At 45.3% G+C, this 70,383-nt stretch overlaps 4 protein-coding genes across 10 annotated transcripts; 3 read left to right on the forward strand and 1 right to left on the reverse strand.

Moving 5' to 3' along the window:
* Positions 1-4,404: 4,404 nt before the first annotated feature.
* On the forward strand, positions 4,405-26,483 carry LOC100193851 (uncharacterized). Its single transcript, NM_001350703.1, has 21 exons — positions 4,405-5,533; positions 6,163-6,461; positions 6,564-6,631; positions 7,018-7,105; positions 7,199-7,380; positions 7,643-7,779; positions 7,861-7,927; positions 14,886-15,000; positions 15,144-15,255; positions 16,644-16,719; positions 16,837-17,019; positions 17,404-17,564; positions 18,292-18,394; positions 18,756-18,960; positions 19,032-19,318; positions 19,543-19,664; positions 19,751-19,895; positions 23,711-23,803; positions 25,106-25,179; positions 25,587-25,640; positions 25,734-26,483. The coding sequence occupies exons 1-21, from the start codon at positions 4,521-4,523 to the stop codon at positions 26,047-26,049; spliced, it is 3,900 nt and encodes a 1,299-aa protein (NP_001337632.1). The 5' UTR covers positions 4,405-4,520; the 3' UTR covers positions 26,050-26,483.
* A 617-nt stretch (positions 26,484-27,100) lies between these two features.
* On the forward strand, positions 27,101-32,268 carry LOC103626595 (uncharacterized). Of its 6 annotated transcripts, XM_020538423.3 has the most exons (8): positions 27,101-27,451; positions 27,596-27,701; positions 28,679-28,784; positions 30,070-30,258; positions 30,382-30,852; positions 31,375-31,458; positions 31,544-31,637; positions 31,803-32,268. In XM_020538423.3, the coding sequence occupies exons 2-7, from the start codon at positions 27,651-27,653 to the stop codon at positions 31,609-31,611; spliced, it is 969 nt and encodes a 322-aa protein (XP_020394012.1). In that variant the 5' UTR covers positions 27,101-27,451; positions 27,596-27,650; the 3' UTR covers positions 31,612-31,637; positions 31,803-32,268. The 6 variants fall into 6 exon arrangements, with proteins under 6 accessions (XP_020394012.1, XP_035814973.1, XP_020394014.1 ...); XM_035959082.1 differs by lacking the exon at positions 28,679-28,784 and having other exon boundaries at positions 27,197-27,451; XM_035959081.1 differs by lacking the exon at positions 27,596-27,701 and having other exon boundaries at positions 27,197-27,451.
* A 2-nt stretch (positions 32,269-32,270) lies between these two features.
* LOC100193892 (50S ribosomal protein L3, chloroplastic-like) lies at positions 32,271-33,649 on the reverse strand. Its single transcript, NM_001352295.1, has 2 exons — positions 33,007-33,649; positions 32,271-32,753 (listed from the first exon to the last, which is right to left on the reverse strand). The coding sequence occupies exons 1-2, from the start codon at positions 33,503-33,505 to the stop codon at positions 32,464-32,466; spliced, it is 789 nt and encodes a 262-aa protein (NP_001339224.1). The 5' UTR covers positions 33,506-33,649; the 3' UTR covers positions 32,271-32,463.
* A 6,846-nt stretch (positions 33,650-40,495) lies between these two features.
* On the forward strand, positions 40,496-50,522 carry LOC100274126 (uncharacterized). Of its 2 annotated transcripts, none has more exons than XM_035967832.1 (6): positions 40,496-40,789; positions 40,984-41,670; positions 42,687-42,913; positions 43,248-43,439; positions 43,543-43,699; positions 48,195-48,765. In XM_035967832.1, exons 2-6 carry the CDS (start codon positions 41,014-41,016, stop codon positions 48,294-48,296), a joined length of 1,335 nt encoding a protein of 444 aa, XP_035823725.1. In that variant the 5' UTR covers positions 40,496-40,789; positions 40,984-41,013; the 3' UTR covers positions 48,297-48,765. The 2 variants fall into 2 exon arrangements, with proteins under 2 accessions (XP_035823725.1, NP_001141976.2); NM_001148504.2 differs by lacking the exon at positions 48,195-48,765 and adding an exon at positions 50,082-50,522 and having other exon boundaries at positions 40,631-40,789.
* Positions 50,523-70,383: the final 19,861 nt, after the last annotated feature.

The raw sequence follows: 70,383 nt of genomic DNA on the forward strand, positions 1-70,383 counted from the left end.
AAACGTGAAGAAGTCTCCTCGATCGCTTAAGATTTCCTCAAAGGCTTCGACTTCTTCGCTGATCCATTGCACGACACCATTAGGGTCACCGCGAATGAATTTCTGCTCTGAAGAGTACGCTCCCACTTTTGCAAAACTGTCCTTTAGAGTCTTGGCGCACCCTAAGGATATTTCATATCATTTCTCTTTATAATTCTGGAGCTCTTCGACATTCTTTAGCGCTCTGGATTTTTCAATTTCACTTATTTCATGTTTTACCATTGCGACTTCAAAAATTTCACTTGTTTCTGCGAGTTGCTTCTTTAAGTTTTCAATTTCGACCTTGTGAGCTTCGGTTTGTGCATCAAGTCTAGCTTCACTGGCCTTCAGCCTATCCACTAAGGAAAGCAATATTTTATCCTTTTCAAGGGCTTCGTTCCTCAGGGAAATGACCTCCGCCCGAAGATTCCCAAGAGTTATTTGGCAGCTCTCATATTCTGCCTCTTTTTGGGCTCGCAAAGCTTTACTTAGGATCAAACCCTAATAATAGAAATATATGAGAACACAACAATAAAAAGAAAATCTATAAAGATAACTTATTTTACAACAAAAAATATATATACCTTCAAACTATTATAAGCAAGGTTGTCTGCAAGTTCATCCTTCGACATTGCAGATAGGCCAACCTTTAGCTTCGGAAATCCTATATTTTTTGCCATCTCCCGACAAACAGATATTTCCTTATTGTTCGGAAGACAATATAGAAATTCGTCTTCATTCGTGCCATTAAACACCAAGGATCCTAGGGGATACTTCAAATCCTTGGCATAATGCATAGCTTCGACAATCTGCTCTTCTGATAGTTTTTCCCTGCCGCGTGACGCACTATAAATTCCAAACCCTTAGTAGAAGCTTCAGCAGCAGGAAATTTAGACTCTTGCTTCTGATAGGTCTTGCTTCAATATTATTTTCAACAACCTCCGTAGGCCCTGTTTCCGCGGGAATTGAGGGCCCAACTTCAGTGCCAACCTGACTCATGTCGGCTTCTGCAGTTTCCTTCGTATTCTTTTCACCCATGATAGGTACTTCTGCAGAAGCAGGAGTCAGTACCTTTATTGATTCCATGACATCGTCTAATACGCTGGCCATTCTTCCCCTCTTTAGAGTTACTGCAGAAATTTTTATCACCTTCGGTAGCTCCGTCTCTTGCAGCGGGCTTAGAATCTTCGGTTGCTCTGCCGATTTCTTTGATTTTGGCTCTTCGGCCGTTTTTGCTCTAGCTTCGGCACTTCGACCATCTCGGCTTTTTGTTGCTCTGTCATTACCTTTGGCTTAGACACTTCGGCCAACTTTCCCCTAGCTCCAACAAGAGCGGGGCAGTCTGACCCAGAAGCAGAAGACCCTTCAACAGGTTTCGGCACTTCGGCCGTCTCAGCGTGCTTGGGGCGATGCGTTAAAACTTTAACTTTTTTGGCTTCGGCGTGCTGGCGATCGCCGAAGCTGCAAATTTTCTCTTTTTTCCTTGCTTTCGCGAAGGATAGCAATAATCCGGGTATTCGAAGCTGATAATGTCAAAAAAATATTCAATCTTTTCTTACCCCGTCCTCCGAAGGCCTCTGTCATGGCATCGTCTTTGGCCCTTGTGTAGGCACCAAGCAACTCGTCGCTGGTTGCCTCAATACAATCTAGCTAGTCATCGTTCGGCTCATTGAATTGATTTCTGTACCTGAAGGTGTACTTCAGGTAAATTAAGCCTCCTTGACTGGACCCGGCAGCAACTTCCTTCGGCATCTCCCAGCCACTTCCAAGGGGCCACTCTATAAGCAATATGCTCCTACACTAGGTCCCTTGTGCCAATATAAGTGCACACGGTGTTAAAGGCCATCTGGCATGCTTGAATATCATTTCCAAGGGCAGTGACTAGCCTCCTAATGCCGAAGCGAGACCAGATAGGGCGTTGAATGATCCCCATTACATCTTCTCTTTCAATCAAGTTGTTTTTTCACATAAAACCACTCTTGCATCCAGGCTCCTGGCCACCTCTTTCGAAATGTTGGGACTAGATAGCTCACATCGGAGCAAGGCACGAAGCCGTAGCAACCAAAATTATTATGATATTGTTCTTTACCGGTGGCCTTCATCTCATAGGACAACTCATGAATGTTATAGAAGCATTTCACATTTGGCTCTAACCCCTGGCTCCTCGCGGCCCAAATAAAAATTCCCGTTCTGATGATAGCCTCGGGGGTAATCTGATGAAGGTAAATTTCAAAAGTCTTCAAAACTTCAACCAAAAATTTATCCAAGGGAAACCGAAGCCCTGCTTTCATGAAGCTTCTGTAGACAACTACTTCGTCAGCTTCGGGCACAGGGGTATTGTTGTCTCCCCCAGCCCTCACGATAGAAATATCATGGAAATATCTACCTTTCATTGCATCAATCTGACTTTGTTTAATGGTTGATTTCCCAAAGACACTATGGCTTGGTCGCCATGGACGGTCTTCGACATCTTCGTTCTCACTCTCTGCATCAAAGCTTTCATCATCACTGGAACTCTCAGATATCCCAGCTAATGTTTCATGAGCAATCTTTTCTGCGTTAGTTCTTTCCATAGCTTCGTAAAATTCAGACAGGGTTGGGTCAACAACCTTCTTCTCACCAGCCATCAGATTTTGTTGAAATGACGAAGCTTAAAATTCAATCAATATTCGACAGAGCAGGAAAACCTAAATGACGAACACAAAGCAAGCAACTGAGATGGCACAAGAAAATACTCTCAGTGCGAGCTCCTATTTATATGCCTAGCACCTCACAATTTGGCGGGTCCTACATGTTAGTGTCTTTCGCTATTCTAGCGAAGGGAAGGTGTTTTTTCGGACCTTCGGATAAAGGCCTTCGTTCATGTCGCAGTCTAAATTTGTTACGAAGAAACAAATTAACACTGCGAGGGGCTACTGTTGGGGGCCTTCATCTTCCGAAGGTCCTAAAAAATGTGACTAACCATTTGTTTTCAGTATGATATAGACTATTACAGAAAGCTTCAGCTTTAGGATGAAAATACTCTCATGATGAAGGCGTGTGATATGAATATACAGCCCGAAGGTGACATGGATAGACGCCGAAGCTGTGGCTCAAGGAGCTTCGGCTTGTATGGAAGACGAAACCGACCTAAGGGGGAAAGGACTACTTAGTCCTCGATAACTTTATTATAACTAAGAGTAAATGTCAGGGGGTATGAATGTAATCTTACCCGGACTACGTCTCGTGCCTATAAATAGATGAACAGTAACACCGTACTGTTCACGCTGGATTGTAATCTCTCTCTCGCGTCATCTTTACATTCTTACCTTCTGGCGAACCGAAGATACAATTGTATTATAAATATCATTAATGTTGATTCTTATATGTGGATATGAATATAAATAAATTGTGAGGATATGATCATCATCTTTCGTTCTCCAGCGTTCTTTCACACTTTTACTCATATTTATATTTATATTCGTATTTACATACTGAAATGACGAAGCTATGTCCTTCACGACCTTCGTCTGAAGATCATTATATCCGAAAGGAAATAATGTTTCGAAAGACGAAGGTCTTTAACCATTAACAATTGTGTTGCCTTGTTCTTAATCTATAACATTTGAGAACAAGTGACCAACACTAACACCTAATGACTAACTTCTTCCGCCGAGTATATTAGTTACCATTAGCTAGTTTGAGCTATCTGATAAAATAATTATTACTTGAGCATCTAACTAACAATTCTCTAAACTATTAGAAATAAATTATGAGCTTTTTGGACCAACCAGTGCCTAAAGAACTTTGATTTTAGTATAAGAGATACAAAGCAATGGTTAGAAAAAATAAGATCTAGAGTGGAGAATCAACAACTCCAAAAGACTAAAGTATTAGCAATACCAAAACTATAAAGATCTTTCAACTCAAACACCATTAGGGCCTCAATTTCCTCTAATCTCCAAGAGGATTTGAGTTTCTAAAGTAGCCATTATAATTTTGATAGAACCAAAATATTTTATAAAACCAAGACGTTTTTCTAAAGCAACAAAAAATACTTCGGTTCTCATCCGCTTAAATCTCTATCAATTTTCATAGTTTCACGTTTTGCACAGTCATCATATTCTTCCATATTTAAATGATAAAAAGCTAAAAAATATGCACAAATAAGATTTGAACCATCTTTATAGCTTGAAACTCAAGTTAATATCCACCTAGCCACAGGATCCGCATACCATCAGGACGGTCCCGAATCTCAAAGCACCTGGCAGTTCAATTGCGACGGGTGGGATCAGATCTTGGATGTCCGCGGCCCGTCAGGCCGTACGAGTCTTGCTTTCCGCCCCCCTTCCGTCGCAGCGTCCTCCTTCCACGGTGAAGAGGAGCGACCGCGCGAGGACACGAGACGAGACCCCTGTTCAATCCCCAATCTGGAATGGTGATCCGCGACGAGATCTGAGAGAGAGCGCCTCGCAAGAGGCCCGCCGTCCGCTTCCCCCCTCCCCACGGCAGCCTTCCACGCGATGGCGTCCTCCGCGGCGCCGCCGGCCTCCCCGTCGTCGCGATCGCACGGCAATGCGGCGGGCGCCGGCAGCAGCGCCACGGCGATGATGCTCCCGGGCCCTCCGGGGCGCGGCAACGGCGGCTGCATCGACCTCAGCCCCGCGGGCCTCCTGGCGCACGGCGCCGGGAGCAGCGTCGTTGTGTCCGACCCGCGCTCCATGCAGCTCCTCTGCGTGCTCCCCATGCCCTCCTCCTCACTCGCCTCCTTCGTCACCGCCGTCCGCTGGGCGCCCCCCGACACGCCCTCCCTCGACGACGACGACGACGACCGTCGCCCGCTCCGCCTCGCCGCGGGGGACCGCCACGGCCGCATCGCCGTTTGGGACGCCCGCGCGCGGGCTGTGCTCCACTGGCTCAACCTCGACGAGGCGCGCGGCGTTGCGCCGGGCTCCGGGGGCGGGGTGCAGGACCTGTGCTGGGTCCACCACGGCTCCGGCTGGCACCTCGCCTCCATCCACGGCCCCTCGCTGCTCTGCATCTGGGAGACGTCCAACAGCCCGCGCGTCCTCTGGATGTTCGACGCGGCGCCCGAGTACCTCTCCTGCCTCCGCCGTGATCCCTTCGACGCCAGGCACCTCTGCGCCATTGGCCTTCGCGGCTTCCTCCTCTCTGCGATTCCCAGGCAGGACTCCGACATCTCTCTGCAGGAGCACCGGGTGAACTGCGGTGCAGGGGATGTCGCCGACCTGCAGAGGCTGGAGAAGGAGATTTCAGCACCTGTACCCGCCCCGGCGCTCGCGGCGTTCCCGCTCTTTTCCTCGAGAATTTGCTTCTCCCCCCTGTGGAGGCAGATCCTCTTCGTCACCTTCCCTCGGGAGCTCATCGTCTTTGACCTCAGCTACAGCACTGCGCTTTCTGTTACTCCATTGCCCAGGGGGTTTGGCAAGTTCTCGGATGTTATGGCCGATCCTGATATCGACATGCTCTATTGCACCCATCTCGACGGCAAGCTGAGCATCTGGAGGCGCAAGGAGTGAGTTTGCAGTCCTACTGTTTATCTGGGTAGTATTGGATTTAGTTCAAAACATAAATCAGAGATTAGTGAATGCCCGAAGTGTGATGATAGACATTTCTGTTTTGCATTTGAGCTGTATAAAACTGCTATCAGTCCTCTAATTGTCTGGATACAGAGAGAAAGCAGGTTTCAATGCAACAAGTAGTAAACAGTACTACATCTGTTCTCGAATATTTGTCGTCCGCTATTTCATTTTTGAATTAAACGTGACAAATAAAAAAGAATGGAGGGAGTAAACAACAATCACAAACCTGGGGAGTGTCCTGACAAAAATTGGAACATTTAAAAATGAATGTACAGCCAGTTTCTGTGTGCACACTACTCAGTAAGGAAAGCTTTTCCTTTCCCATCAAAATGAACACCACTAAATGGAAAGACATAAGATTCTTGAAACCATGCATTCTGTGAGTCATGGTCATTACTCTATGTATGCTTTCTTGAAACTGAGCAATACCCTCTGTATATTGACAATTTGACATTTGTGTTTTAACATTTCCATGCACCAACATAACCCTCTCTACATGTATTACATGCTAGAAGTGCTGTTTTTTAATATTTTGATTTTCTCCTTAAATGTTTGGTTGCAGGGGTGAACAAGTGCATTTATTATGTGCTGTGGAAGAGCTCATGCCTTCAATTGGTACTGTTGTTCCTTCTCCGGCTGTTCTTGCAGCTACAATATGGCAGTCAGAGTCTATTTTCCGAAGCATTGAAAAACAATGTCAGGATTTGGCACAGCCACATTCTTTCATGATTGATACAAATTCAGACCAGAATGCTTGTCAAGGGACTATGACATATCTAACGTCGATATCAGAAGATGGCAAGATCTGGTCGTGGCTTTTGAAATTTGACAAGTCCGCACTTCCTAGCAAAGCTAATCTAGGTGCGAATCTATGTGATCATTCCAGTGCAAATGAAATTATCTATTCAACTGTTAAACCTACTAATGTTTCTATTTCTGCCACTAATATTGGGAAGGAACCAGGTAGACCGAGCCATAACAATGCTGCAACTGCCAACACATGCTCCAATAGACCTGATTTTATAATAAAGGTTACATCACAGAACTTTTTCTCTTTGTTGTCATCAATAGATAATTGCGATGATTAAGAAGTAGAATCAATAGTCCAGTAGGTATCACAAGGGTAATGATTAATGAATACCCTTATGCCAGGGTTTTGATGTATCTGTTTAGTTATTTAAGGCCTTGTTTGGTGGAGCTCTGGCCGGCTCTGGCTCCTCTGTGCGCCGTTGTTAGGAGCCGGTGAAGCCACCATTTTTTGCTTCACCGGCTCTGGTTCCTTCGGCACTGTGGCAAGAAGCCGGAGCCATGCCAAACAGGGTCTAAATGTTGGCCTTGTGTAATTCTACTGTCTATACAATTGTACCCTCCTTGTTATGTCCTCCTCTGCTTTGCTCATATTCATTACGCCCTGCAGATTAATTTGGTGGGACAACTTCATCTTTTGTCATCTACTGTGACTACACTAGCAGTGCCATCCCCTTCATTGCTTGCCACAGTAGCTCGTATGACCTTCATAGCCATAATACCCTTTGCTTTATATTCTGAATTATTTCTAGCCATCTAATTTCACATATCCAAATCTTTCCCATCTGAAGGTGGTGGAAACAATCCTGCTCCAGCAGTGCCACTTGTTGCTCTGGGGACTCAGAATGGAACTATTGAAGTTGTAGATGTTGTGGCAAATGCAGTTTCAGCCAGTTTTTCCGTTCATAGCAGCACAGTGAGAGGATTGAGATGGCTTGGCAACTCACGTCTTGTTTCATTCACATATAATCAGGTGCCTCCATGTTCTGATAGTTTTAACTCCTGTATATTGTGAATTGTGATTGCACTAAAGTGTTTCTGTAATTTGTCAATGAGACCATTAGGTTACTCTTGGCAATCAAAACTATTATGATGGTTTTCCTTAATTTAGGTACTTATTGGCTTCATTCAGTTTGCACTCACGTTTCATGATTGCAACTTTATATGTTTTTGTGTAACTTAATGATTTTCAGCATGTTGCTTCTCTCATTGGTTTAACATTTTGACTATTGCAGGTTAATGATAAAACTGGTGGATACAATAATAAACTTGTTATTACATGCTTAAGAAGTGGGCTAAATCGCTCATTCCGTGTGCTCCAAAAGCCTGAACGTGCACCGATTAGAGCATTGAGGGCTTCTTCATCTGGACGGTCTGACATATGTTTCTAAACTATGCATATGTACCAGTACTATGTTTGGTATGATTTGTCAAGCATAATATTCTTTTTCAGGTACCTTCTGATTCTGTTTCGCGATGCTCCTGTTGAAGTGTGGGCTATGACAAAGAACCCCATGATGGTACTATTTCCTTTGCCTGTAGCCCTATACTAATGCAATTATGGAAAGAAATGATTGTTAACAGTTACAACAACAACAAAGCCTTTTAGTCCCAATCAAGTTGGGTAGGTTAGAGTTGAAACCCAAAATGAACCACAAATCAAGACCGAGGCATGTGGATAGTTGTTCTTCATTCGCTCCTGTTGAAGGTTAAATCTTTGGGTATATTTCATCCTTTCAATTCTCTTTTTACTGACTCTTCTCATGCCAACTTCAGCCTTTTCCTGCCTATCTTTCCATTACTATCGTGTCCTTAGAATCCCACAATGCACTGGTGCCTCTAGAGGTCTTTGTTGGACATGTCCAAACTATATCAATCGGTATTGAACAAACTTTTCTTTAATTGGTGCTACCCATAGCCTATCATGTATACCATTGTTCCAGGCTTCATCCTTTCTTGTATGGCCACAAATCCAACCAACATACACATTTTCACAACACTTATCTTCTGAACATGAAGTTTTTTGTAGTCCAACATTCTACACCATACAACACAATAAGTAATTGTCGTCCTATAAAACTTGCCTTTTAGCTTCTGTGGTACCCCCTCTTGTCAGTTGTCACATAGAACACCTTATGCTTAGCGCCATTCCTCCACCCTGCTTTGATTCCATGGCTAACATCTTCGTCAAAATCTCTACCTCTGTGTAGCATCAAATATAAATACTGAAAGGTATGCTTCCTAGGCACTACTTACCTTCCAAACTAACATCTCCCTCTTCATGTGTAGTAGTGTTGAATTCACATCTCATGTTTTAGTTCTACTGAGTCTAAAACCTTTGGACTCTAGAATCTCCTGCCACAACTTCAATTTTCTATTTACTCCTACTCGACTTTCATCAACTAGCACACACCAAGGAATATCCCCTTTAATGTAAGGGTTCAAAACCAACTCTTGATGTAGTCATCATATTTTAATCGAAAAGTCATCAATGTCCATCACTTATTTGAATGCTACTACGCTAGTCACAATATTGTTGTACATGTCCTTATTCCTTAATGAGTCTAATGTGCTTCGTTGGGACTTTATGTTTGTCTGAAGTCCACATAACGTTCTTTGGTAGTTTGTCATAATCCTTCTCTAAGTCGATGATAATCATGTGTAAGTACTTTTGCTCCATATATTGCTTCATCACTTGTTTTATTAAGAAAATGACTTCCATGGTTGACTTTCTGGACATGAAACCAAATTAGTTCACAGAGATCCTTGTTATTTCTCTCAGACGATGCCTCATAGTGCCTCTCATCAACTTAATTCCCTGGTAATGTAAAACTTCGAATCTCTCCATTATTCTTGTAGATCGGTACCAATGTACTTCTCCACTCATCAGACATCCTGTTCGACCAGAAGATATGGCTGAATAACTTGGTTAGCCATACTATGGCTCTGTTTGGGACCGCTCTAGATCCAGAAAGTTTGGTGGAGTTGGTGGAGCAGGTCATTAGAAGCTCCATAAAATCGTGGAGCTAGAGTTGTGAACCTTTAGAAGACATTTTATTTATTATTCAGTTTGAAAATATTTTTAAAATTATTTAAATTTATATTATAAACAACATCTCCATGATGAAGCTTTTTTTTTCTCGAAAAACGCAGAAGTGTTGCGTTTCATTCCATTAAGAAGAAAAAACAGAGATAATACAAAACAACCACCTCACGGGGGCCAAATACAGGCATACTGATACTCATCCATGAATAAAGCACCCAAAGCTACAAATTCCTACAGACCCGGGATGTGACTAGTTAGAGCGTATTGGCGCCTGTGGAGGAAGTGACCCTGAGGCCTTCGCTCGGCGGTGATGCCAAGGAAGTGGAGAGGCCCTAGGTCCTTCATCGCGAACTCGCGCTGAAGGGCGACGATCGTGCACTGAAGAAGATTGACACTGGACGCCGTGAGCACGATGTCGTCGACGTAGAGCAGCAGGTAGACGATATCGTCGCCACGCCGGTAGATGAACATGGACATTCAACTTGGCCTCAACTAAGCCAAGGGAGGCTAAGTAGGAGGCGAAGCGAATGTACCAGGCTCGCAATGCCTGCTTGAGGTCGTATAGGGAGCGGTTCAGCCGGCATACCAGATTTGGACGAGCTGAGTCTACGAAGCCGGTGGGCTGGTTGCAGTAGAGTGTCTCTGTCAGAGTGCCTTGGAGGAAGGCATTGTCGACATCAAGCTGATGGACTGCCCAGTCCCGGGAGAGGGCGAGGGAGAGGACACGAACGGTGGTGAACTTGACGACGGGGCTGAAGGTCTCGTCGTAGTCCATTCCGGGACACTGGGTGAAGCCCCGAAGGACCCAATAGGCCTTGTAGCGGTCGAGTGAGCCATCCGAGGTTAGCTTGTGGCGGAAGATCCACTTGCCGGTAACCACGTTGGTGCCTGGTGGATGCGGCACCAGGTCCCAAGTGTGGTTAGCCAGCAGGGCCGCGTACTCCTCCATAGCAGAATGCCAGTGGGGATCAGCGAGGGCAACGCGGACGGAGGAGGGAACCAGGGAGGCACCTGGAGGAGCGTTCGCCGTCAGTATCAGATGGTTGATGGGGTGGAGAACGCCGACGGCACGATGAGTCACCATTGGGTGGACGTGGTCGGGGTCGCGGTGGATGGCGACCGGGTGGTACATCGGGGGCTCGGTGCAGGGACGAGCAGGCGGGTCAGCGGGAACCGAGGGAGTGGCCCGCCTGCGACGATGGTAGATGAGGGCGGGGTCGACGGGGCCGTGCATGGTGCTTATAGGGGCGCAGGCGAGGTCGACGAGGCGACGCGTGGCGCGGGTAGAGGCGCAGGCGAGGTCGATGAGGCCGCGCGTGGCACGGGTAGAGGAGCGAGCAGAAGCATCAGGGCCGCGCCCGCGCGTGGCGTGGGTGGAGGCGCTAGCCGTGGTGTCTGGGCCACGCGTGGCGCAGGTAGAGGCGCGAGCGGAGGCGTCCAAGGAACAGGATTAGACTCAAGGAGGGAGTCAAGACCGGTAGGCGAGGAGCCGGCAAGGGGAAAAACATCTTCGTCAAAAACAACATGATGAGAGATGATGATGCAGTGGGAGAGGAGATCAAGGCAGTGGTACCTCTTATGGTCAGGAGAGTAACCAAGGAAAAGACAGTGAGTGGAGCGAGGAGATAGCTTGTGGGGAGTGGTGGCCGAGGTGTTGGGATAGTAGGCACAACCGAAAACACGAAGGTGGTCATAGGAGGGTGTTGTGCCTTACAGGGCAAAGTGTGGAGTGGGTGGCTCACCACCTTCGAGGGGAGGTGGTTGAGGAGATGGGTAGCGGTGTTCAAGGCCTCTGCCCATAGCTGGCAGGGAGAGACGCTTGAAAGAGGAGACATCAGATCATGTTGTTGGTGGTGCAAATGATGCGTTCGGCCCGATCGTTACGGGGAGAAGTGTAAGGGCACGAGAGGTGCAACTGAACGCCGTGGGAGAGGAAGGAGCGACATGCGGTGTTGTTGAACTCTCGACCATTATCACACTGAAGGGCACGAACTGGGCGACGGAACTGGGTGGAGACCTAGGCGAAGAAGTGGGTAAGGGTGGAAAAGGTATTATACTTTAAGCGCAAAGGAAAGGTCCAAAGAAAGTGAGAGAAGTAATCCAGAATTACTAGGTAATATTTGTAACTAGAAAGGCTGAGGACAGGAGAGGTCCAGAGATCACAATGAACTAGATCAAAGGCCTGAGCAACCCTGGACGTGGAAGTGGAAAAAGGAAGACGAGAGTGACAACCGAGTTGGTAGGCATGACAGAGGTGCCGAGAGGAACTCTGACTACAAGAGATATCAAAGCGGCTGGAGAGCTGGGACATCACGTCAGGTCCAAGGTGACCGAGGCGATGATGCCAAATGGTGGAGGTGGGGGTGACAGTAAGAGCATGGGAGAGGATTCATCGGTGGGGGTAGTGGAGGGCAAGTGAATAGAGTAGAGGGGACTGAAGCTGTCACATCGAGTGAGCATGGCACGAGTGGGGAGGTGGTGTATGGTGAGCCCCCAGGGATCGAGCTCCATAGAACAACGGTTGTCACTAGCGAAGCGACAAACCGAGAGAAGGAGATGAGTCAGATGGGGAGCAACAAGGACGTCGTTAAAGTGGAATGGTCCTAGAAGAACCGATGCACCTACTGCGGTGACCGAGAGGGTAGAACCGTTGCCCTCAACGATAGAGGGAGGATGGGAGGGGTGTGGAGGATGGGAGTGAGATAACGAGCTGGTAGTAGGAGTGGCGTGGAATGAGGCTCCGGAGTCGACCACCCAATCGATAAGAGAGGGAAGGGGGTGGCGAAGGCACGATGTGCGAGGAGAGGGCCAGGGGAGGTGCTCCGACAGAGCCACTAGGAAGTGAGGGAGACAACAAGGGCTCGATCGTCAGGGAGGCAATCACAGCACGAGGGAAAACAAGCGGTCCAGGCACGTGGCGACCCGCTTGAGGGTGGAGCTCGACGCAATCATGGATAACAGGGTTCATGGCCCGATCAAAGGCTACAAAGATGCCCCGAACAAGCTAGCCACCGTGAAGGGCGCGCATAGCGATTCCAGTGGAACTGGGCGGAGCCAGAAAGGAGGTGGCGTCGTCGGCTAGGGCAAAGGCAGGGCCCCCAGCTGCTGGAGGGACGCCATGGAGAGCCGGGGCCATGCGCGAGTCGGGGAAACTGGGCAAAGCGGGGAAAGAAGGGGTACCAGACGCGCAGGGAGGCACGGGCGTGTAGAGTGTCACCGAGGCAGTGAGAAGGGGGACAGCAGGAGATGCGTCGAGGGAGGTATTGTTGTGGAGGGCAGCAACAGGGTCGGTGATAGCGGCAGTGGCCACACCGGCCGTAGTGGAGGTCGGGAACGTGCTGCGTAGCGAAGAACCCACGCTGTCCATATTGGTGGGCAGTATGTCGTGCGCTGTGGAGCCGCAGGCGAGTGCAAAGACGTTGGGATAGGGGGTGGCGGTCGAGGAGCCGCCGCAGGCCGAGGAGGAAGTGGTAGGCGTAACCGCCAGGTCGAGGAAGAAGGCGCGGGTGGGCAGAGCGCGGGGGCGCAGCCGCCGTGGAGGAACTTGGATGCCGGGGCTCTACGCCTCGACGAAACACGACGGCGAGCGATAGAGCACGTGCAGAGCGAGGTCCTGGGCAGCGGCGGAGCAGATCTCAACGAGGGTCCGAGCAGGGGAGGTGAGCCATCGAGTCAGAGCAGAGGAGGTGGAGCCAGCCGCCGGGTCGGAGCTGGGGAGGCGAGCCACCGGGATCCCATCGGGGAGGGAGGCGGCGTGCGCACCGCGGTGAGCCGTGACCGAGCGGGTGGACGGTCCTGGGCGGACGCCGCCAGGTGTCCAAAAGTAGGTGTCGATGGTGGGGGAAGGGGGTTGGGTGGTGGCTAGGCTACAGCGGCCGGAGGTGGGAGGGAAGGGGGTTGACGGCTGCAGGGGAGAAGGGGAGGAAGTGGGAGAGAGAAAACTGGCTCTGGTACCAAGTTGGAGAATGAAACCCTAACCCTAATTATGGTTGGAAGGCATATATATATATAAGCCAAGTAGTTGGGACAAACCCATTACACAGAGGGGTATACAGGTAATTACATAGGGACTGACCCAAAACCCTAACGGGACTCTAACACCTTGCAATTCAAGCATGCTCGTTTATCTCTCTTGTGAGTTAAAAGTCAATCTGACTAGAGTGTTGGCCACTACTATAGTCAGTAAATGTGATTCTCTCTTTATAAAAGAAAGTGTTGGCTATCAACTGGTCGAAAGCTACGACGAAGTCCAAGACTTCCTCTCCCTCCCGATTCCTACTACCATACCCAAAACCTCCATAAGCTATCTTGAAACCTGCACTTGTTGTACCTACATGCCCATTGAGACTCCCATGAAAAGCTTCTCACTAGTAGGTATAGCTCTAACCATGTCATCTAAGTCTTTCCAGAAAAGTCTCTTAGCACTCTCATCATGTCCTACTTGGGGACATATGCACTAATTACGCTCAAGATAAAAACACCCAGACAAGTTTGACTAAGACAATTCTATATGCTTGCCTTCTCACATCCACCACACCGTTCTTGAGTCTCTTATCAATCAAAACTTCTCCATTTCTATTTGCAGTTGTTCCTGTGTACCAAAGCTTGAAGTCGGTATTGTCCACCTCCTTCGCCTTTTGACCCTTCCATTTAGTCTCTTGGACACATAAGAGATTTACATGTCTTCTAGTCATCTCAACTAACTCCCTTAACTTACCTGTGAGCAACCCCCTACATTCCAACTATCCAAACGGATCCTAGTTGGTTCGACTAGCTTCCTTACCCTTCACATCCGTTGATAATATGAAGACCCTTGCTTATTTTTCACTATACTTGGGAGTTGGGACCGATGCGCGCCACTAAGGAAACAGCGACATGATCCTTTTTCATTTGACACCGTGTCCAGATAACGACATAATGTGTCATTAAGGAGGTGCCGACATGACCCTTGCCCATTTAACACAATACTTGGGTTCCGATTTAGCGCATCACTTTCGGATTGCCTTCATTAGTATGACTAGGTTTAAAGTTAGCTCACCAAGGTTATCACAATCCTCCTTTACTAGGGATTGGAACTACTATGTTGAGGCAACATAGGCGGATTTGACTGTTAGCAGTTGAGATGAAAATTTTATGAACTTGTGCTTCTAAGAAAAAGCAAACCCTTATGTTATCACATCGACTGTTGCAATGAGCAATTGATTTGTGCTAAAAGCTGTTCTTGAAGATGACAATGGGAATCAAAAGTTAGTTTAGCTCCAAATGTAAGTTCACTACTGTCTGCCAGAAAGAAGGTTGGAGTTGTAGTTATTAGTTATTCTTATTGAAAGGGCATCCATTTCGATGTGTTATTATATTATATATGCAAATCATTTCTTTCAGTTGGTGAAAGATTTAGAAGCATGGTATTCATGATTGTTCTGCACTTGTAGCTTAGGTCCTTGGCGCTTCCTTTTACAGTATTAGAATGGACACTGCCAGCTGCACCTCGGCCAGGTCAAAATGCATCATCTAAACAGTCTTCAACCTCCAAGGAGCGATCAGCAGGTGTAATTTTCACTCATTAGTGAAGCTATATAAACTGGATAGATTGCCTTTCAACCAGTTTATCATTAAAATGAAATTCTTTTTGGACCTAACACTCACTGACTATACTGTTAGATGATATGATATAATTTTTTTTTCTGCAGAGGCTTCTGGTGCAGAAAGTTCTGATGAAACATGTGAAAGTTTTGCTTTTGCATTAGTCAATGGCGCTCTTGGTGTGTTTGAAGTGCATGGGCGGCGAATACGAGATTTTAGGTACTCCAATTGCTGCCATTGTAGCTTTCAGCAATTAAAGTAGAACCAAATGCAGCTTTCATCAGAAGACATACAAGATCCATTTTTCTAGAACATGTGTCATTAGATATGCACCATCTGATTTATATTGTCATCGACTTTGTTTCACTAGAGCCTTAGCATCGGTACATCACTCTATTCGATAGAACAAAAATGTGATATGTATTACCAGGCTCAGAAGAGTAAACATAGTATGCATTGCCAGGCTAAGAACAGTACACAGCTCTTATGTATTGAAAAATTGATGCATCTACGGCTACCTCTAGCCATTTAATTTAGCAAACAGAAAATGTTGATTACAAATGATAAATCATGCAATAGGGCATTTGATTACAAAACACAGGAAACAGGAATAGGCATTTGATTTTTGTGTGTATATTGATTACAAATAAATTATGAATGTGCTGGTATTTGCCCAAATGATGCCAATTCCTGTGGCTTCATTAAGCCAGGTGGGGAGATGCTTGGTGAATTTAGGAATAAGGCGCAAGAAAACATGATGACTTTTGGTATTTGAGGAATGCCAGTAACTAAAAAGCTAATGAATATGTACCACTGTGATTTTTGGACTTTGAGACTGAGTGTAACTATTTTTTTATCGAACGCGCAGGAGAACTGCGCATCTTATATATTAAGAAAAGGAGAAAAAGGTCTAAAATAGACCCAGAACAAGGTGCCAATAAAAAGGCCTAGACAGAAAAAGAAGAAAACAAACTGCAGAGCAGCACAGAGGGGTACCAAACAACCCCTAGCCCCACCAAGGACCTAAGGCCACAACCTCCTTAAATCTTTAGCCCCTGCCAAGCCCCACAGAACAACATCCTCATGAATATGTTGCATGCTGATGCTGATGTTGGGGGATGCTCCATCAAACACACATTCATTTCTATGCTTCCATAGCCACCATGCCACAAGAATCACCAAGGAATTAAATCCTCTTTTCTGATTTTTTGGCACCTGACACTCAGCTTCTTTCACCAGTCTTGAAAAGTTGATGTTGCCAATCCTGGAGTCAAGCGATGCAACCCCACCTTGTTCAGAGTCTGCCACCAAGTGTCCCTGGCAAACACACAAGCCACTAGGATATGCTGAGCTGTTTCCTCCTGCTGGTCACACAACCCCACCTTACAGGATGTTCAAGACCTCGTCTGCTTAATCTATCCGCTGTCCAACAACGATTTAGAGAAGCTAGTCAAATGAAGAACTGTGTAACTATGAAGTCTAACATAGCAAGACTGGAAATGAAGCAAATTTGGAATTTCTGCTTATATGCATTCTGCAGTTTATTTTAAGTTAAACATTATCATCAGTATATTGTAATGCACATGGCCTTCATTTCTATTTTGCAGGCCAAAGTGGCCCTCGTCATCATTTGCATCTTCAGATGGTTTGGTTACTGCTATGGCTTACCGCCTTCCCCATGTTGTATGTATATTTTAGCATTGTGTTTCTTTTATAAGGTGTATACTTCCATTTCCAATTTTTTTAATCTGTGAGGCAGTTTATCTTGTGACACTCTGATGAGATGATATTATCTTATAGGTAATGGGGGATCGATCAGGCAACATTAGATGGTGGGATGTTACAAGTGGCCTTTCTTCTTCTTTTAGCACTCACAGGGAAGGCATCAGGAGGATAAAGTTTTCTCCTGTTGTTCATGGTGATCGAAGCAGAGGGCGCATCGCTGTGCTTTTCTATGATAATACATTTTCGATATTTGACTTGGTAAGTACAAGCAAATGCTACGACCATATTATCTTTGGTTCTTCTAGTTTTCGGGCATATTACCTGTGGTATATGGTTTTGCGTTATTGGATTTCAATGTTTGATTCTAAATGATGTTATATTGATTATCCTGTTGCAGATGTTTTCAATATTTGTTTGTAGCAACTACTTCAATGTGATTAGAAAAAGTTTGATTGTGTAGGACTGCCCTAGTATTGTTTTATAAGATGATCCTTGGCTGCATCTTCTTAGTTCTTGCATCCTTATTCCTCAATGTAATTCACGTGTGATTTATTGTTTCTTTCCAACATTACTGTCCTTTTATGTTTCAGCATGAATATGCAACTGTCTCATATGGTACTGACTTCAGGAAATATGTTTTAGGATAGTCCAGATCCCTTGGCAAATGCCCTTCTTCAGCCGCAGTCTCCTGGTACCCTTGTCTTGGAGCTTGATTGGTTGTCAACCCGAACAAGGAAGGATGAACCACTTATGTTATGCATTGCCGGAGCTGATAGTAGCTTCCGACTGATTGAGGTTAACATGTATGTCATTTTAATCATGCATGTAATAGTTTTAATTCCAATTTAGAGTTAGTCTGTTTTTTTAGATTTAAATATATTTCTGCACTGGAACTCTATTGATATCTATAAATGAACCTTGACCTGTTAAGGTGTGTTCTTTTTTGTTAATGCATCTATAAGACAATCACCTCCTGCAGCATGCTTATGAGCTATTGAGCTCAGAGAAGGAACACATGATATGAGCTTCTTTCTTTAACTCTGATTATATTATAATATAGTTGTATTACACTGAGTTCGTTGAGCTGTATGCTGAATATAACCTTTCCTACTTGTTAGAGCATTCTAAGGAGATTCCCAGCATGTAACGCTAAAAAGAACTACACAAATGTAAGAATTATGGGGAAGAATTTTGAGCACTAAACTGAAACTAAGTAAGGAATCGATTCGAAGAAAATTTCTGGCCATTATATTTCCTCACTGTTCACAAATATTATTGTCAACATGGTAGAAAAGTTATTTCTGTCACACCTAATTCTCCCACCTGTTAATCCTTGCTGTCCTTTTTTCCATCTTCTGTGACTTGAAAATACTCTCTAACTTAAAGGAATGGTTTGACACCCTTCTTTGATGCTTTAGACCTTATTTAGTTTGTTTGGTGCGGCTGATGACCTTGTATCTGTTGCTGTATTTTTCTATTTTCAGAAAATTCACTTGTGGAATGTTTTTGTTTTCTTTTTTATTTCACCAGTGATGCTAAGGGCAGTTCTATTTCGAAGCCAGTAGCTACGAAAGAGAGGTTTAGGCCAATGCCATTTTGTTTGCCAGTATTATTTCCAACGGCCCATGCTTTGGTAAGGTGCATATAATATTTAAAGATTTGTTTTTTTATATTATTATGCATGAACTCTAGTGCATGCATATATTTGTTTATATTCTTTTTTTTTCACAAAGAATCATTTTATAAGTAATTCTACCGGTTGTCAATCACCTTCCTAAAATGTAAAGTCAGTAGCTGCAGGGGTTTCTTATTAGCGACCATGCTCACACGTTTTAAATTAAGAGGGAAAGTAGCTGCAGTTTTTTTCATGAACCACTATTATGATTAGTTTTCTCGAGTCACCTCTTATACATGGGCATGGCATTTTGTCCTTTCAAAGGATCAAATTCTGAATCACAAACACTCAGCAACTTATGCTTTTTATCTGATCCCAGGCTTTGCGAATGATACTTCAACTTGGGGTGAAGCCTTCTTGGTTTGAATGCAATAGTAGTGATAAATTAACTGGGGACAGCTTTAAGGTAGCACCAACATTTGGAGATCTTCGTAGTTACATGATTGAGACAACACTCCCTCCTATTGGTGACGCCGTTGTGGCTGAATTGCTCCTTAAAGTGTTGGAACCATACAGAAAGGAGGGTATGTCAGAAACATCTTGATTTTTTCCCATGTAGATGATTTGTCATATTGACACTACTTTTGTTGGGAAGGTTGCATTCTTGATGATGGAAGAGCCAGCCTATATTCAGCTATAGTGAACAAGGGAGCTTGTGCAAGATTTGCATTTGCTGCTGCGATTTTTGGTGATTTCCAAGAAGCACTTTTCTGGCTACAGCTGCCTCAAGCTCTTCGCCACTTCCTGGGTAAATCCACAAGTAGATCAAGAGAGAAGATCTCACAATCAAGTTTACATCCTGATTCTGAACAAAGCTCCAGATTTAATCGGATAGCTTCAAGAGAGAGATCTGCTTCTGAAAAGTTCACGAAAAATGCTGCGGTAATCGTTGAATCTGATGCAATGTACTTTAACACTGTATGAGTGCATCATTTTGGTCTTTGGGCCTTGTAATAGGAACTGACAACTCTTGTCTCTCCTATCTATTTATTTCTCCTTGATGAAATGACACACAACTCTCCTGCGTTTGTTAAAAAAAGTGCATGGTTTTAACTCTGTGATACTTGTGTCTATTCTCTTGAATTAGAAGTTCAATCTTTGTGCAGAATTATGGGCAATTAAGCTCAATGGCATTTAATCAAGAGCAACTATGGTTCAATGCAAGTGAAAGGATACCTTGGCATGACAAGCTCGATGGTGAAGATGCTTTGCAAAAGCATGTTCATGAGTAAGAATCGTTTCAAACTTGTTCATCAGTAATATATATCTTGGTAATTGCCTGTGTCACATGTTTATCATATTCTACGAACACAGGCTTGTCTCTCTCGGGAACTTAGAGGCTGCGGTTTCATTGTTACTTTCAACGCCACCTGAAGGATCAAATTTTTACCCAAATGCATTAAGAGCAGTTGTGCTGTCATCTGCAGTCTCACAATCCTTGCATGAACTTGCAGTGAAGGTGAGCAGCTTTAAGATAAACATTATTCAGTACAGTTTTTTTGGATTACACAGTGTATCAACTCTGATCACGTTTAGGGGGTGTTAGACAGAGGGTGCGGCAGCCCCTTGCTGAGGTTGTCTCCAGCAGCGTCCTCTATACCCATCTTCTATATCTGTTCTTTACAGTTTCCTCTAAAACGTTCTCTCCTTTATATCTCTTTTCTCTCCAAGTGTCCTCTATATATCGTTCTTTATCCGTAAATACCTATATTAGAGACATTTTATTTTAAATTTTTATACGTACGTATTTGTCATACTCTCAAATGTTTTGTACATATTTTAGTTTTGTTAAATCTGTTGTTCAAAGTATTAAAATGGATAGAAAAGAGGAGAGAGAATCTCTATATATAGAGGATGGAGGAACACCTTCTATATTTAGAGTACCGTTTAAAGGACACTAATGGAGGGATAGAGGAGGATCTTCTCTAAATATAGAGTACATGAATATAGGAGGTCTTCCTGGAGAGTCTCAGTCTGCACACCTCTAGGCTAGATAGATTGATCTCTATTAGGTAAGGATCTCTCTATTAGACAAGGATCTCCGTTGATTGCATTATTAAAACGTCGCTTAAGCGTCGTTTAAACGGTAAAACGTGATTAGACTGTAGAACGTTTGGACGTTTTAGCAAAATCACGTAGAACGTCTGTTTTCATGTTTAAACGTCGCTTAAATGTTGTTTTCTCGTTTTTGGACGTTCTGGGCCCATTTAGGACGTTCTATACACGTTGTTGGGCCTCTCCCAGGCCAAAAAAACCTAGGGCACGACTTATTTCTTCTGGCTCCCTGTGCTGTTGCTAGCGCCTGCGAGCGCCTCTGGCCTCCTCTCTAGCTCTTGCTAGCGCTGCCGTCGCCCGCCTCCATCCTCTCTTCTAGGTCCCGCTAGCACCGCCCGACTCCCTCCAGCACCGCCGCCGACTCCTCTCCTCCAGCAGTGCTGCCGCCCGCCTGCATCCACCTCCAGTGTCGCCTGCCGCCCTGCACCTGTTCCAGCGTCCAACGCCGCCGACCTCCGTCCTCTCCTCTGCCCCCCCCCCCCTCCAGCAGTCCAGCGCCGCCAGGCCAGCCCTCCCATCCTTCATCCTCAAGCAGCCGGTGTGGCGATGCTCAGTCATCAAGTTTCACATCAAGTTTCAGGTTGTAACTTGCATGTTGGATGATGGTTACTGATCATAGATACAAGTTGTAACTTGTGTGTTGCATGGTTACGTAGACTTATGTAGTTGAACTTGATCTGTTTTGTTTTATGCTATTTGTTTTGTGATCTCAAGTACTCAACTTATGTATGAACATATTATATCCTGTCATTTTATGTGAAGTCTGAAAAGACGTTTCAACGTTCGTTCCAACGTTTAAATGTTAAAAAGGTGGTTCATAACGTTTTAACGTTTTACCGCTTTAATAACCATGGTTGATTGGTTTTGTTTTTATAAACTATAGGTCATTCTTGTCTATATATGTTTAACACCATATCTCCTACAATCAATCTACTATTATATTGTTGCCTAGGCGCTTCTCTATATTCGTCTGGGTTTCTCCCAGTGCTTCTTCCACTGCCTAGGCACGCCACCGAGCTACAATGTCTTCTCCTCTGGTCCCCGTCGTGGCGGCCAACACTACTCCCCCTCCACCCCTCTGAGAGCGAGCACGCCGCTGTTGTCGAGCGCGAGGTCACCGCCACCGCTGAACGCGCGACTGCCGTTGAGCGTTAGGGTAGCATAAGAACGTACGCGTACCCGTAAACTCGACGAATACAAATTTGTTCCCATGAATAAACCCATGGGTAAGAAAATTGACCCATACCCTAATAGAGTAAAAACCCGTTGGGTTTGGCCATTGCCATCTCTAGCTGCGCCCACTGTGGACAGGACATCGGCCTTAGGGTCGACTAACCTTGGCCATCCTCCCTCACCCATGGACTGGCTCTATACAGATGTATGGACCTTGTCCCCACCGGTCTGCCACATCAAGCTTTTGCCTAGGCGCACTTCCAGCAGTCGACTCTGCAAGCCCTTCTAGTTAGTGCATAGAATGCCTAGCACCATCTCCACCTCTGGGTTCAATCCTTGGGCCGTCCTAGAATGGATCCAGTTGGACCTCGCTCGCTCCTTTAACACCATGATTTGCCATATCAGCCACAACATGACTGGTACTTTGAATCAAGGGCCACCTCGCACATGACTTCCGATGCCGGTACTCTCTCACACCTCTCCTCCTTGGTACTATGTTCCCTCTTCAATTGTTATCGGTAACGGTTCTCTTCTTGTTAATTCCTCCATTGGCACGACCACCCTCCTAGGTCACTTTCATGTTTAATAATGTTCTTGTCTCCGAAACTTATTAAGAATCTTATTTCTGTTTGCCAGTTCACATATGATAACAATTGTTTTGCGGGATTTGACCGTTCTGGTTGTTCTATGAAGGATCTTTAGTCTCAGAACGAGATCGTCAGTTGCAACTTGCAACATCTCTGGCCCCCTTTACCCGTTGCCTTGTTGTCGTTGTTGGTGCTCTTCATGCCTCTGCCTCTACGTCCCTATGGCACCGTCATCTCAAACATCCTACCCTTGGCACCCTTTCTAGTCAGTTAGTCACACGTGTCGACTTAGTCGCCATACTCGTCTTTCTTTTCATATATCTATATAACAGGCAACACACAATTTTGATCTAGTTCATTGTGACTTGTGGACCTCCCTTATTGCCAGCATTTATGGATACAAATATTATTTGGTCATTCTTGATGATTGTTTACATTATGTTTGGATGTTTTCTTTGCGAATAAGTCTGTCACCTTTTTTATCTTTAACTTTTTTGGTTTGTCTCCACCCAATTTGGCGCCACCATTAAGGTAGTTCCGTGCAACAATGGTTGCGAGTTCGACAACTCCAGCGCCACATGTTCTTTCTTAGCCGCGGTATCCATCTTTTGAATGTTCCCACAACGTCGTATTCATAGATGTCGTCACCAAAGGGCTTTCTAGTTCCATCTTCACCGAGTTTGGATCCAGTCTCAACGTTCGCAGAGCTGCAGGGGCGTGTTAGACAGAGGGTGCGGCAGCCCCTTGCTGGGCCTGCATGCCTCTATTTGCGCCTAGTGACTACATGGCTAGTATAGATAGATTGATCTCTATTATACAAGGATCTCTGTAGATTGGTTCTATTTCTATAGATCATCGGTTGGCTATACATGTATATGTGTAACACCATATCTTCTATAATCAATCTACTGTTCCTCGTACCAAATCTTACAGGGGGCAAACACATTAAGGGTCAATGCTAAAAGACATTTTCCATGCTTATTTATCTTTGTTAGAAAATGAAGGCGGTTTGTATGCATGGTAAACAAAACTTCTGAATTTTGATACAAGTCTATTTAAAAGTTATTGATATTAGCGACAAGCTAATAACATAGGAATTATTGGTATCAATAATATCAACTTTTAACAGATATGGTGGTTAAGTAAACTTGCAACAAGAAACCAATTTAAGTTAAATGTATCTCTCAACACTCAGAACTATGAACTAGAATAGATCTTAAAGCTCAAAAGGAACAGTAGAATGCATTATTCATTTCCCAATTGTAGGATGCAAACATTGCAGTGCCAGTTGTGTTCTCAATGGCAAAATGCAAACACTAAAAGTGTTCTCTACAGTGTATTCATCAACATTAAACATAACTACTTTACACCACACTAGCATCCTTGATCCTCGTTCACTCTTAGTCGGTTACTCCTTGTTTGCGCAGGCTGGTGTTTTCTAAGTTATGATCTTGTGTAGGTTGTTGCAGCCAATATGGTTAGAACGGACAAATCGCTATCTGGCACACATCTTCTATGTGCTGTTGGAAGATATCAGGAAGCATGTTCACAGGTACTATTCTTATGTTTGGCTTAATCAATCCTGTTCTTTTTTTTTGTCTCGAACACATAAGCTCTTTTCTCTTTCCATACTCCATATTTCTTTATAAGATATGAAATAATCTGCCATGGTGTTCTAATAAATATTGAATGTTAACAGATACAATTTACCTTTGCCTTTTTAGTATTAATTTTCTTACCTTATATGAGCATATTGTTGCAGACAATTAGTTTCTAAGTAATTCTGGCACCGAAGCTGTTAAGTCTATGTCTCTGTTGGCTTCCTCTTTCAATTGATGTATGCAATGGACAATCAGCATGATGTGTTTGTTATAAGCTAGTTATTTCTGCAATGGGATATCATAGAACACTTAAGTTGCACTCAGTTCCACCGTTCTAAATTGCAAGTCGTTTTGGCTTTTCTAGATACATAGTTTTGATATGCATCTAGATATACACTTTCTAAAACTATGTATATGTAGAAGCTAAAGCAGCTTATAATTTGGAACGGCAGGAGTATTTGTTTAGGTTTGTAAGTCACATTTGCGTACAGAAGCTATGTTGATGAGGCTTGGTTAAAATAATTCTCTCGTTGTGCCCCGCCCGCTCCCGGATTACGTCCTGCGCACCACCCTCCGCTAGGCTGTTGCAAAGTGGGCGGTGACGGCCCGCTAGTGATGGGGGGCCAAGGTTTGGGGATTTTCTCGGCTGGGACCATGTTTCGGTCTCTTAATATAATGCCAGGAGGAGTCTTTCCCTCCCTGGTCGAGTTTTTTTTTTTTATGATTTCCCATTTGCATACAGAAGTCACTCTGGTGCAGAAAGTCACATTTGCATACAGAAGTCACTCTGGTGCAGAAACTCTATTAAATTATTGTCATCTCTATATGTAAAATTGTGGTGGATAATAACATTTTTAACAATTATTAAGAAGATTTCTAGTAGTGCCATTGTCATCTTTAGATGTAGCTTAAATAATGAGCTAGACCTGAAAAAGATGATGATGATTTTTAGCTCTGAAAGATTAAATATGACCAAATTGGTTACTCTTAGTTTGGTCGACGAAATATTTGTTAAATAATGAGCCATTGTTTTCACCTTTACAGTGATAGCTGGGATTTAGAGGCAATAACAATCAATCCCCATTTACAGAATGCTTACTTTTTCCAATTAATATGCCCTTCAAAGTTGTAACTTTTCAAAGGATCAATTTTTTTGTTATTGCAGTATTTGTTTTTGTAAAATTTAATTTGATCGTAATGTGAATCGAACTGAATATGGGTCCAACCACATTAACCTTTTGGTTCTGTTTCAGCTTCAAGATGCTGGGTGTTGGAATGATGCAGCTACTTTGGCCGCAAGCCATTTGCATGGATCTGACTACGCAAGGTATAATTCAAATATGAAAATTTACTTATATCCGAAAGGATGAATATTGTGCTCCCTAAGTACTTACAAAACCGCCTTTGTGTTTTGTGTTTCAACTTATTTAATTTAGTCAATCTTGCTTGGCCTATCCACCCATGCTTGTGATTTTGTGAATCTCACAACCAAGTTGAATGGAATATGAAAGTAAATTAGGAGGCTGATGATATCAAATTTATAATCTAGTTATCAGTGTGTGTGTGTGTGTATATATTGTGACGGACTGAAATCACAAACCAATTGGCCACATATCTTTTTTTTTCCAGCACAGGGTGAAGCCCAAATGTAGCTTTGCCAGTTCTTGAAGCCAACCAGTAGCTAAAAGAACCTTCTGTTTTGTAATTTGTATTAAAGGTGCTTGATTTGTGCAGGGTGCTGCAGAGGTGGGCCGATTATGTTCTTCGTGGTGAGCACAATATGTGGAGGTAAAGATTGACCTGGAACAGCTAACAAGTAACAGAAGAGTCTGATTGTTTTTCCTCTTCGTGTTACTAACACAGTGGTTGCATCTTGTACAGAGCTCTTATCCTATACGTTGCTGCTGGAGCACTGCCAGAGGCTTTGGATACACTTCGCAAGAGCCAGCGCCCAGATACCGCAGCCATGTTCTTGCTAGCTTGCCACGAGACCTACTCACAAGCCTTATCAGAATCAGAGCCCGAGGACGACACTTCCGTGTTAGCACTGACGCCGACGCCGGAGCAGACGGAGAAGCTCCGGTTCCCTTCCAAGAATGTGGCCGACGAGGACCTGATCGCAGTCAGTGAGGTCTTCGGGCAGTACCAGCAGAAGCTGGTTCATCTCTGCATGGACGCCGAACCGACGTCTGACTGAATCGCACGCCTTGTCGCATGGCAGACTGATGCGGGCGTGGATTCTCCGTTTTTGAAGCTTATTATTATCAACAGGTTGCAAATTCCTTCCAAGTTTCTGCGAAGCTTTTTGTTCTGTCTGTTGGTAGGTACCAGACGTCCAGACATGACATCGGGACTGCTGATGTGGCAGAATCTGATGGCAGGAGGCAGGAACAGACATGCAGTGCTGTATCGTAGGTGCCAATGGTTGGCACTGTTTATACATACGTAAGCATTTGTATTTGGTACAAGCTATGTTTTTTTTTTCTTTGGTGCGCAAAGAGCGAGTGCGCAGCGAACTTCTCTTGTGGCCGAGATGAGATGAGAACAGATGCCATCGAGGCAGCAGCAGACGATATACTTACACCTGTACACCCATGACAGTTTTTGTCTGAAGATTGGTTATTATATGCTTATCTGCAAATGCATCGCTTCAGGCCCTGGAGACATCGCTGTCACTGGATCCATCGTCATTGCCGATCCGTGCAGACATTGTTTTGGAGGTCCGAAAGCTACGTTCTTGTCGCATTCAAGCCCTCCATGATTATGGATGATGGATAATGATAACAGGTGATGGATAGTGTGATTATATCTTCAAAAAAAAAAACGTGAAATCCCTGTCGATGTAGGCCCCAATCGCCCAAAGACCCATAAGGCCATAACACAGCTAGCTATTAACTATTTATTGGTGATGATAATGTTTTGGATAATGTGATTATCTCGTGGAAGTGAACATAGACCAGGTAGGAAAACCGGGCATTGTCTTGCCGATTTGATACATGTCAATATAGATGACCCTCTAGTTGTTACTACCTCCGTTCTCGAATATTTGTCGCCCGCTAGTTCATTTTTGAACTAAAACGCGACAAATAAAAAAGAACGGAGGGAGTATTAGCTAATGAAGAAGAAGAATCGTCTATTTTGGAAAGGAGGGGTTAAGCCAGAATCAGAGTGTCAGAAAAGATCGGATGTTCCAGCTGTCAACTGAGCTAATCAGAGAGGGGAGGGGGGGGGGGGGGGGGGGGGGGGGGGGGGGGGGATGGTAGCACGGAATCTGGTGTCCGTCCCGTAGGCCTCCACTTCCCCGTTTCGTTAAACCGGATAACACCTAGATAATCCGACGCATTACGGATACGGCATTAGCATCCCATCCCATCCCACCCCACCAACTTGGCTGTCCCCACACACACTGCTTCCTTCGTCAGGCCCTTGCCACGCTGCGCGGCGCCCTCACCTGATCGCCGTCGCCTTCCTCCTCCCTCCACGCCGCTTCGGCCCTCACCCTCGTTGAACTCGCGCGCGGAACGGTTCCCTCCCTCGTGTTCCGCTCCGGCTCCAGCTCCGTTTCCGCTTCACCTGCTCTTTCCCTCGGCTCGAGCAAGGTGAGATTCCCCCCCGCGGCCGTGCCAGCTGGATCGAACGTTTCGTCGTTGGCTACTATCCTGTCGGTGTCAATCGCCACCCGCGACTGCGCCGTTTTGTTCTACTTTCTTCTTTCGATAACCTTAGCTTGGCGTCGCTCGCAGGGAGATTTGGTTTAGGGCCGCCGGGCTGGGCACGAGCGAGAGACGGGCGTCAGGCATGCCGGGAGGGGAGGACGTCCGTAAGGTCTCGCGCCAGGACATACAGCTTGTGAGCGCCCCCCGCCTTGTTCCTTCCCTCCTCCATCTCTCTCTCTCTCTTTTTAACTTGCTTTCGATTATTTTTCCCTATATATTTGATAACCTGAATACCTGGTAGGCTCGGTGAGAAGTAAATGGCCTCGATTAGGGTTACAGATGGTTGTGCTGTTGCAACGGTTGCATGCCCTCGTTTGGGCTCTGCTTGCATACTCTAGGTCATGGGCATGTGCCAGTCCCGGTTGGTCATGATTCATGAACACGGAGCTGGAGAGGTGGATGGAGGGGGAAGGGTGTGCATGGGTAAGAGAGGGGGTGGGGAATTTATGGATGCTGCTACTGTTGGGTATCTGTAATAATGATGTGTGCTAAAGGAGAGACTCGTGCGCTTCTGTTGTCGTATGCAAAAGCAGAATGCGTACTAGTAAGAGGATGTTTGAATGCACTAGAGCTAATAGTTAAGTTGGCTAAAAATTGCTAGTGAAATTAGCTAGATTGTTTGGATGTCTTCAACTAATTTTAGCAGCTAATTATTAGCACTAGTGCATTCAAACACACCCTAAGTCCGATGAAGTTGAGCTATGAGATCTATTGAAGTTTCGGCGTACTTGTCCTGTTTTCACGTGTCCGTTTGCCTTTTTTGGATGTCGAATCTTTCGGATGAACTTTCAGTTTTCAGGTGGGGGGGGCACGTATCCGTTACTTAAGTTGACTTGTTCTTGCCAGTGTCATATGTCATAACCTCCAAATTTTTTTCACTCTCATTTTCCCTCTACCATTATCACATACAGATAGCTGCCTTGTGGTTCCTGAAATGTGCCTGCATCTGTCTATCACATTCTATGCACAATTGACAAAGCCCATTGTATATGTTTTTTGTTCTCTTAACTGGGATTGAATTTTGTGTTCGTCGTGGTCGGATTCTGTGCTAGTTTTCTCTTGCGTCATGTACTTAAAGCAATAAACCCTCATTGAAAAACTGTTTTACAGGTCCAGAATCTCATTGAACGTTGCCTTCAGCTATATATGAACCAGAAAGAAGTGGTGGACACCCTATCTTTCCAGGCAAAAATAGAACCTAGTTTCACTGAGCTTGGTAATTCTCTTCTATTACCAGAAGTGACTTTCCTGTCCAATCAGCACTTTTAGCTTATTTCACAATTTGATACAAGTTTTCGGTTTTGTAAATGATAACGCATCACGGTCACAACACTGTGAGCTCTGCTATTGTAAATTCACTTAGCATAAAGCCATAAACTTCCCTTGAAATTGGAGAAACAATGGTTTATTGCATTTGAGTGGTGTACATGTTTATTTTATTAAAGCATGATTGCCATGATGATGTCACTCAGGAAGTCCTTTTTTTGTTCCGTTGACTGAGAATAACTATTACTGTTCATTTGCATACAAACATAACTTGCTTAGTTGGTATGTTTTTATTTTTTATGATGAAATCTCAGGACATATTATTTTCATTTTTATTAGACCATCAATTTATCGCCCCCAGCCTTTTATAGACTTGGGCACGTATGCATGATCTGTAAACCAGAAACATAAGGATCATTTTGTATGCCCTCTGTTGTGGACCTATAATGAATGACTCAGTGGCAGCACAATTTTTTTTTTCGAAAACGCGCAGGAGAGCTGCGCCCTTTTATATATTAAGAAGATAGGGAAAAAGGTCTAAAGTAGACCAAACGTCAGCAGGCCTCCTCACAGGGGCCAGAAAATAGCATACAAAAAAGAACTCATCATGTGAAAGGAACAAACATATGTTCTATAATCAATTCATCAACGTGTGGCTTTGCATTATGCAACTTTTTTTTGTTTGGAAATGTTATGGTCGCTAGATCGGTGAGGGATTGGAGAGGGAATTCGATGGTTGGGGCTGCTGGTGGAGGTGGTGTGGTACTGTTCACAGGATGCCGGCCGGGGGTCTCTGCCCACGGCCGAGCAAGAGGGGGGGTTTCCCTTCTAATTCTTGCTTGCTTTATTTCTCATCCATTGATTACATAAATAGGCCGGTTGGCTGCCCCTATCTAGCTAGAGATCCTTATCTCCTAAAAACTCTCAACAAACTACTAACTGATAACCTTCCTAGATAATCTCAACTAATCTCCTAAATAATCTCAACTAATCTTCTAATCTTATCTCTAACTATCCTTATCTAATCTCCCTTAGGGCCCATGGCTGCTGCTACCGCAGCCCCTCTGTGGGCCTCCTTAGGTCCTGACAGGAAATCGGATGGTTTGATTATCTGCCTTTCTGATTGATGGAACTTTTCCAGTGCATTAATTTTGTCCCATCGTTATAACATAATAAATTGATGACCTCTTTAGTTTGGGTTGATTTACTTGTTGGCTTATCATTCTTTTCTCCAGTCTGGCAGAAGCTCGAGGAAGAGAATCGTGATTTTTTCAAGGCATACTATGTAAGGCTGATGCTTATGAATCAAATAACGGCCTTCAATAAGCTCCTTGAGCAGCAGTATGAGATTATGACTAAAGATCATCCTTCTGGGATGCCATCTGTACCTCCTGCTGCTCCTAATGGCTCAAACTCTAACACATGTAAGTTCCTTTTTTCTGCAGCTATACATCTGTACTACTTGACATAATTACAAAACCTCTTTCTGCCAAAATGTAACCATGGAAGTAATAAGTTCTAATATAGTCCATTGTTGCCTGTCTCAGTGAACCAAAACATGCCCTTTCTGCCTGACACTATCCCCAGTACTGCACTGCAAGATAACTCGTTGCGCAATGGAGGTTCTAGTAGTATAGTTAATGGTGCTCCATCCGATGACCAATTTATGTATACTGGTAAAGTTGTTCATGGCCTTCCTGGTGGCATGGATGCTTCATCAAGCCTGCTAACAGCACACAATCCTGCTGTTGGGCAGTTTAATGGACACAATGGAGCAACAATAAAGACAGAATTTGGCTACTCAAGCAACTCAGATTTTGGATTCAGCAATGAGGCCGTGTTCCTAGAGCAGTCAGTTGGAGATGTATCAGGTGCATCCTTTAGCAGCTCTGAGTTGAATGGACAACCACTAGGTGGTCCAATTTTGGACACGGATTCATCTTCATATGGTTTCTTGAGCCAGATTCCTCGTAATTTCAGCTTTTCAGATTTGACAGAGGATTTCAGCCAAAGCGCAGGTACTTCTATGCAATATTGCTGATCTATATATTTTTAGTCTTTCCTTTCAACATTACTGCTGCTTTATACATTTACTAGTTAGTTAACCATACATTGCTACGGTTAACATATATTATATAGGTACCCCTTGTTTAAATGGAATATTTATTCAAACTTGATTACATTTTTTTGTTTTCCAAATATTAGTATATGCATATTTAAGATATCGCTCCTTAATAAAGTAATAAACACAAACAGATGCGTGTTCCGGTGGTAGACGCCGAGTGTTTAGAGCCGGGGGTGGCGTGTTTGAGCCTCCACCAAGGCGCCCTTTTTGCTGCTTATTTTCGTGTTTCGGGGGTGCTCGCGGGATCGCACGCACTGGACAGAGGCGAGCGCTTGCGGACATGAAACTCACATTATAGTAGTATTTCGGAGGCGGGCGCTTGCGGACGCATGACGAAACTCACACATTATAGTAGTAGAGATAGAGATTTATATTGTGTATGCAACATAAAACATCTTCTGTCTTTCATTTGCAGAAATATTAGAGAATTATGGTCGATCCCCTTTCATCCCTTCCGATGCAAATAACTTCCCAGAATCTACTGCTGGAGAACATACTGGTTAACCACTGCCCTTCCCTCAACGTTGCTCTTGATGCAGTACTGAAATTCTCAATTTATCTAATGGTTTCCTTATTATCAATAGAAATAGGAAATAGGCGGCTAGATACAATATCTGAGGGCATTCATTTTGAAGATTTTGGAAGTGATTAATGAAACCTTTGATGACACTGCACATGGTAATTTCGTAAACAACTTGCATTTACAAGGAAGTAGATGTTGTTTGCTTCAATTTGCTTCTTCATTCTCCTGGGCACCCCTATCGATTTGATTGAGGTTGTAGCAGGTCATAGCAGTTTCTGTACGATTGCTAACTTCTTTGGTCGTATGTTCTTTATGTGCAGGTTGAGGAGTGATCCATTTGTACAGACTATTTTGGGCAGCTAAATATCTACAATTGTGGTCGTGGAACTAGCTGATTTGGTGGCCACTGTTTCTTCTTCCGTGTTAGGTTTTGTGCTCTTAGAGTAGAAGCATGGATGGCTTATTATTATGATCAAATAATCCGTATTGAAGGGTGGCCCAAACAATCCGTCTTCTTTGTATCTTCTCTGAGGGTGATGTGGTAGCAAATGTATTCGTTCAGTTGGCTATAGTGGAAGCTTTACGATTATGTCAAAGTTCTCCTTTCTGCCCCCCTGTTGCACAAGGTTACGTCTGCAGTTTTTCTTGTTTGTCGCATTTCCTGGTTCCGTTTTGGTTGCGTTTCCTGACTCAGATCAGTACATATCTGCATGATCTGCGACCATTTGTATTTAACTATTTGTATGATCTATGGCCATAGAATTAATCAACTATTGTTTAGCGGAATTCAGGAACCAGAAGTGCATCTTGCATTACCTGCCTATTACTCTCTCACCCAAGCATCCAAATTGTACAGGTTATAGTTTTACTAATCTGAAGTTGCATGTGTTCAAAAACTGGAAATTGGCAAAGGATTACATCCAGTTTGTAGCAGGGTAACAAACACAAACACTCAACATTCACCCCCCTGAAAAAAGAAGTCTAGTTCTTGGGGATGTTCTTGCCGACGATCTTGGCCGGCGTTATGCGGAGGAGGTTCCCGGGCTTCCCTGGCACGGCCCCCTTGATCATGAGCACCCGGAGGTTGTTGTCGATCTTGACGATCTTGAGCTTCCTGATCTTGGTCTTGGTTCCTCCCATCCTCCCGGGCATCTTCTTCCCCTTGTACACGCGGCCCGGCGTCGTCCCGGCTCCGATGGAACCCAGCTGCCGGTGGCTCTTGGAACCGTGCGTCATCAGCCCGCGCTTGAAGTTGTGCCTCTTGATGCCACCTGCGCAGTGCCACAAGTAAAACCGCGCGCGAGCGGATCAAGAACGTTGCAAGCTAGGAGATTGCACAAGTGGCATAGCAATCGCAAATGCAAACCTTTGAAACTACAGCTACAGCAAATGCTGCTAAAACTTCACTCTCCATGAAACGGAACAATGACACATACAACCGAGGCTGGCAGATCATTAGCAGAATTGCTGTTGCTGGCAATGCAATCGCACTATTGGATGGAGGCGCGAGAATCGGTGTACTACCTTGGAACCCCTTGCCGATGGAGTTGCCGGAGACGTCGATGAGGTCGCCCTCCTTGAAGAGGTCGGCGAAGTCGAGGGGCTGGCCGGGCTCGAAGGCGTCGACGGCGGTGAGCCGGAACTCCTGCAGGTGGCGCAGCGGCGGGGCGCCGGCCTTGCCCAGGTGGCCCAGCTCCGGGCGGGTGAGCTTGTCCTCGCGCACGCCGTGGTACCCGACCTGGACGGCGTCGTACCCGTCCGTGGCGGCCGTCTTCACCTGCGTCACCACGTTGCCGCCCTCCCGGAACCCGACCACGGTCACCGGCACCGGCTTCCCCGTCTCCGGATCGAAGTAGGTCATCATCCCCACCTTGGTCGCCATCACGCCCACCCCGGCCTCGTACGACGCGCGCACCGCCACGGGCGCCCGCCGCCGCCCGCCGCTCCAGGGGACGGCGCCCTGGCGGCGCTGCGGGAGGAGGAACGCCACTGCGCCGCCCACGCCCACGGCCGCCATGGCCATGCTTGCTTCGATTTGACTGGGATTAGCAGAGGGGAGTGGCGCTCTCGTTCAATTTGACTGGGATTTATGCGGATGCGGATAGGCCGCTCTTCCTCGCGCCTATCCCCTTATCCAAGGAGGACGTCTGCTCGGAAGCGACTCAAATAGATACGCCTTTCTACAAAGAAAGCGTATATACAGTTGCTTAGAAATTTGCATGGCAAGACCTCCATCCATTCTCCTATTGTCACGTACTTAGTGTTTGGTTGAGGAGCCAAGTAGAACGGAGCCATTCCATCCCTGATTCTAGGAACAGAGCCGCTCTGTTCTGTGTTTGGTAAGTTGGAACAGAGCTGTTGACGCTTTTTCGGAGCGCCAAATACTCAAGAAGAACCGGCGGCGGTGCTCTCTGGTCAGGCGCGGACGGTCCGCGGCCTGGGGCCGGACGGTCCGCGACCTGGCGCAGGGGCTAGGGTTTCCTGCCTGACGGCCGGACGGTCCGCGCCCTAGGGCCGGACGGTCCGCGCGTGCGCAGGGGCGGCGGAAGATCGCCGGCGGCGCCTGGATCTCGCTCCCGGGAGGGACCCCGTCGGGGAGGAGAGATCCTAGGGGTTGTCTAGGCTCGGGCCGGCCGACCTAGACTCCTCTAATCGGCGTAGAGTCGAAGAGAGGCGAAGAATTTGGGGATCGAGAGGCTAAACCTAAACTAGACTAGAACTACTCCTAGGATAAAATGCGAAATAGAAGTTGTATTGATTCGATTGATGATTACAAATCGGCCGTATACCTCTCTATTTATAGAGGAGGGGGCTGGACCCTTTACAAACTAATTCCCGAGCTTATCCCATGATTTTAGCTAACAATCGTAGCACAAAACTCGGAACCCTAATCTGCTCTGTGCACACGCGGACCGTCCGGCCCACAGGCGCGGACCGTCCGGACCGCGGACCGTCCGGCCTCAGGGCCAGACAGTCCGCCGGCTCATTTTGGTGTCAAACATATGCCCCCCTGCCTTTTGGTGGAGCTGAGCGAACCAAAAGCAACTAACTCGATGTGATCACATCAGTTTTCTTAGGCATCTTGACACTTGCTAGGATGATACGTAGTGGCCTTAGTCCCGATGGTTGACTCAACGGACGTGACTCTTTTAGCTTTGATCGAACTGTCAGTCCCAACACCGTCGAGCGTCATAGCGATCCTGACCAATCCGTCACCTTACTTTTTCTAATTTTCCAAGTGTTCTGGCGTAGCTTCGTAGTCGACCAGGTCTTCCCCTTGTAGGTCATCTTCCTCCATGGGTGTCGGTACATCGTTGGTGGTGTCTTGGTGTAGTGCGGATGGTTCGGCCTCAGGGGTCGGATGGTCTGCGCCCTGTACGGTTGGTCTGGTCTTTATAGCCGGACTGTCTGCTATACCTGCAAAGAGCTGCACAGTTGCTGTTTTATTTTCTGTCTTTATGGCCGTTTGATTTTCCTCAACGGCCTTTGGTCTCCATCTCTTTTGTGGTGGCGGATACTGCGGATGTGTGTCATTAAATATTTTTTCCGCCTCCTTCTCCTGATTCTCCTTTGCTCTAAGGCGTTGTAATTTTCGCTTTTGCGATCGTGTCAATCCCGATGGGCACCATCGGGGCATGGAGTATTTTGGATCGGCTATTTTATTGACAATCGTACTTTCTTTTTTGTTTGTGTTGGCCGATTCACCAAAAATCATCGGCCCTTCGTTATTTTGTTGTACGACGACATCTGTCGCTCCTATTTTAATGACTTCTCCCTTTTTCGTACTGTTGGAGGTTATAGCTGTATGCCCCCCTGCCGGATTAGTCAGCCTTTGGGGCTGAGTTGTTCGGCAATCTTGCTGGGCCTGTGCTCGTGGACCAGATTGAGGGGCTCTCAATCGGTCTTGTACTGGAGGTGTCAACCTATTGAATACAGATGTTTGGGGTGCCCCCCAAGCGGGGTACTGTGGCATCCCAAATGGGTATGGTGGCATGCCCCACATTTGATTTGGGACATATGGTGGAGGTATGTATGTGTATGGATATGGCATATGTGGATATGGTGGTGGAGGTGTCCATGCAGGTACGTTAGGTCTTAATTGAACATTATGGCCTTCCGTCCTTTCCGATTGGTGTGGTGGTCCAATCGGCCTAACCTGCCGTCGCACCTGGGTGGGTAAGCGAGGTCCCTTTGGTGGCCGGTCGCTGGAGCCAGCCTTCTTTTTCACATATTTAGACAATAATTGATCAAAGGTCGGGCTAGATTTTACCAACCGACCAGTTGCCTTGAACGTGTTAGTTTTCCACGTACCTATTTCTGGTCGTCGTGGTTTGAAGGTACGTGGTTGCCGCGGCTCTTCGACGTTGCCGGACCGTCCGTCGGAACGCTTCGGACCGTCCGGTGATGTTACGGACCGTCCGCGCCTAGACACCGGACCGTCCGCGATGCGTAGTATGGGTTCTCGCGCATATCCCCTTGCCTGTGCTTGCCCCCCAGCGCTGGAGTTTGTGATGGTTACCTTCAGTGTCTCCCCTCCATCAGGAGTCTTCTCGGTCATCACTTTCCTGCAAGAAATTTTGTTGTTTCCATCGGCCTCCCGTGCGTTGCCGATGATGACTTCTTTGTCTTTGCCCTTATCGGCTGTGTTGGGCCGAATTAGGACCTTTTTGCCATTAAAGTCGATCACATTCATTGGGAAGGGCTCCGTGTCCTCCTGAAATTTCAATCGTCCCTCATTAATGGCCGATTGAATTTGTCGTCGGAACACATTACAATCATTAGTGGCATGGGAAAATGAGTTGTGCCACTTGCAGTATGCGCGACGCTTTAGTTCGTCGGCAGGTGGAACGATATAATCAATTTTAATGTTACCATTTTTTAGTAATTCATCGAATATCTTATCACATTTGCCGACATTAAATGTAAACTTAACCTCCTCTTGTCGTTCCTTTTGAACTGACTGCAAGGAGTAGCAAGCCGAAGATTTGGCCTGCTCGGGCCAAACTATTTCGGCAGTGTAAACTTTCTTTGGTTCATCGTCCGAACTACTTTGATTGTGTTCTACTATAGGGACATTATGATGAACCGTTCTGACTAGTTCTTTGCTTCGGCTTTCACAAGCCGAAGCTCTCTGATGTAATTGTGCTAGAGTAAAGAACTGGATGCCTTCTAATCTCTCTTTTAAATAATAGCGCAATCCATCAAAGGCTATTCCCGCCAGTTGTTTATCTGTTAAATGAATTTGAAAGCATCGGTTTCTTGTATCCTGGAATCTCCGGATGTAATCACTAACCGATTCATCCTTTTCTTGTCGTAGGGTCACTAAGTCTACTAAATCTAGCTCATAATCACCAGAGAAGAAGTGTTCATGAAATTTTTGCTCTAAGTCTCCCCATGACAAAATGGAATTAGGAGGGAGCGTGGCATACCATGTGAATGCAGTCCCTGTTAAGGATAATGAAAATAAACGCACACGGAATGCTTCGGTGTCGGCTAATTCTCCTAATTGTGCTAGGAACTGGCCTATGTGCTCACGCGTGCTCTTTCCTTGGTCACCCGAAAACTTTGCAAACTCGGGTATCCTAGTTCCCTGTGGGTATGGGTGGTGATCAAATCGGCTGTCATAAGGCTTCCGATATGATTGCCCCCCAGGGATCATGCTTACTCCGAGCTTATCTCGGAACGCCCCGGCTATTTCTTCCCTCACTATACCAATGGCAGCCGGTGCAAGACCACCGGCTCTCTGGTCAAACATAGGTGGGGTTGGTTGCATGTTAGTATGTTGTCGTTCCCCCCATTGGTTTGAGCTACGTGGTGCATTTCCATTTGCGCTATATGGCTCATGTTTGATCGTTTCTTTCCGGCCTTCTAGGTAGGGCCGGGAAGCTTTCCTGGGCTCTGGATCCTGAATTAATGGGCTGGTGCATTGCATAATGTGATGAGAAGTGTTGTTGGGACGGGCGAGGATTCAGGTAATAATCCCCCTCAAAAGACTCATGCGCGGACTGTCCGGATATGTACCCGGACCGTCCGTGATTATATGCAGACCGTCCGTCGTTGTATGCGGACCGTCCGACTGGATAGTTTAAATTCGGTGCCCTATGTGGTGGCTCGGGTGCGTGTCTAGGTAACTCATTAAAAATGGGCCCGACTATGGCTGACCCGGACGGTTCGCGCTCGCGAGCGGACGGTCCGGACATGTGTAGATCGGCTGGTTTACTGCCGATTTGCGTTTGCTCAGGGTACGTGTCCATCGGCATCCCATAAGGGGGTTGTGACTGGTCGTGACAACCTTTAACCGATGTATTACGTGTATTATCTCCTAATTCAACCTCGTGTGAAGGAAAATTTGCTATACTAGATTTATCAAATGCACGTACTAGTCTCCTACAATCGTTTTGCATAACCCCTATGATATTTTGCATCTGTTCTCGCTGTTCGTCTATGTAAGCTTTAAGAGATTGGAGTTCGTTGGTGCTACTTACATTTGGGGTAATCGTAGTAGGTCGGAGCGAAGCCAGATCTGTCGCCCGTTGCCGAACGACTTTGTTGTTCCTGTCCACTTTGAAGTCAGCCAGGAACTTCGCCTTTGCTTCTTGGATCAGCTGCTCCTGGCGCTCCTCGAACAGAAGCTGTTCTTCAGCCGGCAAGGCTTCCCATGTCGGTGTGATGATATTGCTGGTGGAAACCTCAGAGCTATCTTTTGAACCGGCCATTGAGGGCCGATTTGATAGGTCTATATGTGTTTTCCCAGCGGAGTCGCCAAAAAGTATGTTGACGCTTTTTCGGAGCGCCAAATACTCAAGAAGAACCGGCGGCGGTGCTCTCTGGTCAGGCGCGGACGGTCCGCGGCCTGGGGCCGGACGGTCCGCGACCTGGCGCAGGGGCTAGGGTTTCCTGCCTGACGGCCGGACGGTCCGCGCCCTGGGGCCGGACGGTCCGCGCGTGCGCAGGGGCGGCGGAAGATCGTCGGCGGCGCCTGGATCTCGCTCCCGGGAGGGACCCCGTCGGGGAGGAGAGATCCTAGGGGTTGTCTAGGCTCGGGCCGGCCGACCTAGACTCTTCTAATCGGCGTAGAGTCGAAGAGAGGCGAAGAATTTGGGGATCGAGAGGTTAAACCTAAACTAGACTAGAACTACTCCTAGGATAAAATGCGAAATAGAAGTTGTATTGATTCGATTGATGATTACAAATCGGCCGTATACCTCTCTATTTATAGAGGAGGGAGGCTGGACCCTTTACAAACTAATTCCCGAGCTTATCCCATGATTTTAGCTAACAACCGTAGCACAAAACTCGGAACCCTAATCTGCTCTGCGCACGCGCGGACCGTCCGGCCCACAGGCGCGGACCGTCCGGACCGCGGACCGTCCGGCCTCAGGGCCAGACAGTCCGCCGGCTCATTTTGGTGTCAAACAAGAGCGGCTCTGTTTTTTGTTTGGTTGCAGAGTGAACTGGAACGGAGCGGCTCTGTTCTTTGTTTGGTTGCAGAGGGAGGCGTGCGAGCTACTGCGCACAGATAGGAGAGCGAGCTGTGGGAGCGGACTGGGAACGGAGCGGCTCCGTCCCATTGATTTTTTGGAGTAGAATGGTTCCGGATCTGAGGAGAATATTCCCTAATTGGAACCACTCCGTTCTAGTTACTTTGTAACCAAACAACAACAAAACTGGAACAGAACGACTTCGTTCTACTTAGCTCTTCAACCAAACACTATCATAATTCCTCCAGTGGCCCGCCAGGCAACCAGTGTCTGCTCATCTCCCTAGCTAATCATCAGCAAAGTGATGTATGCACATGAGTCGTCGGATGTTTATCCCTTCTTCATATCCCACACTTAGAAGTGGCACGCAGAATAAGAATTTATGTGGTCAAAAAAGCCATATGATTAAAATTACGGCATTTAAGAACCTTGATGTCGTATAAAGGGGTGAATAAACGATTAGCAATGTTTAACTCTATTGAACTCAACTTACTTAATATGACTAGCGAATAGACAATTAACATTTTTTACCACGTGACAAAATCAATCAAGACCATAAAAAACTCATGCTGCATAGAATTAAAGCTTCATATCAATACACAATACATGTTCAAAGAAAAAAACTTATAAATAAAAGAAGCAAACATATACTGATCGAATCGAAGTTGTGTGTATCTTTAGAATGTCTATCTTCTCGAAGGCCATGGGTGCGGGGGAAGGGCTAGGTCAGGCGGCATCTCTGGCTAAGAGCTAGTGCTAGTTAGCTCGCGAAACTCATCGGTCGCTAGAGTCGCATCGTTGCGACGAGCGAGATTGAGCTTGTCGGACGGGCCGATATTGCGATGACGACAAGCAAGACGAGGGCAGGAAGGAGTCGGGGCTAGGCAGTGTCGCGTCTCAGTAAGGGGGGAAGAGAGCGATGTCTGGGACAGGGTATCGAAGCGGACTAGCTAGGACGACGTTGAGAAAAATGAACCTAGACAGATATATGCAAGAAATGGGGCAATGAGAAGGCCGGAAGTAGGAGGATTGGACCCATCGGACCAAGAGACCTAGAACGATGTTTTAGTTCACCAAAAATTTCAAAATTTTCTATACTTAACATTAGATATAAGAGGTTTTAATGATCGAATGAGATCATGACCTACTTTACCCCTATGGGTCCGCCCTGCTTAAAAATTACGTATGTTGTAAACATAGAAATATTTTAGAAAATAGTTTAAGAAAATAGGTAGAATTGTACTATGGTAAATCTGATAGATAGAATTTAATGTTAATATGTTAGCACTTAATTCTTTTACATTATATATATACTACCGATATTTGATATGGAATTTATGACTTAAACTAACGTTAAATTGCCAAAATTTCAAGAACACCACCTACTAATTTAGTGCCACCAACGACCCTTTGCATTTTCCGGCACAGATTTTTTTGATATGAAAACGTAGTCGAAACAAAAAAAAAACATTGTGAAAACGAAAAAAAATCCACGGTCTTATTCGTCGTAGTGAGTGTGAGTCTCGACTCTCGAGTTACTTCTACGCATCTCCAAGCCGCAAACGGACAAAACCAAAGCAATCCGTGCACACCGAACTCCTCTCCTCCACTCGCCTCTTCCACGCCACGCGGATGGCGTGCGCGCACGCAAGGTCCAAAGAAGCAGGCCATCCGGGACGGCGCGAGCGCGTCCTGCGTTCCATTCCACCCTCCTCCGTCTCCGATCCTCGCCTTCAACTCCACTCCCTCGCTCTCTCGGGCCTTCTTCCCTAGCGGCGACGACGGGGTGATCACTGATTCACTGCCGCCCGCGCCAGGTCGGCCAGGTATGCGCGCTCGTTCCCTTGATCCCTTCCCTTCCTTCTTCTAGCTTCGATTTTTGGCCAAAAAAATATCTGGTATATATGTCTTACCGCGCCTGCTTTATAGCTGTATGATACAAATTGCCATATGACGAACGGTCGGATTATTGGTTCCACTTCGGTCTGGCGAAGTCATTTACTTCCCTTTTTGTCTGCAGAACTAGTGGGCGCCAAACATCATAGCGATCATGGAGGTGGTCTCTTGCAGCCACTCCTGCTCGGCATTACATCAAACACCAGCAAGCACATGGAGGCTTCGGGGCAGTGCTCTTGGCCTTGGTCTTGGGCATGCCAGGCCTTCCCGGACCAGAAGATACACAGTTGCGTGTGTAGGAACCACGAGTGGAGCTTCGAATCCGGGTGGTTCCGGCAAGGTCCATGCAGCCCAGGGATTCCATGTAAGCGACGTGGATGCAGCCCTGCAGGGCATTCCTTCCATGAAAGCCGGGGAGGCCGAGAGGGTGATGATTCAAGGCCTTCCGGAAGGCCCTGACAGCTCCCCGATCAGTACTGGGTTCTGGGAGTGGAAGCCGAAGCTGACTGTGTACTACGAGAGGTCCGGCATGAAGAACAGCAAGGCACCTGCGGTGCTCTTCCTGCCGGGGTTCGGAGTCGGGACGTTCCATTTCGAGAAGCAGCTGAGGGATCTTGGTCGCGATCATCGGGTGTGGACGATGGATTTTCTCGGGCAGGGGATGTCGCTGCCTGGTGAAGATCCTGCTCCTAGTAGCATAGCGAGCGAAGATGCGTTTTGGGGCTTTGGACAAGATTCGCAGCCTTGGGCAGAGGAGCTGGTGTATTCTGTGGATTTATGGCAAAACCAAGTTCAGCATTTCATTGAGGAGGTACTCCTTGAATTAGTTACTGTGTCTTGCAATGTTTGTTTTGACTAAATTGGCATCGGTGTTTAGTTTGCAAATCTTGCCTTTTGGAAACTCCTCATAGGCTTGTTACTATTTTTTTCTTTATTCATAAATATCTGAAACTGGAACATTGTTTTTTCCTCGAACGTGCAGAAAAGCTGCGCATCGTTATATTAAGAGAAGAAAAATTACAAAATGGACTAAATTACAAAGCCCAAAGGGTAGAAAAACTGGATCCAAAGACCACCAGCCAAACACTAATGTTCCATCCTCTTCCTATGCTGAAATAATAAAGAAGATGCAGAAGCAAAAGAGCAGGCAAACCTAATTTGCCTAAACGCTAAGCACTGTGATTTTCCCTGACCATATTAAAGGCAGGCAGCAGCAAGGCCAAGACTCTCTAGATGCTTAGCACCAGCCCTACCCCAACACATCAACTCATCCAAAGACATACTTTGGACTGTGCTCATGGAAGGACTCACTCCATCAAATACAGCCCTGTTACGATGAAGCCATAAGCACCAAGCCCTCAAAATGATGACGCTGTTAAAACCTTTTCTCATGTTCTTGTGCGCCTTTCTATGCGCTTTTCCCCACCACACAACATAAGAGATATCATCACTAGTAGGAGTGAGATCATCAAGCCTCAAGGGCGATAGAACACCATGCCAAACTGGAACATTGTTTGAATGCCTTCATTTTTGTGTTGACAACTGCTCGAAACCGACACTGATGAGTGATGACCAACATAAACTATGCATATTTTACTGCTAGAAATGTAGTAATCGTCATATTTATGTTTGTTCTGTACTTCTGTTTAAAATTGCACACATAAGGTTTAAATCTGTTTATTGTAACCATCGTATATGGATGGCTTAGCTATCTATGCCTTTATACTACAGAAGCTAATAAAGGTTCACTGATACATATGATCATATAATTTCACCATGAGATTTATACAACATATTTCGTAAGCTAAGATTATAGTTCATTTCCAGGTTATCCGTGAACCAGTTTATATTGTGGGGAACTCTCTTGGAGGTTTTGTTGCTCTGTATTTTGCTGCATCCAGTCCACACCTTGTAAAAGGTGTCACACTGCTTAATGCAACACCGTTTTGGGGATTCTTTCCCAACCCTGCTACATCTCCCCGATTGTCAAAGATTTTCCCATGGGCTGGGACATTTCCGCTTCCATCATTTGTGAGGAAAATTACTGAAGCAGTGTAAGTGTTGTTTATTATTTTTGGAGAACATATTCGATCACTAAAATCATACATTTCACACTGACATGAACCAACAGTTTCTGATGTTTTAACTTCGCTATATTGAAATTTGTGATATTTACTTATTTCAAGAAACGTTATATTTGTAGTTTTACATGTGAAAGCATTATTACCATAATGATTTAGTTTGCTTATGCTCTTGCATTATTGAAATTTTAGAAATAAACTAACATGCAAAATTAAATGTCTAATGCATGTGTCATTGAAAAGTTATGAATTATCCACACATTGTATTTTATAATCTAATTGGAGTGTAATTTCCTCTGTGATATAGTTGGCAAAAGATAAGTGACCCAAAAAGTATTCAGGACATACTCAAACAAGTATACGCTGACCATTCAACAAATGTGGACAAAGTATTCTCTCGTATTGTGGAGATAACACAACACCCAGCAGCTGCTGCATCGTTTGCCTCCATTATGTTTGCTCCAAGGGGTCAGATATCCTTCCAAGAGGCCATCTCTAGGTGAATTAGATAATCCAAATGATCAAGTGAAACTTTACATAAGATTGTTAAATAACTTTACATAATGAATATGATTCTCCATTTTAACACTCATCAATTGTAGGTGCCAAGACCAAGGCATTCCTATATCTCTCATGTATGGAAGAGAAGATCCTTGGATTAGACCTATTTGGGGCCTTAAAGTTAAACAGCAAGTGCCCGAAGCACCTTATTATGAAATTAGCCCCGCTGGTCATTGTCCTCATGATGAGGTCCCTGAGGTAAGGATTGTTCTTTGCTTATAAATTTTAGCTCTTGTTTTGGCTTTAATATGTCATATTTCAATTGCTAATTCTTTTGGGTTTTGTAAATACTTTTCTTTTACAAATATTTATCTGTAATAAGTCAACAAACAATACAAATCGGGGTCCTCAACTCCTCATTGAAGTAAATGATACAAACTAGCTTCTCTGTTGGATAGCATGTTGTGGGGGTACATATATGTATATCCAATGCAATCCTCGTACAATATGCATTGTGTTAACCCATTGATTAGGAAATGAGCTGCATTAGTAAGTGTAGAATAGTGAACTGACTCGATATGTTGCATAGAATGGGGTACATATATATAGAGACTCACAACCCTAACCCTAATGGGCCGGCAGCCCAACAGTGGTGCCCCCCCCCACACGCACAGTCTAACATCCCCCCGCAGTCGCAACGGGGGCACCACACACGATGAGACTGGAGTAGAGGCCGAAGGTAGGAGCCGACGGGTTGAAATCCCCCGCAGTCACAGCGTCGTGAGGGTGCGAATGTTGCGGCTGTAGAAGAGACCGGTGTGGATTCCGAGAAGGCGATAGCCCCTGGATGCTGAGTTAGCCGAAGTCGAGGTGGCCGAGGTCAGGAGACACGCAGCAAAAGCCCGTTCTTCGGGAGGGGTCGACATTCGAGCGTCAACGATCGGCAGGGCAACACAACAAAAGAGCACCGACAGGCCAACCTTCCTGCTTCTTCGATCGTCCATACGTCAAGGAGCCCCGCCAGGGAGGCCGACGGCAGCGCACGCGTCTCCGCCGGTCATGATGTCCGTGCCCGCGGCAGAATAGAAGGGGGACGCTGAATCCGGCTGGGAAGGCCACGACAACGACGAATCCAGCCGGGAAGACGCGATCCGGCCAAAGGGACGACAGATCGAGTCGGGAAGGTCGCAACAACGGGGATCCGACCGGGAAGGCCGCGGCAGCGACGGATCCGGCGAAGGCGATGAAGGGGTGGGTGGCGGGGCGGGTCCAGCCGGGCAGGGGCCTGCGCCGGGCCTGCAAGGGGTGTTGATGGCGCCGACGACGGGAGAAGCATGAAGAGGATGCACTGCTAGGTGACAACGTAGTCAGAGGCGCCCGGTCGGCGCGGCCATCGACGCGGTCCGAGGGTCAGCCCGCCTCTGTCAGCGGATCAGGGCGGCCAGCGTTGGGGAAGGGAGCAAGGCCGCTTGGGGCAATGACTGCCATGGTCAGCGAGGGAGTTGTAGCTGAGGTCGAGGTGCACGAGGCTGGCGAGCGCGCCAATGTCGTTCAGGACCGCGCCACGGATGAGCGCATTCTGCAACACGGTGAGCACCTGGAGCGACCGCATGCTGGCCAGCTGCGGCGGCAGCGCGCCGGACAGCGATAGGTTGGCGCGGACGCTAAGCTGCTGCAGGCGCAAGGACGAGAGCTTGGACGCCGGCGTCAGGGTGAAGGCGGCCACGACGTCGGGGTTCTTGAAGCAGCCGACGAGGAACAGCGCCCAGAGCTCCGGCAGCGTGAACGCGGCGGCCGGGAACGTGGCCGTGTCCTTGCACATCGAGTTGGGCGGCACCCCGAAGTTGAGGTGTGACATGTGCATCCGTGCCGCCGGGGCCGGGCGCGGTCCCGAGCCTGCACTTCAGCCCCGACCACGGCGAGCTGTAGGGGTCGGTGCCGGCGGCCTCGCGTTAGTCGCGGTCGGAGGAGACGGACTCCATGACACGGAGCAGCGTCTCCTGCTCGGCAGGGTCCATGGTTGCGGCGGCCACGGCGATCTACAGGGGCATGAGGAGGTACAAGATGGCGGGGGGGATGGCCCTGGTCCTGGAGGAGGGTGCTGGCGCCATGATGGCGACGCGCGCTCGCGGGTCTCTACCGCGCGTTGGTATTGTGCGCTCTGCTGCTCCTGCCGGGTGGTGGTGGTGGTGGGAGTCTTGGCGGTCGGCGGGTGGGAGGCCGCCCCCGGGAGGGAAGGCTGAGCCTCCCGGGGGCAGCGGCGCAGGAGGCGGCTGCAAACGGGATGGAGCAGCCGGCGACTGTTGTGGGAGGTGGGAGGAAAACCCTAACCATAATCCTCTGATACCATGTAGAATATATATATTGCATAGAGTGGAGTACATATGTATAGAGACTCACAAACCTAACCCTGATGGGCCGGCAGCCCAACAGTGGTGCCGACCCACACACACACAGTCTAACAGTAAGTTCTGTAAGTGTTAGAATTGTTGCTTTTTTAAGAGAAATTGTTGGTGTAATTGCACAACAATAATGCTATTGCACATAGGAAATGGAAATCTGCAAGGGGTCTCTATTATTATATGTTAGTTTATGTACTTGGATGCTCTATATGTACTTTAGCCTTAGTGGTTGTTATCTATTGAGTCATTTTACCTCCAATATGGTATCAAGGGTTTCCTTTCTTCTCTCCCCTCCCCCTCTCCTCTCCCGTTCACCGCCACCTCCGTCCGCTGCTCGGCGCGGCCGCCGCCGCCCCGCCATGGCCGGTGAGGACCACCTCTCCTCCTTCCCCCCTCTCTCCTCTCCCTTGGCTGCAGTCACTGCCCAGCCAGTGCGCGCTGCTGCTCCTGTTCGGCCGAGCGCCGCCGCCCCTGCCCGTGTTTTCGGGTGTGCTTGCTTTCCTAGCCTCTCAGCCACTGCTACACACAAACTTGCACCTAGATCGTCTCGTTGTGCCATCCTTGCATACTCTCCTGATCATAAGGGGTATTGATGTTATGATCTTTCCTCCCGTCATGTCAGTATATCTCGCCATGTCACTTTCAATGAGTCCTTCCCTTTCGCTCCCACTACTTCCACCTTGGACTCTGACCTGGCGCATTTGTTTGACGTTGACTCTATGCCTCCTTTTGTCCATCCATCTTTGTTTCTTCCCCTTGTAGGTTCCTCGCCCATGGTGACACCCGTCGCCCCGGTGCCGCCGCTCGTGCCTCCTTGGGCATTTGCGCCCACCTTGGAGTCGTCTGTTGTGCCACGCACGCCACTATGGTCTCTCCTGCTGCCTCACGTGCGGCCCCTAACTCCCGTATCGTGCAACGCGTGCCGCTGAGTTCCCCACTTGTCCTGGCATGGATCCTTCTCGCCTTGCGCGTGTCTACCTGCGACGCCCGCGGGTGGAGCTACCACCTCCTTCGCCTGGATCGTCGACTCCGCTGCCGTTGCACCGCTTCGCGAAGCTTGTGCACGTCTACCAGCGTCATGCCCATGTCGCTGCATTGACCAGCTCTCTCGCCGAGCCATTGATGTCAGACCATCCAGTTCTCTATCGGGATCCTTGCCACGTTCACCCAATGGTGACACACCGGGCCACCGGGATGCTCCATCCCGTGGACCGCCTGGCCCTCTTGACGATCATCCCTGATTTGTTCGCTTTTGCAGTTGTATCCCCTGTACCGTCCTCCGTTCATGGCGCGCTTGTCAATCTTCACTGGTTGCGTGCTATGGAAGAGTACGAGGCGCTCCTCGCCAACCACACATGGGACTTGGTGCTGCATCCCACCCACTGTAGTGTCGTCACCAGCAAGTGGGTCTTCACTCATAAGAAGGATGATGGCTTCCTAGATTGGTACAAGGCCATATGGGTTCTTCAGGGTTTCACTCAGCGATTGAGTGTTATCTATGATGAGAGTTTCAGCCCGGTGGTGAAGCCTGCGACTATTCACATTGTCCTAGCTCTCGTCGTCTCGTGCTCTTGGCCAGTTCAACAATTGTATGTCAAGAACGCCTTCCTCCATGGCACCCTAACAGAGACAGTGTACTGTAGTCAGCCTACTGGTTTTGGGGATCCAACAAGCCCAGATCCGGTTTGCCGCCTCAACAAGTCCTTGTATGGGCTTAAGCAAGCGCCTTGGGTCCCGTACAGCCGCTTCGCCACCTTCCTTCTCTCTTTGTGGTTTGGTGAGGACCGATCTGATGCCTCTCTGTTCATCTACCACCAGGGCGCGAATGTTATATACCTGCTACTGTATGTGGATGATATAATGATATTGTCCTTACGACCTCTAGCTCACTTTGCTACATCGGACCATCACTGCCCTACAACGGGAGTTTGTGATGATCTCGGTCAGCTTCACCACTTCTTGGGTATTGTCGTCGAACAACGGTTTGAAGGTCTCTTCCTACAGCAGCGCCACTACACTCTAGATATCCTAGATCGCGCTGGGATGACTGATTGTAAGCCATGTTCCACCTCGGTTGATACTCAGGCCAAGATCTCCTCTGTTGATGGTGCTCCTGTCGTCGAACGCACTGCTTTTAGGAGCTTGGGTGGTGCCCTACTGTACCTCACTTTCACTCGCCTGATATTTCCTTTGTTATTCAGCAGGTGTGTCTTTATATGCATGATCCCCATGAGCCGCACCTCACCGCTGTCAAGCGGATTCTTCGCTACCTTCGCGACACACTCAACTTCAGTCTTTTCGGCGATTCACGTCGATCAAGCTTACTGTCTACACTGATGTTGACTGGGCAGGTTAACCGGACACGTGCCACTCTACATCCGGCCATGCTATCTTCTTGGGAGACAACCTGGTCTTCTGGTCTTCCAAGAGGCAGCCCGTCGTCTCTCGCTTGAGTGTCGAGGCTGAGTATCGTGCTATGGTCGAGGCCTCCTGGTTGCGCCAACTTCTCCTGGAGCTTCATTAGCCTCTTCACCAAAGCACTCTTGTCTACTGCAACAATGTCAATGCGGTGTACCTCTCCACCAACAATGTTCAACATCTGCGCATGAAGCATGTTGAGATCGACCTCCACTTCGTTCGTGAGCGCATCGCCGTCGGTGATGTTCGGGTCCTCCACGTTCTGACGACTTCATAGTTCGCTGACATATTCACCAAGAGGCTGCCGTCCTCGGTGTTCTCCGACTTTCGGTCCGGTCTCAACGTCTGTCGTGGCTAGAATTTCGACTAGGGGTATTAGAGTTTATATACTTGGATACTCTATATATACTCTAGCCCTAGTGTCTGTTATCTATTGAGTCATTTTTCCTCCAATAGTATATAGTAGTGGATCTGATTAAAATCTAGAATTTTGTTATGATGTAAGACTATCTTCAGCAGCTTATCCATTCATATTCCAATATTCAAACTCCACCTCTGCAAACAGTGCAGTCTACAGTGCAAAACCGTGTTTTGGGTGACCATATGAGTGAACTGCTGGACACGGTCTAACAAATTTGCAGAAAGTCGTTGATTAACATGTTACCTAGACAAGACTCTGTTGGCCTAAACTTTGTAAAGATCGCAGCCATTAGTGACTCAAAGTTTGGAATCTTAAATATGTAGGTGCAATAAAAATGGAAAATCAACATGTATTAAATATTACCTTGGTGGAGTGTGGCGAAAGTTTGAGTTTTTTTCCTTGCAAACAGTTAAAGGCTTTGCTTTTACACTACTCAAATAGAAATTGCCATTATAATACAAAGGGGGGGGGGGTAGTAAGGACTTTTACTGTATCCTGTCCTCTACTAATTACCCTTGTACTAGTCATACTAGCCTGAAATACCTATGGTGGAAGATCACTAATATGAATGAAGTATCTAAACCACTAGATGAGAAAAAAAAGTAAGATCAGATATTCAGATCTGATGCATAGTTGCATACTAGCGTCCTCATATCAGTAATGTAGGCCTGTAGAGTACCATAAAAGCCCTTAGAAGTAAACTAGAGGATAAAATAAGTGCATGAGAATAAGGTCTCAACTAAGCTATTTGTGCTGTTCTGCATGATATGATATTCTGATGGATGTATGAAACAAGCACTGATATTCATGCATTGTAACTTGTAAGTAGTACTTGTTTTGTCCTGTTGCGCATTCAACAAGTATAAGGTGATGTTTGGTTTGCCGAAATGTAACGTAAATGGATTACTTGGGGTAATGGATACCGATACTTTTATTTGGTTGAGCTCTTTCTAGTAATACTATGTACTACTATCCAATCCAATTATAACTAGTAACCATTACCATCGATAAGAGATCTCATTACCATTCCCTTAACAACGTTTGAACCAAACAGAATGGGACTGCGAGACAAGGAGGATCTCTTCTTATTCCCATGTACAATGGGTAGCCTATAAGAAGCTCCATACTTGTAGCGACAACAAAACTCGTCGTCTCTTTGTCTTCAATAATTCAATCTGCAGCTCCACCGCAGTTTTCCAAAATATTCTTACTCTTTTGGTCCTCTCACTGGCAAACGAGTTGGAGAGGGCAAAGCTACTTCAAACTTCCATTGTTTTTCATACTTGCATATTTATTTAAATAATTGGTATCCTGCAAAATGTTCCAATATTATTTAGTTGATTATTATGGCAGTTTATATTTATCTATGGAGATCTATAATAACTTTCCTGATCATCAGGTTATAAACTACTTGCTCCGTGGGTGGCTGAAGAACCTCGAGTCTGAGGGCTCAGTCGACCTGCCGTTTCTAGAAGAACGCAGCTATGCTGAGCGTGGTGTATCCAGGGAGCTGGAGTTTGTCAGAGAAGGATCAAGGAAGTCAGTTAGTGTGCGGCTCTATGGTACCAAGATTTCCCTATGGAGCCAGCTAAGCTCATTCTTGAACACACGTGTCCCCAAGTCACGGATAGTCTTGAGATAATCCATCCTCAACTCCAATAGATCTCAATCTTAGAAGCTTTGATTCAGATATTGTATTTATTACTTTATTAAATTGGTCAGCAGACAGTGTTTCCAGAATTCCTAGCGCATGTAAATATTGGCACTACAGTGGTAGTTTCGAATTTATCATGATTCATATCATGTCAAGATATGCTTGAAGTTCTGTTCATAGCTACAAGGGAACATTTCATCTATGTATACGTACTCAGCAAAATGATACAAATTGAGCGTGGATAGGCGTCAGATCCTACGAGACGACTTTATATTGCTTCATGTCATCCTTTGAAACTCAGGCTTCTATGTTAGAATTTTCTGGGTTTTTTTCTCGGGTTATTTGTTCGTTTGTGGCTAGGGCTGGACCAAATGCTCGTGGCTCGCTCGGTTCATGGTAAGCTCGTCTCGGATCGGCTCGTTTGAATTTTTTTCACGAGGTGAGCTGACATTCTAGCTCGGTTCGTTAACGAGCTAAACGAGCTACCATATTCTAGCAAAATAAAACTATATACATATGATTTACAGAATAATTGATGAACATGTTATATATATATGTGAGGTGTCTATGACCTATGAATTAAACTAATGATTAATGAACTATGTCTATGTGTTAATTTGGTCTATGCAAATATAATTATGGGTTAAACTGATGAACATGTATGTGAATTATGAATTAATGAGTGATGAATTATGCTAATTTAATGTTACATTGATGTGGTTTGTGAAACTATGAGTATAATTAGTATTTTCTATTGTTAAATTAGTTTGAAATTAACTTAAAAATAATTATTATATACATATTATTTTTTTCTGTTTTGGCTCGCGAGCTAAACGAGCCAGCTCGAGCTTGTAAACGAACCGAACTGAGCTGACTCTGTGGCTCGTTATCTTAACAAGCCAAGCCAAGCTGGCTCGTTATCTACCCTGTTTGTGGTGGCTTTCTGGGCTCCATGAGAAATGTTTTGAAAAGTACTTTTATATTAAAATTTGCTTGTAAGTACTGAGAATCACCCATAGTGCTAGCTGCTTTTCAAATTCATTTTTGAGATATTATGGACGGGTTTATTGTTACCGATTTAAATTTGCCAGGAGGTACTGATAATCACCCATAGCACTAAATGCGTTTTCAAGTCATTTTTGAGATATTATAACGTTTTCAAGCACTAATTTGCCAGAAATTCATGGTTACCGATCATGGGTCGATCTGATCAATCTGTGACCCAATCTGCTCGAAAAAATCTAACCTGATCCAACCCGATCTGACCAATACGACGGGTGGGTACATGCATGGCCGTACCTAAGGCAGTGCAGAGATGCGGTCGCACCGGGCCTAGGGATGACGATGAACTATAAATTTTACACTATAAGATTTAAGGATCGAATCGGATTATAGGATCAGACTCTATTTGTATTCATTTTTTAACTAACATTTATTTAGTGTCCTACTATTTTGTGAAGAAGCATTTGGATTGCGATCCATTACCACTCCTAATCGGGACCCCAAAAACAGAGACTCCCCTAGCCACTAGACGCTAGCACTTTTTTCTGTTAAACCTGTCTGCCTTGAACATAAATACACAAAGAGCAACGCACTATCGATTAGTCTCGTTTAGAATGTTAAACTAATGTCTCAATTACTTATCGAATATTCTCTCTGTTTCAAAATAGTATATTTGTTTTAGCTCTTAATTTTTATGTCTATATTGAAAGTCGCCTAGAGGGGGGTGAATAGGCAAATCTGAAATTTATAGAATTTAAGCACAACTACAAGTCGGGGTTAGCGCTAGAAGTATAATCGAGTCCGAAAGAGAGGACGAAAACAAATCACAAGCAAATAAGATCGGATGACACGGTGATTTGTTTTACCGAGGTTCAGTTCTTGCAAACCTACTCCCCGTTAAGGTGGTCACAAAGACCGGGTCTTTTTCAACCTTTTCCCTCTCTCAAACGGTCACTTAGACCGAGTGAGCTTCTCTTCTCAATCAAATGGGACACTTAGTCCCTACAAGGACCACCACACAATTGATGTCTCTTGCTTTGATTACAATGATCTTGGGAACAAGAAATGGGGAAGAAGAAAAGCGATCCAAGCGCAAGAGCTCAAAAGAACACGGCAAAACTCTCTCTTCTAGTCACTATTGCTTTGAGTGGAATTGGACTTGGAGAGATTTTGATTCACTCTATTTGTGTCTTGTATTGAATGCACTAGCTCTTGTATTGATTGTGTTGGCTGAAAACTTGGATGCCTTGAAGTGTTTGTAGTTGGGGGTATTTATAGCCCCAACCACCAAAGTGGCCTTTGGGGAAGACTGCTGTCGATGGGCGCACCGGACAGTCCGGTGCGCCACCGGACACTGTCTGGTGCGCCAGCCACGTCACCCAACCGTTGGGTTCTGACCGTTGGAGCTTCTGACATCTAGGCCACCGAACAGTCCGGTGGTGCACCGGACAACACTGTTCACTGTTTGGTGCGCCTTCTGGCGCCTGCTCTGACTTCTGCGCGCGCAGTTACACTGTTCACTGTAGACTTTTGCAGACGACCATTGGCGCAGTAGCCGTTGCTCCGCTTGGCACACCTGACAGTCCGGTGCTACACCGGACAGTCCAGTGAATTATAGCGGAGTGGCTCCCAGAATTCCCGAAGGTGGCAAGTTCGGAGTTGATCTCCCTGGTGCACCGGACACTATCCGGTGGCACACCGGACAGTCCGGTGCGCTAGACTACGACTGCCTTTGGTTGTCTTTTGCTCTTTTTATTTGAACCCTTTCTTGGACTTTTTATTGGTTTGTGTTGAACCTTTGGCACCTGTAGAACTTACATTCTAGAGCAAACTAGTTAGTCTAATTGTTTGTGTTGGTCAATTCAACCACCAAAATCATTTAGGAAAAGGTTTGACCCTATTTCCCTTTCAATCTCCCACTTTTTGGTGATTGATGCCAACACAAACCAAAGCAAATATATAAGTGCAGAATTGAACTAGTTTGCAAAAGGTAAGTGCAAAGGTTACTTGGAATTAAACCAATTTACATTTCATAAGATATGCATTGATTGCTTTCTTCATTTTAACATTTTGGACCACGCTTGCACCACATGTTTTGTTTTTGCAATAACTTTTGGAAATTCTTTTCAAGGTCTTTTTGCAAATAGTCAAAGTAAATGAATAAGATTTCGAGAAGCATTTTCAAGATTTGAAATTTTCTCCCCCTGTTTCAAATGCTTTTCCTTTGACTAAACAAAACTCCCCCTCAATGAAATTCTCCTCTTAGTGTTCAAGAGGGTTTTGGATATTAATTATGAAAGGGGTCATACCAATTTGAAATTATATCAAAAATAAGATACCAATTGAAAAACTTCTTTTAATACCAATTGAAAGATTACATTTTTGAAATTGGTGGTGGTGCGGTCCTTTTGCTTTGGGCTAATACTTTCTCCCCCTTTGGCATGAATCGCCAAAAACAGATACTTGTGAGTGAAATATAAGCCCTTTTTCTTTCTCTCCCTATTTGCCAAATAATATATGAGTGAAGGATTATACCAAAATGAAGAGCGGAGTGACGGCGAAGGATAAATAATTCGATGGAGTGGAGTGGAAGCCTTGTCTTCGCCGAAAACTCCATTTTCCTTTCAATCTATGACTTAGCATGAAATAGACTTGAAAACCACATGAGTCATAGCACATGAAAGAGAGATGATCATAGGTATATAAATGAGCTATGTGTGCAAAACATCAATCAAAATTCCTAGAATCAAGAATATTTAGCTCATGCCTAAGTTTGGTAAAAGTTTTCTCATCTAGTGGCTTGGTAAAGATATCGGCTAATTGTTCTTTGGTGTTAATATAAGCAATCTCGATATCCCCCCGTTGTTGGTGATCCCTTAAAAAGTGATACCGAATGGCTATGTGCTTAGTGCGGCTGTGCTCAACGGGATTATCCGTCATGCGGATTGCACTCTCATTATGACATAGAAGAGGAACTTTGGTTAATTTGTAACCATAGTCCCTAAGGGTTTGTCTCATCCAAAACAATTGCGCAAAACAATGGCCTGCGGCAATGTACTCAGCTTTGGCGGTAGAAAGAGCCACAAAATTTTGTTTCTTAGAAGCCCAAGACACTAGAGATCTTCCCAAAAACTGGCAAGTCCCTGATGTGCTCTTTCTATCAATCTTACACCCTGCCCAATCAGCATCTAAATATCCAATTAAATCAAAAGTGGATCCCTTGGGGTACCAAAGGCCAAACTTAGGAGTATAAACTAAATATCTCAAGATTTGTTTCACGGCCCTAAGGTGAACTTCCTTAGGATCGGCTTGGAATCTTGCACACATGCATACGGAAAGCATAATATCTGGTCGAGATGCACATAAATAGAGTAAAGATCCTATCATCGGTCGGTATACCTTTTGATCTACGGATTTACCTCCCGTGTCAAGGTCGAGATGCCATTGGTTCCCATGGGTGTCTTGATGGGCTTGGCATCCTTCATCCCAAACTTGGTGAGTATGTCTTGAATGTACTTCGTTTGGCTGATGAAGGTGCCTTCTTGGAGTTGCTTGACTTAAAATCCTAGAAAATACTTCAACTCCCCCATCATAGACATCTCGAATTTTTGAATCATGATCCTACTAAACTCTTCACAAGTAGATTTGTTAGTAGACCCAAATATGATATCATCAACATAAATTTGGCATACAAAACAAATCATTTGCAATTGTTTTAGTAAAGAGAGTAGGATCGGCTTTTCCGACTTTGAAGCCATTAGCGATAAGAAAATCTCTTAGGCATTCGTACCATGCTCTTGGGGCTTGCTTGAGCCCATAAAGCGCCTTAGAGAGTTTATATACATGGTTAGGGTACTCACTATCTTCAAAGCCGGGAGGTTGCTCAACATAGACCTCCTCCTTGATTGGTCCATTGAGGAAGGCACTCTTCACGTCCATTTGATAAAGCTTGAAGCCATGGTAAGTAGCATAGGCAAGTATATACGAATTGACTCAAGCCTAGCTACAGGTGCATAGGTTTCACCGAAATCCAAACATTCGACTTGTGAATATCCCTTGGCCACAAGTCGGGCTTTGTTCCTTGTCACCACACCATGCTCATCTTGTTTGTTGCGGAAGACCCACTTGGTTCCTACAACATTTTGGTTAGGACGTGGAACTAAATGCCATACCTCATTCCTCGTGAAGTTGTTGAGTTCCCCTTGCATCGCCAACACCCAATCCGAATCCCTTAATGCGTCTTCCACCCTGTACGGCTCAATAGAAGACACAAAGGAGTAATGTTCACAAAAATGAACAACACGAGATCGAGTGGTTACCCCCTTTTGAATATCGCCGAGGATGGAGTTCACAGGGTGATCTCGTTGTATTGCTTGGTGGACTCTTGGGTGTGGCGGTCTTGGACCATCATCATCTTCCTTGTCTTGATCATGGACATCTCCCCCTTGATCATTGCATTCCTCTTGAGGTGGCTCAGCTTCTTGATCCTCATTCTTATCATCTTTAGCTTGGTCCTCATCTTGGGTTGGTGGAGATGCTTGATTTGAAGATGATGGTTGATCTTGCATATGTGGAGGCTCCTCGGATTACTTAGGACACACATCCCCAATGGACATGTTCCTTAGCGCGACGCACAGAGCTTCTTCATCATCTAGCTCATCAAGATCAACTTGCTCTACTTGAGAGCTGTTAGTCTCATCAAACACAATGTCACAAGAAACTTCAACTAGTCCAGTGGACTTGTTAAAGACTCTATATGCCCTTGTGTTTGAATCATATCCTAGTAAAAAGCCTTCTATAGCCTTAGGAGCAAATTTGGATTTTCTACCTCTTTTAACAAGAATAAAGCATTTGCTACCAAAGACTCTAAAATATGAAACATTGGGCTTTTTACCGGTTAGGAGTTCATACGATGTCTTCTTGAGGATTCGGTTAAGGTAGAGATGGTTGATGGCATAGCAAGCGGTGTTGATTGCTTCCGCCCAAAACCGGTCCGAAGTCTTGTACTCATCAAACATGGTCCTCGCCATGTCAAGTAGAGTTCTATTCTTCCTCTCCACTACACCATTTTGTTGTGGCGTGTAGGGAGAAGAGAACTCATGCTTGATGCCCTCATCCTCAAGGAAGCCTTCTATTTGTGAGTTCTTGAACTCCGTCCCGTTGTCGCTTCTAATCTTTTTGATCCTTAAGCCGAACTCGTTTTGAGCCCGTCTCAAGAATCCCTTTAAGGTTTCTTGGGTTTGAGATTTTTTCCTGCAAAAAGAACACCCAAGTGAAGCAAGAATAATCATCTACAATAACTAGATAGTACTTACTCCCGTCGATGCTTATGTAAGCTATCGGGCCGAATAGGTCCATATGGAGTAGTTCAAGCGGCCTGTCAGTCGTCATGATGTTCTTGTGTGGATGATGAACACTAACTTGCTTCCCCGCTTGACATGCGCTACAAACCCTGTCTTTCTCAAAATGAACATTGGTTAGTCCCAAAATGTGCTCTCCCTTTAGAAGCTTATGAAGATTCTTCATCCCAACATGGGCTAGTCGGCAGTGCTAGAGCCAACCCATGTTAGTCTTAGCAATTAAGCAAGTGTCGAGTTCAGCTCTATTAAAATCAACTAAGTATAGCTGACCCTCTAACACTCCCTTAAATGCTATTGAATCATCACTTCTTCTAAAGACAGTGACACCTAAATCCGTAAAAAGACAGTTGTAGCCCATTTTACATAATTGAGAAACGGAAAGCAAATTGTAATCTAAAGAATTTACAAGAAAAACATTGGAAATAGAATGGTCAGGAGATATAGCAATTTTACCAAATTCTTTGACCAAACCTTGATTTCCATCCCCGAATGTGATTGCTCTTTGGGGATCATGGTTTTTCTTGTAGGAGGAGAACATCCTTTTCTCCCCAGTCATGTGGTTTGTGCACCCGCTATCAATGATCCAACTTGAGCCCCCGGATGCATAAACCTACAAAACAAGTTTAGGCCTTGTTCTTAGGTACCCAAATGGTCTTGGGTCCTTTCACTTTAGAAACAAGCACCTTGGGTACCCAAACACAAGTCTTCGAGCCCTCGTGTTTGGCCCCAACAGATTTGGCAACTACTTTGCCTGATTTGTTAGTTAAAACATAGGAAGCATCAAAAGTCTTAAATGAAATGTTAGGTTCATTTGATGCTATAGGAGATTTCCTTTTAGATAATTTAACATGAGTGGATTGCCTAGAACTAGATGTCTCACTCTTATACATGAAAGCATGATGAGAGCCAGAGTGAGACTTCCTAGAATGAATTCTCCTAATTTTGTGTTCGGGATAACCGGCAGGGTATAAAATATAACCCTCGTTATCCTGAACCATGGGAGCTTTGCCCTTAACAAAGTTAGATAATTTCTTAGGGGCATTAATCTTGACCTTGTCTCCCTGATGGAAGCCAATGCCATCCTTAATGCCAGGGCATCTCCAACTATAGAGCATTCTTATAGCAAATTTAAAATTTTCATTTTCTAAGTCATGCTCATTAATCTTAGCACTAAGTTGAGCTATGTGATCATTTTGTTGTTTAATTAAAGCTAGGTGATCATGAATAGCATCATAAAAGTGCATTCATCCCTTTTGTGAGTTTTGGTGATTTGGATAACAACACATTTAAAGGTCTAACGAGTTTGCTAAGTGTTGAACAGGAAATTCAGTATGATGAACATATTTGAATAGTGTATAATGATCAATGAAAAAAGGTTCAACACGAGGTTAAATAACCAATGAGACAATGCAAATGGATATAATATGGTCTCTGTATTGGTTTGATTATATATGGACAAGACCTGAGAAATCACTACATAGATATGATCAGAATAGAGGTTGAAGTGATTAAGAGGATTGGTCAAGCCAAAGTGAATAATATATGAGGAATCGTGAATTGGCTTGACCATATTACTATCAGTCCATATATGCTCCTATGAGAATCAAACTAGAGCTTGATTGATCTTAATAGTTTTATCTAGAAGACATTCAAGCAAGGTTCACAATATTGAAGAAATGGTTCTCTCAATGGATGCTCAATATGATGTGACTCAAGAATGGCTTGATAGGGTGAAGATAGCAAGGAAAGGGCTTCGAGGAACTAAGCGAAGGTGAAGGCCAAGCGACGGATTGTGGACCGAGGTACCATGGCTAAGGTGAAGAAGAGAGTACTTGCACTAAGTCGATGAACTAATCAGCTATGAAGAGTTATAACATGTTGATGCATCAGTAAGGTGACTTGAAGCCATGATTTGATCTCATATATGGTGATATGGTACAAGTCATAGGGTTTGATTTGTGTTTGCTTCAAAAGGTGAGACAAAGATGTTTGTGATCCTTATGAAGCAACACCTTGGAGAAATCACGCATGAGACACCAATGACTCAAGGAGTTTACTTAATTAATTTTATTTAATTTGAGTATAGGAATCATCGTACTATAAAGGGGGATCCAAAAAGAAGGTTGGTGTTTTGCCAAAGCTCAAGCCTCTATATTCAAAAGCTATTTTTTGAAAACCAAAAATCTCTTTAAAATTCTATGGTTGACTGTGGTTAGGTTTGAGAAACCTAGAGTGTTCCTATTGAAAAGCAGTTGAACTTCTTCAACTGCAGCTGAGCTGAACTTCAGCTGAGTTGAGCTTCTTCAGCTGCAGCTGAGCTGAACTTCAGCTGAGTTGAGCTTTCTCAACTCCAGCTGAACTCAACTTCAGTTGTGAACCTCTTTGACCATACACCAACTGAACTTGCCTCCGGGCAGTTGAGCTAGGGTTTTCTCTCCTAAACTCTCTGGTCAAGACCGGTTGAACTGGTCCTGAGGGGCAGTTCAGCTGGTCTCTGACCCCTCTTACCTCTAACCAATAGTCTGCAAGTCAGACTGGCAAACAGGTCGCCAGAGGTGTCAGGGGTGGTTCAACCGCCCTGGGGGGCGGTTCAACCAGTCTGGTCAACCTTGGTCAGACTGCAGGTCAGTCTGCCAGTCAGACTGGTAGATAGGCTGCCAGGCCTTCCAGGGGCGGTTCAACCGCCCTAGGGGGCGGTTCAACCGGTCTCAGGCAGAAAAATCTGCCCAACGGCTAGTTTTAAGCTCCACCTATATATACTCTCTCCTACCTCTCTCCCCACACACAAGAGCACGACCCAAACTACATTTCTAACTTGAAGAACACCTCCCACTCTCTCTCACACATCTCTTGCCTCTCCCATTTCAAATCTTTGGAGAGAAATCTTTGAGTGAGTTTGAGAGCTGCGGTTTTTGTGCTTCATCTCCAAATCTCTCTTGCTCTTCTTCATTCGAGCTTTGGTACTACATCGAGTTCTTTGTGGATTCATTACTCTTGGAGCTTCTAGCTCCTAGACGACTAGGTGTCTCTTGTGAGTCTCCAAATCTTGTGGAAGACCACAAGAAAGTTTGTATTTCCCGCTCGTTTGAGCAAAGATTAGTGTGTGAGCCTGACCTTTGTGGTCGGCAAAGGGAGGATTAGGGTTGAAAGAGACCCGGCTCTTTGTGGGCGCCTCAACGAGGAAGTAGGGCACCTTGGTGGTGTGACCGAACCTCAGGATAAATCTTGTGTCTCTTGTGTTCTTGTTCATTGTGCTTATTCGTGTTCTTCGTTCTCTCACCATTCCGTGAAAGATTTGTTTATATCTTTTTGGTGTGTGGATTTTGAGAAGTGCCCTTCTCAGATCTACTACTTTGAACCCTGTGGATCATTTAGAACATCTCATTTCCAAAGTTAACTGGGTGAATTTCGAGATCAATTCAGTTTTACCCAGTTTACTTCTATATTTTGTTGAATTTTTTTAACTTGCCTATTCACCCCCTCTAGGAAACTTTCAATTGGTATCAGAGCCTAATCCTCGTTCTAACGCTTAATCGCGTGAGGAAAAGATCATGTCGGGGGGACTAAGAAACGAAAGTGCTTCTAAGCTTGAAAAAGTTGAGATTGCCTCAACTTCATCTTTTGGTGCAGATGTTGATCCTAGGGCAATAGATCTTGCCATGAGAATCGCCGAAAGGATGTTCCTCAAAATGAAGGAAGATGAGGCGAAGAACAAAATTGAAGAAGAAACTGATTGATGGAGACCAAATGATGAATCCACCTCCTCACAAGGTTCATCTTTCAAATCCACTTCTCATATGTGCTTTATTGCTAATGGGAGTGACAGTGAAAGCGAAAGTGAGGATGAGGAGGAGTAAGAAAGTGATAGTGAAGATGAGGATGATCTTCAACAATTCTTCGCTCAGCTAAGCAAAAAAAATTGGATGAGCTTGCTCAAACTCATGAAAAGAGCGGAAGAACAAAAAGAAATGCTTCATAAGCAAGAAGACTTCCTCATCAGAAAAATCGAAGTCTTAGAGAAGTTGACCAAAGAGCTTGAGAAGCTAAAGTGCTCTCATGATGATTTGGTCCAAAGGTATGAAGACATTTCAATTGAGCAAATTAAAGCTGTTAATCATTCATCATGTATTGCTCAATTAGAAAATAAAAATGCTATGTTCAAGAACATGATAGAAATCCTAAATATTGAAAATCTAGCTTTGCAAGAAAAACATGATATGCTTGTGTGCTCTCATAATAAATTTATGGATTCACATATCATGTTAGAAATGGCTCATGAGGTTGTGTTAACTAATTTGAAATCATACCAACCTCACATATGCACATGTACTCAAGTAGAAACTATATTATCATGTGCTAACAAATGTTGCTCTCAAGAAAGCCAATCTTCTATTGAGCTAGAAATTTCAGGAATTAGTGATATTCCTATCACACAAGAAAATAAAGAGCTCAAGGAAGAAGTTGGAAGGCTAAGAAGGAGCTTAACTATTTTGAAGGGAAAGTGTCATGCTCAACCTTCTCAAGATAACCGTGATAATATGGTGAAAAAGCTTGAGAAGGGGACAACCGTAGCACGCACAAAACCCTTTCAAAAGAATACCAAGCTTTCCAAGAAGGGCATGAGCAAAATTCATGGTAAGAAAATTAATGCTCATACTATTTGCTCTAACAATGTACCTATGTGCTTCAATAAAGAAAGATCAAAGAGAAGCGATAGAATGTGCTATGGATGCAAGGAGAAAGGTTGAAAGGGAATTAGGCTTACACCTATTTCCAAATTGATTTTGGTGGTTGAATTGCCCAACACAAATAATTGGACTAACTAGTTTGCTCTAGTCTATAAGTTCTACAGGTGCCAAAGGTTCACAATAAGCCAATAAAAAGACCAAGAAAAGGGTTCAAACAAGAGAGCAAAAGACAACCCGAAAGGCACCCTGGTCTGGCGCACCGGACTGTCCGGTGTGCCACCGGACAGTGTCCGGTGCACCAGGGCACCCGAGGTTGAACTCTTCACCTTCGGGAAAAGACAGAGGGTGCTCCGCTATAATTCACCGGACTGTCCGGTGAGTCACCGGACAGTGTCCGGTGCACACCGGACTGTCCGGTGTGCCAGCGGAGCAACGGCTCCTTCCACGCCAACGATCACCTGCTACAGCATTTAATGCGCGCCAGAGCGCGCAGGAGTTAGGCACGCGCGAGAAGGCGCACCGTACAGTCTACAGGACTTGTCCGGTGCACCACCGGACAGCCAGGCGGGCCCATAAGACAGAGTTCCAACGGTCGAACCCCAACGGTCTGCTGACGTGGCTGGCGCACCAAACAGTGTCCGGTGGCGCACCGGACTGTCCGGTGCGCCATGCGACTACAGCCTTCCAACGGCCACTTTGTGGTGGTTGGGGCTATAAATACACCAACCACCCCACATTCATTGGCATCCAAGTTTTCCACTCTTCTACACCTTACAAGAGCTAGCATTCAATACAAGACACACCAAAGAGATCAAATCCTCTCCCAACTCCACACAAAGCTTTAGTGATTAGAGAGAGTGATTTGTCGTGTTCATTTGAGCTCTTGCGCTTGGATTGCTTCTTTTCTTCCTTCATTCCTGTGATCAAACTCAATTGTAACCAAGGCAAGAGACACCAATTGTGTGGTGGTCCTTGCGGGAACTTCGTGTTCCGTATGATTGAGAAGAGAAGCTCACTCGGTCTAAGTGACCGTTTGAGAGAGGGAAAGAGTTGAAAGAGACCCGGTCTTTGTGACCACCTCAACGGGAAGTAGGTTTGCAAGAACCGAACCTCGGTAAAACAAATCATCGTGTCTCACTCTTTATTCGCTCACGATTTGTTTTGCGCCCTCTCTCTCGGACTCGTTTCTATTTCTAACGCTAACCCGGCTTGAAGTTGTGCTTAAGTTTGTAAATTTCAGATTCGCCCTATTCACCCCCCCTCTAGGCGACTTTCAATTGGTATCAGAGCCGGTGCTTCATTAGAGCCTAACCGCTCGAAGTGATGTCGGGAGATCACGCCAAGAAAGAGATGGGGACCGGCAAGAAGCTCATTTCAAGCCATGGGAAGGCTCCATTGGGAGAGTCCTACAACAAAGGGAAGGGGAAGGAAAAGGAATCCCCTTCACACAAGTCGTGTCAGAGCGGTGACAAGAAGAAGAAGATGAGGAAGGTGGTCTACTACGAGACCGACTCCTCGTCGCCATCCACCTCCGGCTCCGACACGCCGTCCGTAACTTCTAAGCGCCATGAGCGCAAGAAGTTTAGTAAGATCCCCCTACGCTATCCTCGCATTCCTAAACATACGCCCTTACTTTCCGTCCCATTAGGCAAACCACCAACGTTTGATGGTGAAGATTATGCTAGGTGGAGTGATATGATGCGATATCACCTAACCTCACTCCACAAAAGTATATGGGATGTTGTTGAGTTTGGTGTACAGGTACCATCCGTAGGGGATGAAGATTATGATGAGGACGAAGTAGCCCAAATCGTGCACTTCAACTCCCAAGCCACCACTATACTCCTCACCTCTCTAAGTCGAGAGGAGTATAACAAGGTGCAAGGATTGAAGAGCGCCAAGGAGATTTGGGATGTGCTCAAGACCGCACACGAGGGAGACGAGGTGACCAATATCACCAAGCGGGAGACGATCGAGGGGGAGCTCGGTCGCTTCCAGCTTCGCCAAGGTGAAGAGCCACAAGAAATGTACAACCGACTCAAACCTTGGTGTACCAAGTGCGCAACCTCGGGAGTAAGAAATGGGATGACCATGAGATGGTTAAGGTTATTCTAAGATCCCTCGTTTTTCTTAACCCTACACAAGTTCAACTAATTCGAGGAAATCCTAGATATACACTAATGTCTCCCGAGGAGGTAATAGGGAATTTTGTGAGCTTTGAATTGATGATCAAAGTCTCAAAGAAGATCAACGAGCTTGATGGCCCCTCCACGTCCGAAGCACAACCGGTCGCATTCAAAGCGACGGAGGAAAAGAAGGAGGAGTCTACATCAAGTAGAACACCCATCGACGCCTCCAAGCTTGACAACGAGGAAATGACGCTCATCATCAAGAGCTTCCGCAAAATCCTCAAACAAAGGAGGGGGAAGGATTACAAGCCCCGCTCCAAGAAAGTGTGCTACAAATGTGGTAAGCCCGGTCATTTTATTGCAAAATGTCCATTATCTAGTGATAGTGACAGGGGCAACGACAAGAAGGGGAGAAGAAAGGAGAAGAAGAGGTACTACAAGAAGAAGGGCGGTGATGCCCATGTTTGCCGGGAATGGGACTCCAACGAGAGCTCCACCGACTCCTCCGACGACGAGGACGCCGCAAACATCGCCGTCACCAAGGGTCTTCTCTTCCCCAACATCGGCCACAAGTGCCTCATGGCAAAGGACGGCAAAAGGAAGAAGGTAAAATCAAGATCTTCCACTAAATATGAAACCTCTAGTGATGAGGATAAAGCTAGTGTTGAGGAGGATAACTTGCGCATCCTTTTTGCCAACCTAAACATGCAACAAAAGGAAAAATTAAATGAATTGATTAGTGCTATTCATGAGAAGGATGATCTCTTGGACACCCAAGAGGACTTCCTTATTAAAGAAAACAAAAAGCATGTTAAGGTTAAAAATGCTTATGCTCTAGAAGTAGAAAAATGTGAAAAACTATCTAGTGAACTAAGCACTTGCCATGATGTTATTACCAACCTTAGAAATGAGAATGCAAATTTAGTTGCTAAGGTTGATTCAAATGCTTGTGATGTTTCAATTCCCAATCTTAGAAATGATAATGTTGATTTGCTTGCTAAGATTGAAGAGTTGAACATCTCTCTTGCTAGCCTTAGGATTGAAAATGAAAAATTGCTTGCTAAGGCTAAAGAATTAGATGTTTGCAATGTTACTATTTCTAACCTTAGAAGTGAAAATGATATATTACATGCTAAGGTTGTTGAATTAAAATCTTACAAACCCTCTACATCTACTGTTGAGCATACTTCCATTTGTACTAGATGTAGAGACATTAATGTTGATGCTATCCATGATCACCTAGCTTTAATTAAAGAACAAAATGATCACATAGCTCAACTTAATGCTAAGATCAATGAGCATGACTTAGAAAATGAAAAATTTAAATTTGCTAGAAGCATGCTCTATAGTGGGAGACGCCCTGGCATCAAAGATGGCATTGGCTTCCAAAAGGGAGACAATGTCAAACTTAATGCCCCTCCTAAAAGATTGTCTAATTTTGTTAAGGGCAAGGCTCCCATGCCTCAGGATAATGAGGGTTACATTTTGTACCCTGTCGGTTATCCCGAGAGCAAAATTAGGAGAATTCATTCTAGGAAGTCTCACTCTGGCCCTAATCATGCTTTTATGTATAAGGGTGAGACATCTAGTTCTAGGCAATCAACCCATGCAAAATTGCCTAAGAAGAAAACTCCTAAGGCATCAAATTATTCTAACATTTCATTTAAAACCTTTGATGCATCTTATGTTTTAACTAACAAATCCGGCAAGGTAGTTGCCAAATATGTTGGGGCAAGCACAAGGGGTCAAAGACTTGTGTTTGGGTACCCAAAGTTCTTGTGTCTAATGTCAAAGAACCCAAAACCATTTGGGTACCTAAAATCAAAAACTAAATTTGTTTTGTAGGTTTATGCATCCGGGGGCTCAAGTTGGATCATCGATAGCGGGTGCACAAACCACATGACAGGGGAGAAGAAGATGTTCTCCTCCTATGAGAAAAACCAAGATCCCCAATGAGCTATCACATTCGGGGATGGAAACCAAGGTTTGGTCAAAGGATTGGGTAAAATTGCTATATCACCTGACCATTCCATTTCCAATGTTTTCTTGTAGATTCTTTAGATTACAATTTGCTTTCTGTATCTCAATTATGCAAAATGGGCTACAACTATCTTTTCACAGATGTAGGTGTCACTGTCTTTAGAAGATGTGATGATTCAATAGCATTTAAGGGAGTGTTAGAGGGTCAGCTATACTTAGTAGATTTTGATAGAGCTGAACTCGACACTTGCTTAATTGCTAAGACTAACATGGGCTGGCTCTGGCATCCCCGACTAGCACATGTTGGAATGAAGAATCTTCACAAGCTCCTAAAGGGAGAACACATTTTGGGACTAACAAATGTTCATTTTGAGAAAGACAGGATTTGTAGCGCATGTCAGGCAGGGAAGCAAGTTGGGGTTCATCATCCACACAAGAACATCATGACCACTGACAGGCCGCTCGAGCTCCTACACATGGATCTATTCGGCCCGATTGCTTACATAAGCATCGGCGGGAGTAAGTGTTGTCTAGTTGTTGTGGATGATTATTCTCGCTTCACTTGGGTGTTCTTTTTGCAGGAAAAATCTCATACCCAAGAAACCTTAAAGGGATTCTTGAGACGAGCTCAAAATGAGTTCGGCTTAAGGATCAAGAAAATAAGAAGCGACAACGGGACGGAGTTCAAGAACTCACAAATCGAAGGCTTCCTTGAGGAGGAGGGCATCAAGCATGAGTTCTCTTCTCCCTACACGCCACAACAAAATGGTGTAGTGGAGAGGAAGAATAGAACTCTATTGGACATGGCAAGAACCATGATTGATGAGTACAAAACTTCGGATCGGTTTTGGGCCGAGGCGGTCAACACCGCCTGCTACGCCATCAATCGATTGTATCTACACCGAATCCTCAAGAAGACATCATATGAACTCCTAACCGGTAAAAAGCCAAACATTTCATATTTTAGAGTCTTTGGTAGCAAATGCTTTATTCTTGTTAAAAGAGGTAGAAAATCTAAATTTGCTCCTAAGACTGTAGAAGGCTTTTTACTAGGATATGATTCAAACACAAGGACATAGAGTTTTTAACAAGTCCTCAGGACTAGTTGAAGTTTCTTGTGACGTTGTGTTTGATGAGACTAACGGCTCTCAAATAGAGCAAGTTGATCTTGATGAGATAGGTGATGAAGAGGCTGAAAGGGAAATGTGCCCTTGGGCCATTTCTAAGTGTTTTGGTGATTTAGTGTTCAACACAAGTGCCTAAGTGTAAAATGGTGGACAAAGTACACATCAAGGATAAAGGTATGTTTCTCGGACTTAGTACATTGTTTTAGAGACTAATGTATTGTGTCTAAGTGCTGGAAATAGGAGAAAACAAATTGGAGAGAGATAGCCTTGTTTCAGCCAAAGCCAGCTCTGTCTGGGTGCACCGGACTGTCCGGTGGTGCATCGGACAGTGTCCGGTGCGCCAGGCTGGCTCAGGCGAACTTGCTGCTCTCGGGAAGAAATTAACGGCGTACGGCTATAATTCACCGGACTGTTCGGTGTGCACCGGACTGTCTGGTGAGCCAACGGTCGGCCGGGCCAACGGTCGGCCGCGCGATCCGCGCGAGACACGTGGCCGTGCCAACGGTCGGGAGGGGGCACCGGACTGTCCGGTGTGCACCGGACAGTGTCCGGTGCGCCAACGGCTCCCAGACACCAACGGTCGGCTTCGCCAAATAAGGAAGGAGATCTGCACCGGACAGTGTCCGGTGGTGCACCGGACTGTCCGGTGCGCCAGGCGACAGAAGGCAAGAATTGCCTTCCCGGATTGCTCTCAACGGCTCCTAGCTGCCTTGGGGCTATAAAAGGGACCCCTAGGCGCATGAAGGAGTAGACCAAGCATTCCTTGAGCACTCTTGATCACTCACACTCCGTTCCTGCGCACTTGTTCGACATTCTAGTGATTTGAGCTCCGTTCTAGTGTGCTAGTATTTTGAGCTTAAGTCTGGGTCTTGTGTGTGCGTATTTGCTGTGATCTTTGTGTCTTGTGTGAGTTGCTAATCCCTCCCTTACTCCGTGTTTTTTTTGTGAACTTCAATTGTAAGGGCGTGAGGCTCCAAGTTGTGGAGATTCCTCGCAAACGGGATTAAGAAAAGCAAAGCAAAACACCGTGGTATTCAAGTGGGTCTTTGGACCGCTTGAGAGGGGTTGATTGCAACCCTCGTCCGTTGGGACGCCACAACGTGGAGTAGGCAAGCGTTGGTCTTGGCCGAACCACGGGATAAACCACTATGCCATCTCTGTGATTGATCTCTTGTGGTTATTGTGTTTTGTTGAAGACTCCTCTCTAGTCACTTGGCAATTATTGTGCTAACAATTAACCAAGTTTTTGTGGCTTAAGTTTCAAATTTTACAGGATCACCTATTGACCCCCCCTCTAGGTGCTCTCAATTGGTATCGGAGCCGTTCTCTTCAAGAAGGGACTAATCGCCCGAAGAGATGGATCCTAAGGGAAAGGGGATGGTGGTCAACAACAATGAGAAGGAGTCTATCTTCAACGAGCCGAAGGATGACAAGCCTACCGACTCGGGCTCGGGCCACAAGCGCAAAGACGGGAAGAAGAAGAAGACAAGGCGCATCAAGGAGATCGTCTACTACGACAGCGACGAATCTTCCTCTTCCCAAAAGGACGACGACAACTACGAGAAAAAGAAAACGGTCAATTCGAACTTTTCTTTTGATTACTCTCGTATCCCTCAAAGTACAACTGCTCATTTATTATCTATTCCACTTGGTAAACCTCCTCACTTTGATGGAGAGGACTACGAATTTTGGAGTCACAAAATGCGTAGTCACTTGTTCTCTCTCCATCCTAGTATATGGGAGATTATAGAGAGTGGAATACACTTTGACAGTACGGATTGTCCCATGTTCATTAATGAGCAAATTCATAAAAATGCACAAGCTACTACTGTTCTTCTAGCTTCATTGTGCAGGGATGAATACCACAAAGTGAGCGGCTTGGATAACGCCAAGCAAATTTGGGACACCCTCAAGATCTCTCATGAGGGGAATGATGTCACAATGCTCACCAAGATGGAGTTGGTGGAGGGCGAACTCGGGAGATTCGCTATGATAAGGGGAGAAGAGCCAACCCAAACATACAACCGGCTCAAGACCCTTGTCAACAAGATAAGAAGCTATGGAAGCATGCGATGGACGGACCACGACGTCGTCCGCCTAATGCTAAGGTCTTTTACTGTCCTTGATCATCATCTTGTAAACAATATTCGTGAGAATCCTAGGTACACCAAGATGACGCCCGAGGAGATACTTGGAAAGTTTGTGAGCGGGCGAATGATGATCAAGGAAGCAAGATACATGGATGACGCATTGAATGGTCCAATCAATGAGCCTCAACCTCTTGCTCTCAAGGCAACAAGAAGCAAGGAGACGCTACCTAGCAAGGTGGCACAAATTGAGGCGGCCGGACTTAATGATGAAGAGATGGCTCTCATCATCAAGAGATTCAAGACGACGCTAAAAGGTCGCAAGGGGCAGCCAAGCAAGACCAAGACAAAGGGGAAGCGCTCATGCTTCAAATGTGGTAATCTTGGTCATTTTATTGCTAACTGTCCCGACAATGATAGTGATCAGGATTAAGGGAACAAGAGGGAGAAGAAGAAGAACTATAAGAAGGCAAAAGGCGAGGCGCATCTAGGCAAGGAGTGGGATTCGGATTGCTCCTCTTCCGACTCCGACAATGAAGGACTTGCCGCCACCGCCTTCAACAAGTCATCCCTCTTCCCCAACGAGCGTCACACATGCCTTATGGCAAGGGAAAAGAAGGTAGGTACTCGAAACTCTACTTATGCTTCTTCAAGTGAGGACGAATCTAGTGATGAGGATGAAATAGACTATTCATGTTTATTTAAGGGCCTAGATAGAACCAAGGTAGATAAAATTAATGAATTGATTGATGCCTTGAATGATAAGAATAGGCTTTTAGAAAAGCAAGAGGATTTGTTGTATGAAGAACATGACAAATTTGTAGAAGCACAAAAATCTCATGCTCTAGAAGTTAAAAGAAATGAAATGCTTTCTTGTGAATTATCTTCTTGTCATGAGACAATTTCGAACTTAAGGAACATTAATGATGATTTGAATGCTAAGTTAGAAATAGCTAGTAAATCAACATCTTGTGTAGAAATTGTTGCATCTTGTAATAGGTGTAAATATTTTGACATTGATGCTTGTAGTGAACACCTAGTTTCAATTTCCAAACTTAATGATGAATTGGCTAGTCTTAATGCTCAACTTAAGACTAGCAAGAGCGAATTTGATAAGCTAAAATTTGCAAGGGATGCCTACACGATTGGTAGACACCCCTCAATTAAGGATGGACTTGGCTTCAAGAGGGAAGCCAAGAACTTAACAAGCCATAAGGTTCTCATCCCCACCAAGGAGAAAGGGAAGGCTCCTATGGCAAGTAGTACTAAAAAGAACTATGCTTTTATGTATCATAATAGGAGACATGCTAGAAATGACTATAGAAGTTATGATTCACATGCTTATAATTCACATGCTATGTTTGCTTCTAGTTCTTCTTATATGCATGATAGAGATATGTCTAAGAGATATGTTCATCATGTGCCTAGAAAGAATATTGTTCATGTTTCTAGGAAACTTATGGATGGTCCTTCTACAATATATCATGCTTTAAATACTTCCTTTGCTATTTGTAGAAAGGATAGGAAGATAGTTGCTAGGAAATTAGGGGCAAAATGCAAGGGTGATAAAACTTGCATTTGGGTCCCTAAGACAATTGTGACTAACCTTGTAGGACCCAACAAGAGTTGGGTACCTAAGTCCCAAGCCTAAATTTGCCTTGCAGGTTTATGCAT

Source organism: Zea mays, chromosome 5, assembly GCF_902167145.1.
Source record: "Zea mays cultivar B73 chromosome 5, Zm-B73-REFERENCE-NAM-5.0, whole genome shotgun sequence".
Classification (NCBI taxonomy): domain Eukaryota; kingdom Viridiplantae; phylum Streptophyta; class Magnoliopsida; order Poales; family Poaceae; genus Zea; species Zea mays.

What these genes read in the sequence shown, in the direction of transcription:
- LOC100193851 (NM_001350703.1), top strand. Translation starts at nt 4,521, where the DNA reads ATGGCGTCCTCCGCGGCGCCGCCGGCCTCCCCGTCGTCGCGATCGCAC. An exon ending in AGGGCTTCTTCATCTGGACG is followed by an intron (nt 7,780 to 7,860) that starts GTCTGACATATG and finishes ATTCTTTTTCAG; the next exon opens with GTACCTTCTGATTCTGTTTC. An exon ending in TGCATGAACTTGCAGTGAAG is followed by an intron (nt 19,896 to 23,710) that starts GTGAGCAGCTTT and finishes GATCTTGTGTAG; the next exon opens with GTTGTTGCAGCCAATATGGT.
- LOC100193892 (NM_001352295.1), bottom strand. Translation starts at nt 33,505, where the DNA reads ATGGCCATGGCGGCCGTGGGCGTGGGCGGCGCAGTGGCGTTCCTCCTC. An exon ending in CATCGGCAAGGGGTTCCAAG is followed by an intron (nt 32,754 to 33,006) that starts GTAGTACACCGA and finishes GGCACTGCGCAG; the next exon opens with GTGGCATCAAGAGGCACAAC.
- LOC100274126 (NM_001148504.2), top strand. Translation starts at nt 41,014, where the DNA reads ATGGAGGTGGTCTCTTGCAGCCACTCCTGCTCGGCATTACATCAAACA. An exon ending in TTCAGCATTTCATTGAGGAG is followed by an intron (nt 41,671 to 42,686) that starts GTACTCCTTGAA and finishes GTTCATTTCCAG; the next exon opens with GTTATCCGTGAACCAGTTTA. An exon ending in AGGAAAATTACTGAAGCAGT is followed by an intron (nt 42,914 to 43,247) that starts GTAAGTGTTGTT and finishes TCTGTGATATAG; the next exon opens with TTGGCAAAAGATAAGTGACC.
- LOC103626595 (XM_020538423.3), top strand. Translation starts at nt 27,651, where the DNA reads ATGCCGGGAGGGGAGGACGTCCGTAAGGTCTCGCGCCAGGACATACAG. An exon ending in GGATTTCAGCCAAAGCGCAG is followed by an intron (nt 30,853 to 31,374) that starts GTACTTCTATGC and finishes TTTCATTTGCAG; the next exon opens with AAATATTAGAGAATTATGGT. An exon ending in TACTGCTGGAGAACATACTG is followed by an intron (nt 31,459 to 31,543) that starts GTTAACCACTGC and finishes TATTATCAATAG; the next exon opens with AAATAGGAAATAGGCGGCTA.